The sequence below is a fragment of the Scyliorhinus torazame genome, chromosome 1 (genome assembly GCF_047496885.1).
Source record: "Scyliorhinus torazame isolate Kashiwa2021f chromosome 1, sScyTor2.1, whole genome shotgun sequence".
NCBI classification, from domain to species: Eukaryota; Metazoa; Chordata; class Chondrichthyes; order Carcharhiniformes; family Scyliorhinidae; genus Scyliorhinus; species Scyliorhinus torazame.
In genome coordinates, this window is record NC_092707.1 from 355,759,661 (window position 1) to 355,831,749 (window position 72,089).

A 72,089-nucleotide genomic window follows, 5' to 3' on the forward strand; every position below is an offset into this window, starting at 1 on the left:
ATGTTGCCTCCGTAAAATCCTGCAGATCCACTGGCAGGATAGGCATGAACATCCCCTCCCAGGTTATTATCCCCAGTATCAAGGCATTGGTCACACTCGACCAGCTGTGATGGGTGGCCCACATTGCCCGGAAGCCCGACACAAGACTCCCAAAACAAGTGCTCTACTCCGAGTTCCACAAAGGGCATGTATCGCTGGTGTATGACCATCAGATGCGCATCATGAGTAGGCTGAAGGGGTTGCCGTTCAGACTAGTGGGGGAGAGTTTCCGATATTTGGGGATTCAGGTGGCACGGGACTGGGGCAAGTTGCATAAGCTCAATCTGTCCCGACTGGTGGAATGAGTGAGGGAGGAGGTCCGGAGGAAGAATGCGCTCCCGCTGTCATTGGAAGGGAGGGTGCAGACTGTTAAGGTGACGATTCTCCCATGTTTCTTGTTTGTTTTTCAGTGTCTCCCCATCTTTATCTCACGGTCCTTCTTTAAGAGGCTGAATAAAATTATTCTGGGATTTGTATGGGCAGGGAAGTCCCATACTATGAAGAGGGTGAAGAGGGTGATGCTTGAAAGGAACAGAGGAGAAGGGGGGCTGGCGTTGCCGAACTTCAGCAACTATTACTGGGCGGCCAACATAGCGATGATAAGGAAATGGATGGTGGGTGCGGGTTCGGTTTGGGAGCGGATGGAGGCTGCTTCGTGCAGGGGCACTAGCTTAGCAGCCCTGGTCACGGCACCTCTGCCGCTTCTGCCGGCACGGTACTCCACTAGCCCGATAGTGGTGATGGCTCTTCGGATCTGGGGACAGTGGAGGAGGCATGTAGGGGAGGTAAGAGCATCAGTGTGGACCCCAATCTGCGGCAACCACCGATTTGCCCCGGGGAACATGGACGGGGGGTATCGACTGTGGAGGAGGGCGGGGATTGTGAGGATGGGGATCTGTTCCTGGAAGGGAGCTTTCCGAGCATGAGGGCGCTGGAGGAGAAGTTTGGGCTGGCGCGAGGGAACGACTTTAGACACAGGTGCGGGATTTTGTACACAGACTGGTACCATCCTTCCCACGTCTCCTGCCGAAGGGGAGGCAGGACAGTGTAGTTTCTCGGGGAGAGGGTAGAGTCTCAGACGTCTACAAGGAGCTAATGGGAGCTGAGGATACGCAGACCGAGGACCTGAAGCTTAAGTGGGAAGAGGTGCTCGGAGGGGAGATGGAGGACGATGTCTGGGCAGAAGCCCTGAGCAGAATAAACACGACCGCAACATGCGCCAGCCTCAGCCTGATCCAGTTTAAGGTTGTGTACCGGGCCCACATGGCGGTGACCCGGATGAGCAAATTCTTCGGGCTGGTGGACAAGTGTGCTAGATGCGCCGGCGGGCCGGCTAACCATGTACACATGTTCTGGTCGTGCCCTAAACTCTCGGGGGGGGGGGGGTATTGGCGGGGATTCGCAGATGTCATGTCCCGGGTATTGAAAACTGGGGTGGTAATGAGCCCTGAGGTGGCAATCTTTGGGGTTTCAGAGGACCCGGGAGTCCAGGAAGAGAGAGAGGCCGACGTTCTGGCCTTTGCTTCACTGGTAGCCCGGCGATGAATACTGTTAGCGTGGAGGGACTCAAAGCCACCGAGGGCTGAGGTATGGCTATCGGACATGGCGAGCTTTCTTGGCCTAGAGAAAGTCAAGTTCGCCTTGAGAGGTTCGCTACTAGGGTTCGCCCGAAGGTGGCAGCCATTCATTGTCTTCTTCGCAGAGGAGTAAGCGTCAGCAGGGGCGGGGGTGGGGGGGTGCGTGGCTAGGGTAGAGTAGAGTAGGGGGATATTGAGGCAGGTCCTTGCGTGAACAGAGCCGTGGTTTGCACTATGTTTAATTTGTGTCTTTACTTCTTTTTTTTTGTACTGTACAATGTCACTTTTTCTATATGCCTAAAATACCTCAATAAAGTTGTTTGTTAAAAAAAAAAGATGCGCATCAAGTCTGCAGCCGATAACCAGGCAGTATGCACAACACCTTCATCCTGATGTTTTAGGCAGGTAGGTTCGATGTGGACTGCACTCAATGCAGGGAAGCTAGAAACAGACGTCTAACACTGGAGAAGATCCAACACTGTTTTATTCAACGATAGAGCTGATACACATATTCAGCTGTGGGTTGACACTATACTGAACTGACTGGAGACCTTGTAGTAGCCTGACCAGACTTACTAGCTACCGCATGGTGTTTGCGCTTGCTAGCTCGTGGACTCTGACTGTCTCAGTGGCTGGGTCCCGAGAGAGCGGGAAACCTAGTGCCCTCTGGCTTTATAGTGGTAGTGTCCTGTCTGGTGATTGGCTGCACTGTGTTGTGTGCTTACTGGTCATCTTGTGTGTCAATCACTGCCTGTCTGCATCTCATTATATACATGAGTGGATATTATGACATCTCCCCTTTTGTTTAGATAAATAAATACTAAGGTGTGCGTGCATATATATATTTATATATATATGCCTGACTATATACAAAATGTGTCTAAATAAACGTATATACATAGGAAGGTGTCGATAATGCAGATAGATACATGACAAACGAAACAATATTTACAGAGGTAAAATCGGTGAAGTCACAAAATGTACAAAGGTTCAGTCTACAGATTCAGTCTTTGTGGTGGGCGACGAATTCTTGTCGACCGCCGCAGAGGTGGATCAGGAGCCGCCTGCACGTGGATAGGCGGGATCGCTGCCATCGTGGTGGTCGCATGGGCTGGCAGGATTGCTGGTAGATCGGTGGCCTCATGGCAGGGTACGTCTGGAGGAAGCATTGTAGGCGGCGGGGCACTTCGGTCAGGTAGCGGTTATGGAACTCTTCACAGTGCCCGTCTGTTGCGCCGTAGCAGGGAGCCATCAGCCATGCGGACAAGGAACAATCTTGGGGCCACTTGTTTGATCACAACAGCTGTGGCTGACCAGCCGCCCTCAGGCAACTGGACAGGAACATGATCAGTTGGGGCCAGCTCGGGCAGATCCGTGGCATGAGCATTGTATGTGGCCTTCTGTTGGGCCCGTGACTGCTGCATTTACTGTAAGACCGTGAGGTGGTCAAGGTCTGGAACATGGATGGCTGCAACTGTGGTCCTCAGTGCGATTCATGAGCATCTGCGCTGGAGACAACCCAGTGGACAGTGGGGTTGCCCTGTATGCCAGCATCGCCAGGTTGAAGTTGGAACCTGACTCTGCAGCTTTGCACAGCAACGGCTTTACAATGTGGACCCCTTTCTCAGCCTTCCTGTTTGACTGCGGGTAGTGGGGACTGGAGGTTATGTGATGGAAGTTGTAGGACTGTGCAAAATCAGACCATTCCTGGCTGTAAAAGCAAAGACCGTTGTCGCTCATTACCGTGAGCAGAATCCCATGCCTGCCGAATGTTTCTTTGCATGCTTTGATTACCGCCTTCGACGTGAGGTCGTTGCCACTTCTGGGTAACTGGAGAAGTAGTCGACCAGGAGTACGTAGTCACGCCCCTTGGCGTGGAAAAGGTCGACACCTACTTTGGACCACGGCGAGGTCACGATCTCGTGCTGTTGCAACGTTTCCTTGGGTTGGGCTGGTTGAAACTTCTGAAAGGTAGGGCAGTTGAGGACTGTGTCGGCAATGTCCTGGCTGATGCCCGGCCAATAGACTACCTCCCGCGCTCTGCGTCGGCATTTCTTGAGCCCAAGGTGACCCTCATGGAGTTGGCCCAGCACCATAGCCCACATGCTCTGAGGAATTACGATTCTGTCGAGTTTCAGAAGGATTCCCTCCACCACCGTCAGGTCGTCTTTTACGTTATAGAACTGGGGACATTGTCCCTTCTGCCAGCCATTGGTAAGGTGCTGCATCACACGCTGCAGCAGGGGATCCTTGGCCATCTCCTCACGAATTTGGACCACCCGTTCGTCAGAGGCCGGAAGGTTGGTGGCACACAACTGCTCTTGCGCTTCTATGTGGCAGATGAAGTCACTTTGTTACCACACGGTGTGGTAATGGACCTGGATAGGGCATCTGCAATGATCAGCTCTTTGCCTGGCGTGTAGACCAATTCGAAGTCGTAGCGGCGTAGCTTAAGAAGAATTTGCTGTAACCGAGGTGTCATGTCATTTAAATCCTTCTGGGTTATATGGACTAGAGGCCTGTGGTCCGTTTCTACCGTGAATTTTGGCAGGCCGTAAACATCGTCGTGAAACTTGACTTTCCCTGTCAGGAAGCCCAGACACTCCTTCTCAATCTGAGCGTACCGTTGCTCAGTGGGCGTCATGGCCCTGGAGGCATACACCACTGGAACCCAGGACAAGGAGTCACCTCGCTGAAGGAGCACCGCCGGAATGCAGTCCTGACTTGCATCAGTCGATATCTTGGTTTCCTTGGTTGGGTCGAAGAACGCTAGAACCGGGGCTGTGCTGAGCTTTGCTTTCAGCTCACGCCATTCCTCTTCATATGTGGGCAGCCACGGGAATTCCGTCGACTTCTTGACGAGATGGCGGAGGGCCGTGGTGTGGGATGCCATGCTGGGAATGAATTTCCCGAGGAAGTTGACCATCCCAAGGAAGTGGAGGACCGCCTTCTTGTCCTCCGGGGTATTCATGGCGTTGATCGCCGAGACCTTGTCAGCATCTGGCCGCACGCCCTGCTGCGAGATGTAGTCACCCAGGAACTTAATATCCGATTGACCAAATGAGCACTTGGCCCTGTTGAGCTGGAGACCATGTTCATGAATTCTCTGGAATACCTTCTTGAGGCGAGCGATGTGTTCCTGGGGCATTGTGGACCAGATAATTACGTCGTCAACGTATAGTCGCACTCCCTCAATACCCTCCATCATCTGCTCCATGATGCGGTGAAATACTTCGGAGGCAGATATGATCCCAAAAGGCATCCGGTTGTAGCAGTAGCGACCGAACGGGGTGTTGAACATGCACAGCTTGTGACTGGACGCGTCCAGCTGTATTTGCCAAAAACCCTTGGAGCGTCCAGCTTAGTAAAGATTTTGGCATGAGCCATCTCACTGGTCAACTCTTCACGTTTTGGTATCGGGTAATGCTCCCGCATGATGTTGCGGTTTACATCTTTAGGGTCAATGCAAATGTGAAGCTCCCCTGACGGCTTCTTTACGCAGACCATGAGCTAACCCAGTCTGTTGGCTCTGTGACCTTCGATATGATGCCCTGGTTTTGGAGGTCCTGTAATTGCTTCTTCAGACGATCCTTGAGGGGTGCCGGCACCCGGCGTGGTGCATGAATTACAGGGGTGGCGTTCGGCTTGAGCAGGATTTGATATCGGTATGGGAGCATGCCCATTCCATCGAATACGCTGTGGTACTGCGTGATAATGTCATCTATGTCCGCTTGCAAGTTTCCATCAGGTGAGGCCGTCGCCGGTGATGATGACATGGTGTGGACTCGCTGAACCAGGTTCAGGAGCTTGCCGGCTCGAGCACCGAGCAGGGACGCTCTGTCAGGCCCGACGATTTCAAACCGCAGTGTTGCCTTGATCGCCTTGTTGGATATCCCTAGTTGATAGGAGCCACTGGCAGCTATGGCATTGCCATTGTAGTCAAGGAGCTGGCAGGCCGGTGGAAGAATGCTTGGTCTGGCATGGATGGTGTCGAGGTCGGATTTTGAGATGAGGTTCGCTGATGCACCCGTGTCCAGTTTAAATCGGATGCGAGCCTTGTTAACTGTGAGGGCAGCATACCACTCATCATCGGGATCCACACTGAGGATCGAGAGGCGTTGTGTAGGTGTGGTGGAAGGCAGCGCATGTGTAGTTATGATGCCCACCCAGTATGGGGACTTGAGGCACTCAGCATCAGGGTCTGTTGTGCTGTCGGGATCAGAATCTCGCATGCCTTGTTGTATTGAGCGGACACTTCTGTGCCACAGCTGGGATCACTGGCTGCTGAGCGGTGGAGCAGATCTTCAAAGGGCTGCGTAGTGGCCAAGCTTGCCACACTGTAGACACCGGTGTCCTTTTGCCAGACAATGCCGCTTTAAATGGGCGGAGCCTCAATTCGGACATGTCATGACGCCGACGTCAGCGCGTTCAGTGCACCATCGCGCATGCGCAGTGCGGTCAGTCGACGTACGCACCTGCGCAGTCGGGTTGTCGGCCTCGTCGTCCACTCGGTCGTGGCGCGCATACGCAGGGACCCGGGAATAGCGCGCAAAACAGCCACTCTCCTTGATGCTCAGGCCCTGCATTTGTGCAATGGCCTGCACCCGTTCCGCCTCGTGGGAGGCCAGCTTTGCAGTTTCTGCCGCCCTGATGTGGGAGTAACGATTCTTAGCATGCTCATGGACAGCGCATGTCTCGATAGCGACAGAGAGGGCCAACTTTCAGGAGCTGCTGCCGAAGGGAGTCGGAGTGGATCCCGAAATCGATCTGATCCCGGATCATGGAATCAGCCGTCGAGTTATAGTTACATGATTGCGCAAGGATGCGGAGATGGGTCACGAAGGACTGAAAAGGTTCATCCTTACCCTGAAGCCTCTGCTGGAAAATGTACCGTCCAAAGCTCTCATTCACCTCAATGTCACAGTGGCTGTCAAACTTCAGCAGGGCTGTTTTGAATTTTGTTTTGTCTTCGCCGTGTTGCTCTTTTTAACCTTAGTCTATTTGCTCTGTTTACGTCACCTTTGCTCATGAGTCGCCAGGTATCTTTATGATACCGCCACGTGGTTCAAGTTCAGGTTATGATTAATAATACAGCACACCGCTTAGTAAGGATTAGAACAACGGTCATTTATTATATACAACAAGCAATATTAATACCCTAATACTACTTTCTATATAATAAACCTATCACTACTGGCCAATACTTAACTTTAGGAAGAGCCCACCAGGTCAGGGAAACGAATGGCTTGTCCAATCAAATCTGGCCCGCGGGATTCAAAAGGCTGCTACAGGTCAGTGGCTAGGTGTCTCTACCGGGTAGCGATCGCTGGATTCAAACTTACTGCTGCCGGTGGCTGGTCTTGCGAAGGTCTCGAGCAGGCGAAGATGAGAGAGAGAGAGATCTGAACTTGGACCTTCACTTTTATAGGGCCCAGGGGCTTCCCGCCTCCCGGGGCGGCCCTTGACCCTGAGTCCCAAGTGATTGGATTCTGTCCCCAATCTCTGGGGTCGATGTGTCCAATGGTGAGGCGATTCCTCGATCGGGGGGTGGTCGCTCACCTGTCTTTGTTTCGGCAACTGCAGGCGCCGACAGGTCTGGCCCGGTATTCAATTGCTAATATGTTGCAATTGTTCCCGGGGATAGCCGATTTAACTGTGGATGTCTGAATAGATTGGCTGCAAACAGTCCTGAATGAAACTGCAAATACCTGGGTTGATGGGCTGTTGATAGCCCTGAGTATCGATCTGGGCTGCCTTCCCAGAGCCGAATATGCAAAACTGTCTGCAGCTGCCTGCTTGTGTCTTCTTGGCTGCTTTTCCCAGCAGTCTTTCGGGTTAGCTGTTTTAAACTGGGTTTTGGCCAGATTAATCGGAACGCAGCCATTTTACATGGCTACAGCCGTCAGGGAGTTGTAGAGTGGATGGCGTGGTCCCCCACGATGGAGAGAAATAGCGCGATCTTCCTGGCATCCGATGCTGCTTCGAGGTCGGAGGCCTCGATGTACAAGAGGAACTTTTGCTTGAAGATTTTCCAATTGGCGCCGAGGTTGCCGGAGATGCGGAGCTGCGGAGGAGGCTGGATGTTTTCCATTTCACCAGATAGCTGCTTGCTGGTCAATGCTGATTCACTCGAGGTAGGTCCGTCAAGATCAGTACCACTCTGGTACCATGATGTGTTAGGCAGGTAGGTTCGATGTGGACTGCACTCGATGCAGGGAAGCTAGAAACAGATGTCTAACACTGGAGAAGATCCAACACTGTTTTATTCAACGATAGAGCTGATACACATATTCAGCTGTGGGTCGACACTATACTGAACTGACTGGAGACCTTGTACTAGCCTGACCAGACTTACTAGCTACCGCATGGTGTTTGCGCTTGCTAGCTCGTGGACTCTGACTGTCTCAGTGGCTGGGTCCCGAGAGAACGGGAAACCTAATGCCCTCTGGCTTTATAGTGGTAGTGTCCTGTCTGGTGATTGGCTGCACTGTGTTGTGTGCTTACTGGTCATCCTGTGTGTCAATCACTGCCTGTCTGCATCTCATTATATACATGAGTGGATATTATGACTCATCCTGGAACACCCGACAGTTCCTGGCCTCTTCGAGGCCCCCCCCTTCTGGGAATCCTGGGCGCCAGGGGCTATCCACTGCAGTTGTGACTGATGACGCCTATCCGGAGGTCACAGACTGAGGCAGAGACCCGCTACAATGCTGCAACCAGGGTCGTGACCAAGCGGTGCTTCGGCAGCCTGAAGGTGTGGTTCAGGTGCGTGGACCGGTCTGGAGGGGCGTATTGCGTATTCCAGTATTGCGCCAGGAGTGATGCCCACATCATGGTGGCCTGCTGCATCCTCCTTAAATCGCGCAGCAGAGGGGCGATGCTGGAGGAGGGGGATGAATGTTAGTCCTCGTCCGACGAGGAGGATGCGGGTTAGGGTGAGGACGGGCAGGTCTGGAGCCCACGCAGGCACAGGAGCCCGCACATCATGTGCGCCAGGGTCAATGTGCACAGGATGCTTTGAAAGCCTCCAGGTTCATCGAGTGGGGCAGGGGCATGTACCCCGCATCCTATCCCATCCCCACCCCCCCAACCTGACCCCCCCACCCCCGCTTGCATACATACCTGCCACACTATGGAGTGTGGTCCCTGGATTGGCAGGGTCCATGGGACGGAGGATGATGACAACCCTCTCTGTGATGAGCTCTGGTGCTCCGCATTGTATGACGATGTCTGATTCCTATCTATCACAGCACTTACCATCATCCATCTGGGTGATCCCTGCATGACACCAGGCCATTCCATCACATGCTCCCATCAAATCCCTGGGGTGGCGTAGGTGGGGGACGGACGGACAGCGGAGCGGTGAGCGCTGGCTGAATTGCAGTCCCCCTCTGCAACTGGATCACTTCCTTCTGTGTCTGTGCCACATTGGCCAGTGCCTGGGCAATGCCGCCGACACTCTCAACCGTGGCCCGCTGTGACTGGCCCACGCTCAGGAGCGCCGCTGCAATGTCCAGGAGGCCCTGGCACATGCTGCCTGTGAGAGGGCAGCCCTGTCCTGGGGCTCGGCCATCACCTGCACAGAGTGCCACAGGCCTTCGACATGCTGATCCATAGCCAAAGCCCTCGCCACCCGTGTGGTGTTCGCCTGGGTGGCATGCATGGTCATCACGTCCTCCTGCCCCATCACCAGCAGCTCCTGTAAGACACAAGGTAAGACGCATGCTCGCACCGTGGGCCGGGTTAGGTGGGGCATGGGGGGAAGTGGAGTTGTGCGGGGAGGGAGGGGGTTGTTTGGGAGGGGGATGGGTGTGTTGGGGTAGTGGTGGTGGTGGACCGGGGTTGTGGGTGTGGAACGGGGGTGTGGGGGTGGTGGTGGTTGTGGTGATATGCATCACTGTAAATACACAAGGGGTTAATGTAAATACACTACGACTAAGTAAACACTAGAGGGAGCACCAGAGACATCATGACATGCAGGCATACAGCTAATGAACACACAGAATAGGACATGATTAATGGGCAGTCAAGACACCCAGAGGTGACACTACCACAAGGGGGCATTACACAACCCATATGTATAAACAGGGCACACATGCTCTGTCTCTTTCCAGAGGCGACACTAGAGAGTAGGACAGGGACAGATCAGAAGCTTCACACCCACCACGTGGCTTAGAGAACACTGGTTAGTTAGACTAAGTTACTATAGCAAGATTACCAGGAGAGTCAAAGTCATAGAGAACTGTGCTAATGGTTCAATAAATCACATTGAACTTACTTCAATGTCTGGAGTATTTTGGTCAAAGCTGCATCGAGTTGCAGCCTGTGTTATCCTAGAGTACATAACACAACATGGTACCTGTAGTGCCTGTTGAATCTATATAGTTCAACTCAGCGTGATCCGTGACTACCAGCAACTACACCCAGGCAAGATGATTGAGATTCTGGTTCCTCAGCAGCTCTGGTACCACGGCAATCTCAGTGCCAACTGGCGAGCATTCAAGCAGAGATTTGAGATTTACATGGTAGCATCCGACCTAGATGACGTGGCCAATGCTGAGAAGATAGATCTTCTACTCACCATTGCGGGTGAAAGTGCAACAGAAATCTTCAACTCCTTCAAGTACTCCAAAGGGCAGGACAAGAGAGAACTTCCAGACAGTCCTGGACAAGTTTAAAAACTACTGCGAGGTTAATACAACAGAAATCGGTAAAACTGGCGCCTATACTCACCACGAGGCAAAGGTAGGCTTGCAACAGAAGCAAACGGCAGTTTTGATTGGCAGCCATCTTGCACAAAGAGCCGCACATACGCAGTTCCTGAGAAGACGCGAACCGGCGAAACAGTGTTTTGCGCATGCACGAGAAGCCGCGCATGCGCAGTTGCGAAAAGAGCGCAGTGAAGGAAAAGCGATCTGCGCATGCGCAATCCATTCCTATGCTCTACGTTACAAGCGTCATGACGTCAGAGCCCCCGGACTACACCCACTTAAAGGGGAAATGTCCAAAAATAGTGAAAAACAAATTTCAGCCAGAAAACACAATTCTTTCACCTTGAACGACAGCACAATGCCTGAACCTCAACCAGTAGCTGAAAGTAACCTCCGCAGAACCCTGCAACAAGCAGTTAGCACCGCCCTAAAAGATTATTTAGTCCTTGAAGACTACGACTCAGACGATGATTTCATCATTGGACGTGGCGACCTCAGTACCAAATCCGAACCGCAACGAGGTGTGTTGTATACTGAAGCATCCGACACAGTCATGGACGAGTTCTTTGGATTTGAGGATCCTCAGCCCAGCGTAGACGACATCCCGACCCCTGAGTACAGGATTCTGCTGCGGCCTGACGCCAAGAGACAGAGAGTGGTCCATGCACCACGAAGAGTCCCCGACTCTGCACAGAAAGCGATGACAGATTCCACAGCGAGACCATTGCATGTCCCCACACAGAGAACACAGAAACAGCCCGTAACAGCCTCCCCGAACAGGTGCCGGAAACGTGGCGACTAGAACCTTTTCACAGTAACTTCATTTGAAGCCTACTTGTGACAATAAGCGATTTTCATTTTCATTTAATTCCAGCGAGACCACTAGACGACTTCGTTGAGAGCGCACAGATCGACTCCACAGCGAGACCACTGCATGACTCCGCAGAGGGAACGATGCCAGACTCCACAGAGAGAGCGATACAAGCCTCCACAGCGAGCTCGTTGACAGACTCCACGATGGAAGCAACGCAAGACTCCAGAGCGCAGTCCATGCATGAACAAGACCATGAAGGTCCAGCAACCTTATCTGAGCAACCAGCAGCAGACGATGCAAGTCTGCCACGCTCAAGTGCACAGCAAGATGACTATGACAGTCTACCCAGATTATTTGAGGCTTAGAGCAGACTGGTTAGTTAGACTGAGTTACTATAGCAAGATTAGCAGGAGAGTCAAACTCATAGAGAACTGTGCTAATGGTTCAATAAATCACATTGACCTTACTTCAACGTCTAGAGTATCTTTTGGTCAAAGCTGCATCGAGTTGCAGCCTGTGTTATCCCAGAGTACTAACAAAATGGTGGTGTGGGTGTGGGGTGGTGTGAGGGTGAGGATGATGTGGGAGTGGTGTGGGTGTGAGAGTGGTGTGGGGGCGATGGTGGGTGTAGGGATGGTGTGGGGGTGAGGGTGGTGTGGGGGTGAGGGTAGTGGGGTGAGGATAGTGTGGGTGTGAGGATGGTGTGGGGGTGAGTGTGGGTGTAGGGGTGGTATGGGGATGAGGGTGGTGTGGGAGTGAGGATGGTGTGGGGGTGGAGGTGGAGTGGGGTGGTGTGGGTGTGAGGGTGAGGGTGGTGTGGGTGTGAGGGTGAGGGTGGTGTGGGTGTGAGAGTGGTGTGGGTGTGAGGGTGGCGTGGGGGTGAGGGTGGTGTGGGGTTGGAGGTGGGGTGGGGTGGGGTGGGTTTGAGGGTGAGGGTGGTGTGGGTGTGAGAGTGGTGTGGGGGTGAGGGTGGTGTGGGGGTGATGGTGGGTGTGGGGGTGATGGTGGTGTGGGGGTGAGGGTGGTGTGGGAGTGGTGTGGGTGTGAGGGTGGTGTGGGGGTGAGGGTGGGTGTCGGTGTGGGTGTGGGGTGGTGTGGGTGTGAGGGTGGTGTGGGGGTGAGGTTGGGTGTCGGTGTGGGTGTGGGGTGGTGTGGGTGTGAGGGTGGTGTGGGTGTGAGGATGGTGTGGGAGTGGTGTGGGTGTGAGGGTGGTGTGGGTGTGAGGATGGTGTGGGAGTGGTGTGGGTGTGAGGGTGGTGTGGGTGTGAGGATGGTGTGGGAGTGGTGTGGGTGTGAGGGTGGTGTGGGGGTGAGGGTGGTGTGGGTGTGAGGGTGGTGTGGGTGTGAGGTTGGTGTGGGTGTGAGGGTGATGTGGGGGTGGGGGTGGGGTAGGGTGGTGTGGGTGTGAGGGTGGTGTGGGGGTGATGGTGGGTGTTGGGTTGATGGTGGTGTGGGGAAGAGGGTGGGTGTCGGTGTGGGTGTGAGGTGGTGTGGGGGTGGTGTTGGTGTGGGCGTGAGGGTGATGTGGGTGTGAGGGTGTGAGGGTGGTGTGGGTGTGAGGGTGGTGTGGGTGTGAGGGTGGTGTGGGGGTGGTGTTGGTGTGAGGATGGTGTGGGCGTGAGGGTGGTGTGGGTGTGAGGTTGGTGTGGGCGTGAGGGTGATGTGGGTGTGAGGGTGTGAGGGTGGTGTGGGTGTGAGGGTGGTGTGGGGTTGGGGGTGGGGTAGGGTGGTGTGGGTGTGATGGTGGTGTGGGTGTGAGGGTGGTGTGGGTGTGAGGGTGGTGTGGGTGTGAGGGTGGTGTGGGGGTGGGGGTGGGGTAGGGTGGTGTGGGTGTGAGGGTGTTGTGGGTGTGAGGGTGGTTTGGGGGTGGGGGTGGGGTAGGGTGGTGTGGGTGTGAGGGTGGTGTGGGTGTGAGGGAGGTGTGTGTGTGAGGGTGGTGTGGGGGTGGGGGTGGGGTAGGGTGGTGTGGGTGTGAGGGTGGTGTGGGTGTGAGGGAGGTGTGTGTGTGAGGGTGGTGTGGGGTGGGGGTGGGGTGGGGTGGTGTGGGTGTGAGGGTGGTGCGGGGTGGTGGTGGAGTGGGAGGTTGGCACACGTGCCATGGGGAACCGCAACTCATCGGGGTCTCACTTCCTCACCCCATGCAGATATCCACACCAGCGCCTGCCCTTTCCTCAAGCCCGCCGACCACGTCCAGGGCCCTCTACACTGCTGCGGTGAGGGGCCGTGGATCCGGCAGTCCCCCTCCAGTCTTATCCTGCTCCCGCTGATTATGACCGGTTTTCTCCTGGGGAGGGGCGGGGGTTGGGGGGGTGGTGGGGGGGGGGGGTTAGTATTAGAGAATGCACAGTGTTAGACAATCTGACGCATGCAGCCCCGGATGTGGGTTATCAGTAGCTTCAGTGGCCAGGACACCCGGCCATGGAGGTTGATACGGGCGCTGGCATGTGGTGCAGGGTGGGTGTTTGGCCACCCTCATGGTGGGAAGGGAGGAGACGGTAACAGGTGTGTGGGATGGGGTTAGTTCGAGGGGCACAGTGCTGCCTACTCACCTCGGCCGCCCTGAGGAGGTTGTGCAATTTCTTCCGGCACTGTAGGCTGGTGCGGACGGTGTTGCCCACTTTGCCACCAGGCCCAGTGAACGGCGGTGGCTGGCAGCCTCCTTCCCACCCTGGGTACAGGGTCGCCCACATCTCCTCCACAATGTCTCGCAGGGTCTCAAGTACCGCGTTGGGGAACCTCTGGGTCACGCGTCTTCCTGCCATCTTGTTGGCTGGGATGGTGTGTGTGGGGAGTGAAGTGTGTATAAGCGGCTGCAGCTCGTCAGCTTCCCGAGAGTCAATCCTGAACCCGGCACTGTTTCTCATTGGAATCAGTTCCACATGGTGCCAGTGCTAGGCCCTCAATGTCTGCTGAATGGGTCCAGTTGCGGCGCCAGCTTTGCTGTTCTAGATGTCCACAAATCCTGCCCCGGCTCAAAGACGTAGCTTCTGAAATGGAGAATCCAACCAATGGTTTTCCTGTGATGACACTCTGATATTTTTTCAAACACATCTCTGAAGTTAAGGTTTACACCCAGCTCCGTTTCTTCTCAGTTGCTCCCCACTTTGAATAATTCCCATGTATCCCAAACATTGAGGTGGCTCTCTGGTGCATGCTTTCCTCCTCAGGAGGCCATTGATATTATGTTGATCTCTGTAGGTGCGTGCACAAGGGGTTAATGGGTAGATAGCAACACCACATGATCACCAGAGGGCTGGACCAACAGGGGTATAAAGGGCAGCCACACGGGGTCTCTCTCTCTCTCTCGGGTGTGCTGTGAACAGGGAAACATCAGAATCACATAGATAGTTAGTGGAGTCACATTTAGTTACAATTGTTAAATCTTGTTATCCAATTCCTAGTTCCCATGTTAAGGTAAAGAACTCACGCATTAATAGTTATAGTTACTCAATAAACCTTTGTTGTTACTGGACGAGTTTGAGTCTTCTTCAACAAGATTCAGAGGACCTCATCATCAGCCAAGGATTGAGTAACACGTGTTATCGACCACGCAGGTAACACTACAGATATCTCCTTTAAGGTCTCAGGTCATCCTTTAGAGGGATCCCCCACCACGACCATGACCAGGCAGTTGTGGCCACATATATGTTGAACAATTTTAGAAGTCTGCGGAGGGCACCTCCTGATGCACAATCAATTACTCTCAAGACAAGGTGAGTCATAACTAATAGGCTTTATTCTGCTAGAACTATTCCCCCGCAGCTTCGATACAGAAAGTGAAGGCTGCTGGGATGGCATCGGTTCTTATACTCCGCCTCTTAGGGCGGAGCTATGTACATCAGCCAATGGTAGACTCCTGGGTCTAGCCAATGGTCATCCACCTCTCAGGTACCGCAATACCTGGTATCACCACATTCACCCCCTGTTAAAAAAGAGCCCGGCGGGGTGATGGCCAGCGATAATGTCGCCTTACACATGGTAGGACCAGGTATTGAGGTGCCGTGATATTGAGGGTAATAGCAAAGTGTTCATGGTGCAGCAATCAGTCGATCGGGTGGCCTGGTCGTCCTTCTGGAGCGTCTGGGCTTCGGTGGTGATCCTGATGGGGGTCCTGGCGGTTGCGATTCCGGGAACGTGGTGTCGTCCTCCCAGGTAGCTTTGTCACCCCTAGGCGGCGCTGTTGGGGCGAAAAGTGGGCGGGACAGGGGGGGCCTATAGGGGGCGTCGGCGCTTGTTCGGGCCGGCGGCGGGAGTACTGACCCTCCGGTCAGATGTTGCGGGGAGGGTGGGGGCACTGGTGCGGGGGCGCGTGGGGCTCCTGCGGGCGCCAGGTCCTGAAGGGAGACCGTGTCTTGGCGGCCGTCCGGGAACGCTACATAGGCGTACTGGGGGTTGAGTGCAGCAGGTGGACCCTCTCGACCAACGGGTCCGACTTGTGCGCCCTCACATGTTTCCGCAGCAGGACGGGTCCGGGTGTCGCTAGCCAGGTTGGGAGCGAGGTCCCGGAGGAGAACTTCCTGGGGAAAACAAGGAGACGTTCATGAGGTGTCTGATTTGTGGTAGTACAGAGCAGCGACCGGATGGAATGGAGGTCGACCGGGAGGACTTCCTGCCAGCGGGAGACTGTGAGATTCCTGGATCGCAGGGCCAGCAGGACGGTCTTCCAGACCGTTCCATTCTCCCTTTCTACCTGCCTGTTTCCCCGGGGGTTGTAACTGGTCGTCCTGCTCGAGGCGATGCCTTTGCTGAGCAGGAATTGACGCAGTTCGTCACTCTTAAAGGAGGACCCCCTATCACTGTGAATGTACGCGGGGAAACCGAACAGTGTAAAGATACCCTGCAGGGCCTTGATGACGGTGGTTGTGGTCATGTCTGGGCAGGGGATGGCGAATGGGAACCGGGAGTACTCGTCAATCACGTTCAGGAAGTACGTGTTGCGGTCGGTGGAGGGGAGGGGGCCTTTGATGTCCATGCTGAGGCGTTCAAAGGGACGGGAAGCCTTTATCAGATGCGCTTTCTCTGATCGGTAGAAGTGCGGTTTGCACTCCGCGCAGATTTGACAGTCCCTGGTGACAAACCTGACCTCCTCGATGGAGTAGGGCAGGTTGCGGGTCTTGATAAAATGACAGAGACGAGTGACCCCCGGGTGGCAGAGGTCCTCGTGGAAGGATCGGAGACGGTCCATTTGTGCGGTGACACAAGTGCCGCGGGACAGGGCATCAGGAGGCTCATTCAGCTTCCCGGGAAGGTATAAGATCTTGTAATTGTAGGTGGAGAGTTCGATTCTCCACCGCTAGATCTTCTCGTTCTTAATCTTGCCCCGCTGCGCATTATCGAACATGAAAGCAACCGACCGTTGGTCCGTGAGGAGAGTGAATCTCCTGCTGGCCAGGTAATGTCTCCAGTGTCGCACAGCTTCTACTATGGCCTGGTCCTCCTTTTCGACCGAGGCATGGCGAATTTCGGAAGCATGGAGCGTGCGGGAGAAGAAAGCCACGGGCCTGCCCGCCTGGTTGAGGGTGGCCGCCAGAGCTACGTCGGACGTGTCGCTCTCGACCTGGAAGGGGAGGGACTCGTCGATGGCGTGCATCGTGGCTTTAGCAATGTCTGCCTTGATACGGCAGAAGGCCTGGTGGGCCTCCGCGACAGGGGGAAGGTTGTGGACTGGATCAGGGGTCGAGCCTTGTTGGCGTAATTGTGGACCCACTGTGCATAATAGCTGAAGCAGCAGAGGCAGCACTTTAGGGCCTTGGGGCAGTGAGGGAGGGGGAACTCCATGAGGGGGCGCATGCGCAGGCTTGCGGGGTCAGGGGGAAGGTCTGAGGGGCTGCCGCAGAGGTGTGCCACGCAGCCCAGGGGGCCGCCGCGCGTCCAGGAGCAAAAGCCAGCGCGTTTTTGTACGCAATGTCCATGGACCCCACCAGGGCCCGTGCCTCAGTCAGTCCAAGAGTGTCCATTTCTAGGAGCCTGCGGCGGATGTCGGGGGAAGTCATACCTGCCACAAAAGCATCCCTGATCAAAAGTTCCGTGTGCTCGTTCCCCGAAACTTGCGGGCAGCCACAGTTTCGGCCCAGCACCAGCAGCGCCCGGTAGAAGTCTTCCAACGTTTCCTCGGGGCTTTGCCTCCTAGTCGCCAGCAGGTGACAAGCGTAGACCTGGTGCACAGGGCGGATATAATGTCCTTCTAGCAGCTCGATCGCCGCAGCATAATTCTTCACTTCCTCAATCAGAGGGTAGATCTCAGGGCTGACCCGCGAGCGGAGAAGGTGCATTTTTTGTCTTTCCGTGGGGTGTCGGCGGCCGTGTCGAGGTAGCCCTTAAAGCACGCCAGCCAATATTTGAAGATAGCAGCTGAGTTGTCCGCGTGGGGGCTGAGCTGAAGGCACTCCGGTTTGATACGGAGATCCATCCCTTCACTGAAGTTGTAGCAGATTAAATTGATGCGCAATCAATTACTCTCGAGACAAGGTGAGTCATAACTAATAGGCTTTAATCTGCTAGAACTATTCCCCTGCAGCTTCGATACAGAAAGTGAAAGCTGCTGGGACAACATCGGTTCTTATACTCCGCCTCTCAGGGCGGAGCTACGTACATCAGCCAATGGTAGACTCCTGGGTCTAGCCAATGGTCATCCACCTCTCAGGTACCACAATACCTGGTATCACCACACCTCGATCTTGAGGCACCCTTCAACTCTTCCACCAACCTTATCAGTGCCCACTCTGCTCATGTGCTCCGACTGGCCCTCTCACCTGCCCAGTCCACTCACTGACCTTCCCACCCCCCAGTCCACTCACTGACCCGAATCATACAGGGCCCCTGAAGATAGCCTGTTAATTGGTTGCCTTGTCGAAGATCCTGAGGGCAGGCAGGACTTGGACACCCATATGGATGCAATATGGGATCCCAACAGCACCTGCAATTTAGCCCTTTTGTTCCTTGGCATGAATGGTAGTTTATGGGTGGCATTTTTGTTTTGATTTTTGATATATATGACACTTGTACAAAGTTTAACTGACCATTAGATAGCTTTGTAATGGATGTAGATGTATTTCAGCAATTAATGTCTTTAATGTGATTCTTCTGTTATTATTTGACTGAACAGTGTCGAGCTTCTGAAAAGAAAATAGTTAATAGCATGGTGACGTGAATATTTATTCAGGTATTACAATTATGAATTGTTGTTCTGTTGTTGTCAGGGTGCTATTTTTAAAAATATTTTTAAAGTATTAAAAAAATCTAACCTAAGGGCAATTTAGCATGGCCAATCCACCTAACCTACACATCTTTGGACTGTGGGAGAAAACCAGAGCACCCGGAGGGAACCCACGCACACATGGGGAGAACGTACAGACGCCGCACAGACAGTGACCCAAACCGGGAATCGAACCTGGGACCCTGGAGCTGTGAAGCAATTGTGCTATCCACTATGCTACCGTGCTGCCTTCAGGGTTGGAGGACAACAGAGGTGGAAGGGAAAGCATTGTAAGTGAATCTGTGGGAATGATTAGATAGATAAGACAGGAACCACACGAGAGCAGTCCCACTCAGCTGGACAGCAGTGGGGAGGTGTTGGACACAAGCCTAATTTATGAGGGGAAATCTGAGGCGGGATTCTCCGAAACGGCACGATGGCCCGACGCCGGCGTCAAAATCGGCGCGAACCACTTCAGCGTCGGGCCACCCGGAAGTTGCGGAATCCTCCGCCCCGGAAGGGGCTAGCACCGGTGTGATGCCAACCGGGAACGGGGTCACAGACACGGGTGCCATCATTGATGCTGCGCAGTGTCGCTCCACAAAACACGCCACCGCCGGAGAGACGGCAAAATGGCCACCCGCCGCGCAGCGCCGAGGTTCCAGGAGCGGGACATTGAGGTGCTCCTGGATGCAGTGGAGCAGAGGAGGGAGGCCCTGTACCCCAGACACGGCCGCAGGGTCGCACCAAATGTCAGCCGGCGCCTGTGGAGGGAGGTGGCAGAGGCCGTCAGCACCGTGGCCGTAACAGCCAGGAGAGGCAGCCAATGCCACAAGAAGGTCAATGGCCTAGTCAGAGCAGCCAGGGTGAGTACCCCCACATTACCTCCCCAGCCCCCCCAGGATGGGCGGCACAGCCCTCGCTGAAACTGACATGGCTGTGCCCACACGGGCAGGCTGCATTGGCAGGATGGGCTGTGAACCTATGCAACATGCACACAACCGCTGGTCTGCAAGTATATGTCCGCCTAACACTGTTGCCCTTTATCTCTGTCGTCGTTCTCCCCCCCCCCCCCAGTCTGCATGTCAAACCATGCAAGCTGTATTGTGTATTGCAGGACCAAACGTCGACCCACCCATCCCTGCGGATGCCGACCGCCCCCAGTGCCAGGGCGTCCACAGGACATGGAACGACCTGGGCGGTCAGGCATAGGACGCCCCCACCCGGTGCCAGGTCGCCCACAAGACAGGGACCGACCTGGGCTGTCAAGCGTACGACACCCCCACCCAGTGCCAGGGCGCCCACGAGCCAGGGATAGACCCAGGCCATCAGGCGCCCTCCGCCCCCAAATAGTGCCAGTGCGGCGGCGTGGTAGGGCCACATCCAGCGACAAAGAGGGCAGCCACACCAACAGGCAGCCATCCCAGTCGACACAGGACACTGACACACAGGACACAACGACTCAGGACACACCCACCCAGAACACCCACACACAGGACACACCCACCCAGGACACTGACACACAGGACACACCCACCCAGGACACCCACACACAGGACACACCCACCCAGGACACCCACACACAGGACACACCCACCCAGGACACCCACACACAGGACACACCCACCCAGGACACCCACACACAGGCCACACCCACCCAGGACACCCACACACAGGACACACCCACCCAGGACACCCACACACAGGACACACCCAACCAGGACACCCACACACAGGACACACCCAACCAGGGCAGCCAACGACAGGAGACGGACGGACAGGAAACACCACCCGAAGGGACCCCGGAGTTCGGGTCCAATGAGGACCTCGACATTACGCCACTGCTATCACCTACACCCTCCACCATCGCAGAGACACTCACCTCGGTTGGTCACTTTAGCGATGAGGCTTCTGGTACACTCATTGTAGCGCACCACATAGCCGTCCCGATACATCAGGTGGAGGTAGGAGCAGCCGAACGGTCGGAGGTCAGCCCGGCCCCAGCAACCAGCTGCCGCCCAGACGGGTCCTGGGTTCCTGGAGGTGCCACACCCACCCATAGAACGGATGCAGTCACGGACCCAGGGACGTTCGAAGGGGGGTGACGGCCGGCTTGCAGCAACTATCGACGCAGGTGGAGGAGTCCACCTGGGTGCAGGAGCAGGGAGTGGTGCCAGTCATGCATGCCACCCAGGCCGAAACCGCATGGGTGGCGTCCGCAGTGGAGGCAATGGGTGCAACGGTGTCAGACATGGGTCGCAGTATGCAAGGCCTGGGGCTTTCCGTGCAGGCGGCGTCCATGGCCCAGGACATGGCTGCCCTCTCACAGGAAGCCATGAGCCAGAGCCAGCTGCAAATCACAGCAGCACTCAACGCTGTGGCCCAGTCTCAGCAGGCCATCGCTGAGGGCATCGGCGCCATTGCACAGGTGCTGGCCGGCGTCGCCCAGACATAGACAGGGATGGCCAACTCCCTGAACTCCATGGCTGCAAACTTGCAGACCCTTGTTGATACCAGGGAAGGCCTCCAGGACTGGCAGCGCCAGGTGCCGGGGGGGTGTCGGGTGCTGGATCCGTTCGCCTCTCCGACACATGGAGAGGCCCGGAGGTCATCGGGCACCCCGAGGGAGGAGGAGGTGCTCGGGCCCATCCCGGGGCCCCCTGTGAGGGAGGTCCCGGAACACCGTGATACCTCGGACACCCCCCCCCCTCCCCCTTCCATCCCAGGTGCATCTGGTGCGCAACGGGCAACACAGGCTGGCAGCTCGCCATCCCGCTCGCCCGAGGCGCAGGCTGGCCCATCCAGGCCTGGCCACCCCAGGAAACCCCCGCCAAACGGACCCCAGTCACGGCAGGAATCACAGGAGTCCACCTCCAGTTCTGCTGTACCGTCTGGGAGACCACCTAGATGTAGTCACGGGGCCAATCAGGCCAAAAAATTAGACACTGAGTAAGTTGGCACGAGTGCAGGGCACAGGGGCTAGGGCACATGTATGAACTGTTTGTCATTAAAATCACTTTCACACCTACAGAAGCTGCCTCTGTGCTCTGTCTGATGTGTGCGGGGGTGAGGTGAGCGCCAGTGTGTGTGTGATAGGACGTCGAGCTCAGGTCAGTGTGCACCCCCTCTCCCTCCCCGGGTCTCCCTCGCCATCCCGCCCCCGGGCAGACGACGGGACCGTGTGCTGCAGTGTCCAGGCCGCATGCAGGGGCCTCCCAGGTGGAGGGTGTTACTGTGGCCCTGAGTCAGACATTGTCTAACGATGTAGAGCCCAGAGCTCATTGCAGAGCGGGTTGTCATCATCCTCCATGGCCTGCAATAGACCCGCTTCCACTGGCGACCGTGTGAGCCCGGCCTGTTGAGCCACAGGTGGATGTGCAGTGGAGGGGTGGTGTGCATGCGGGTGATGCGGTGGTGGGCGGGGTGAGGGTGGTTGGTGGTGGGCGGGGTGAGGGTGGTGGGTGGTGGGCGGGGTGAGGGTGGTGGGTGGTGAGCGGGGGTGAGGGTGGTGGGTGGTGGGCGGGGTGAGGGTGGTGGGTGGTGGGTGGTGGGCGGGGTGAGGGTGGTTGGTGGTGGGCGGGGTGAGGGTGGTGGGTGGTGGGCAGGGTGAGGGTGGTGGGCGGGGTAAGGGTGGTGGGTGGTGGGTGGTGGGCGGGGTGAGGGTGGTTGGTGGTGGGCGGGGTGAGGGTGGTGGGTGGTGGGCAGGGTGAGGGTGGTGGGCGGGGTAAGGGTGGTGGGTGGTGGGTGGTGGGCGGGGTGAGGGTGGTGGGCGGGGTGAGGGTGGTGGGTGGTGGGCGGGTTGAGGGTGGTGGGTGGTGGGCGGGGTGAGGGGTGGTGGGTGGTGGGCAGTGTGAAGGTGGTGGGCTGGTGCCGTACTGTGCTGTCCGTGCCCATATTTGGCGATTCCCACCCCTCTGTCTGTGAACCGTGCAGTTATCAACCTGTCCGGTACCCGCTGGCCGAGCCGGTGACGGTGGGCAGCCTCCCGTCCCTGTCCAGCCTGTCTGCCCCGTACATTGCCCCCATCCTCCTCATCTGGGGAGACCTGCCCTTCCTCATGTTGCTCCTCCCCCTTCCCCCTCCTCCTCCTCCAGCACATCGCCCCTCTGCTGGGCTATGTTGTACAGGACGCAGCAGACCACAACGATGCGGCTGACCCTATCCGACGGGTACTGGAGGGCCCCTTCAGAGTGGTCCAGGCACCTAAAGTGCATCTTTTGCAGCCCAAAGCACCTCTCAACCACACCCCTGGTCACTGCATGGCATCATTATAGCGGGTCTCCACGTCAGTGGCCTCCGTATAGGCGTCATCAGCCACGACCGCAACAGGTAACCTCTGTCGCCCAACCAGCCCCTCAGCCGGCAAGGGGGGGGGGGGGGGGGGGGGGGCGGGGGGGGGGGGGGGGGGGGCAATGTGAACGAATCATGCACACTGCCCGGGTAACGGGCGGAGATGTGCAGGATCTTCATGCTGTGGTCACGGACCACCTGACTGTTCATGGAGTAGTACCCCTTCCTGTTCATGAATATCGGCCTGTTATCCGCTGGTGGCCGCATGGCGACGTGCACCCCATCGAACTCCCCCTGTACCAAGGGTATCCTGGCCACAGCAGCAAAGTCCGCTGCCCGGGCATCCTAGTTGGTGCGGTCTGGATGTAGCAGTCCGCGATGTCATAGAGGACGTCAGTCACTGCACCGATGCACCGGTGCACCGATGCCTGGGAGATACCAGACAGGTCCCCCACTCGGCAACTGGAACAACCCCGTGGCATAGACGTTCAGGGCCACCGTCACCTTGACGGCCACCGGGAGAGGGTGTCCACCCCCAGTCCCACGCGGTGCCAGGTGTGCCATCAGGTGGCAGATATGGGCGACAGTTTCCCTGCTCATCCTGAGTCTCCTGCATGCCCGGTCCGGCGGCAGTACACACGGGGCCTCATCGGTTGCCTCTGTCGCCGTGGCACCACCTCCTCCTCCTCCTCCTCTTCCTCGTCCTGTCAGGCGGGCGACTCTCCAGCCTGGGCGGCTGGCACCTGCCCCTCTGCGGAACGCTCCTCTGCGACAGCCTCTGCCACCTCCCTGGCACGCTCCTGCTCCAGCTTCCATAGGGCAACATGTAGAGGGGGTGGGGTAGACTACATGTCACCATTGCCCATACCCCCCCTCCGCATCCAGGTGCCATGGGCTCCATGGTCGACACTGTTGCCAGCTGGCACCTGGCCAGACAAACCCCCCCCACCCCCCTCCCAATCCCCGGTACATCTATCCCCAGCACTCCCATCCCCAGCACTCCCATCCCTGGCGCCCCCCGATCCCCTCCCCGGCACTCCCATCCCCGGCACCCCGGATCCCCTCCCCGGTATTCCCATCCCCAGCACCCCCGGCACCGACCCCGATCACCGGCTCATCCTCCACCAGCACCCGCAACCCCCCCACCCCCCAGCCACGGCCGTGCCGTCGCCTCTTCGGCGGCCGCCCCACGCCGACCCCTACCTCCTCGCTCGCCGCCGTCAGCCAGCACGACTGGTTGATGCTGTTTAAGACCTACTTTGATTTACGCCGGAGTGACCCGAGCCGGAGATTTGCAGCAGCCCCGGGGACCATCGTGTCCTGCCGATTCTCGCCATTCTGCGAGGCGCGCAGCGCGGTTCCCGTCGGCGGGCTTTTTCGCGGGCCGGAGAATACAGCAGCCCGCATCGGAGAGGCGGGGCGGGATTCGCGCAGTCCCCCAGGGATTCTCCGACCCAGCTGGGGCTCGGAGAATCCCTCCTCTGATTCCTGTCAGTTTGGTCAGAGGCATCTGCTGAAAAGTGAAGGGAGCAGGGAAAGTGTGTCAGCTTCCCTGTTGATTCATGGAGATGGTATGAAGTTCATCTCTTTGTGGTGTGCCTCTGTAATTCCTCCTGGTACTGGTGATTTTGAGGCAAGTAATATCGTCTGTCTTATCCCTGTCACAACTTAACTGCTGCTGAAACCCTCATCCGTGTCTTAGTTACCTACAGACATGATGATTCCAATACTCTCCTCGCCTGACTACAGTTGTGATATGCATAAGCAATTGTACATGTAAATATGTTTGACCTCCAACCACAAGGTGGCAGGCATGTTATACCATGTGACACTGCAACCGAGGGGGAATCTGTAGAAGAAGACCATGGGCGTCATTCTCTGACCCCCCGCTGGGTCGGAGAATGGCCGTTGGCCGCCGTGAATCCCGCCCCCCGCCGAAGTCGCCGGTACCGGAGATTGGGCGGGGGCGGGAATCGGGCCGCGCCGGTTGGCGGGACCCCCCGCTCAATTCTCCGGCCCGGATGGGCCGAAGTCCCGCCCAGAAATTGCCTGTCCCGCCGGCATAAATCAAAGCTGGTATTTACCGGCGGGACCAGGCGGCGTGGGCAGGCTCCGAGGTCCTGGGGGAGGCGCGGGGCGATCTGACCCCGGGGGGTGCCCCCACGATGGCCTGGCCCGCGATCGGGGCCCACCGATCCGCGGGCGGGCCTGTTCCGTGGGGGCACTCTTTCCCTTCCGCTTCCGCCACGGCCTCCACCATGGCGGAGGCGGAAGAGACTTTCCCCACTGCGCATGCGCGGGAAACTGTCGGCGGCCGCTGACGCTCCCGCGCATGCGCGGCATTTCCGCACCAGCTGGCGGGGCAACAAACGCCATTTCCGCCAGCTGGCGGGGCAACAAACGCCATTTCCGCCAGCTGGCGGGGCGGAAATCCCTCCGGCGCTGGCCTAGCCCCTCAATGTTGGGGCTCGGCCCCCAAAGATGCGGAGCATTCCGCACCTTTGGGCCGGCGCGATGCCCGTCTGATTGGCGCCGTTTTTGGCGCCAGTCGGCGGACATCGCGCCGTTGGGGGAGAATTTCGCCCGTGGTGTTTGTGATTGTTCCAGTTTGTTAGTATTAGTTTCCAACCCACAGTTTGTTATACAACAATAAATTTGACTAGTCTAGAACTAGATGTTCTTTGGTGCGCTGACTCAACCATTGACCATGCACTAGAACATAACAGCTACCACCTTGCACGCTCCATAAAAATTTGCTTACCTAAACCTCCATTTTGGATTACTCACCTTCAGAAAACAGAAGCTAAATTAACTGTAATTGCCCTTCCAAGCTTGAGACAACTTTAAAGCAAAATTGCAAAGAAGATAATGGAGAAGGTTTTCATGTACTTTGTCAGGACTTCCTCCTGCACGATTGCGCTACGTTTCTTGCCTCCTTTTTCTCATCCTTAATTATAAATTGTCAATTGAGCACCAGATGGCAGTAGAGAATTCCTAAAATAAATCATCAGCTGTTAAAGGGATAGCACCTTTCCTCAACGTGTTGAAAAAAGTCTTTCCTTGTCGGGCGAGAGATGAGCCACAAAAGATAGGTGCCATTTTCTTAATATTGAAAACAAATTGCATGAAGGTGCCTTTCAACCTGATCCATATCGCCACGAGACGGATTTGTAAATAAAATGAATAAAGGTTTGCCAATACTTTTTTCAAGAAACTGGTGACTTTCCGATTGAAAATCCGACCTGATCCGAACTACAAAGAAGTGAGGTTCCAGTAGGTTTACTGCCAGCAGCAAAGTTTGATTGATTTGTAGACTGAAATGATCCTCCAGTGCTCAGAGTGGCTGTTGAAAACATCTTATTTTATTATTATCTAGAATTAGGTGAAAAGTACCTTAAAGTTTCCTTAAAGCTGAGTCCACAAAGATCAGCCATGATCTCATTAAATGGCGGAGCAGACTCGAGGGGCCAGATGGCCTACTCCTGTTCCTAGTTCTTATGTTCTAAGTTTCCAGTTAACATTTAGTATCATCGGTCGGTCAAGGCAACAATTATTGGCGGTTTTATGGCACTTCTGACTTCCGGACTAATTTGCATGTTGTACCTTTGTGTTTTGCAAATGCGTCAATCGGTGAATGTTTCCTTTCTAGATCAGCATAAGAATAAGAGTGGCCCTGATAAAATTATACTGTTATTTTTGCATCCCTTCATTTTACCTGGCATGAGGATGATGATTTAGTAGGTTTGCCCCAAAAGCTTTTGAAGGCAGGTAATTTAATAGTATGGATGTATGTAGAATATTCAGCATAGGAACAGGTCATTCGGCATAAGTAGTCCATAACGATTTCACACTGCTGCCGCCATCATCCCAACCTCTCCCTCTCCGCCCCACCAACTGATTGTGACCTCTGTGCATTACAAGTGGAGATTACTATTTATGTTGTTCAACGTAGAATTATACATTGTGTTGTTTCCTGAGAAGACAAAAGAATTAAAAACATAACTGGATGTTGATTTTTATTTGTGGCTATTTGATAAGAAATCACATCAAAGATTAGCACTGATGCTTCACAGCGCCAGGGTCCCAGGTTCGATTCCCGGCTTGGGTCACTGTCTGTGTGGAGTCTGCATGTTCTCCCCGTGTCTGCGTGGGTTTCCTCCGGGTGCTCCGGTTTCCTCTCAAATCCCGAAAGACATGCTGTTAGGTAATTTAGACATTCTGAATTCTTCCACTGTGAACCCGAACAGGCGCCGGAATGCGGCGACTAGGGGCTTTTCACAATAACTTCATTTCAGTGTTAATGTAAACCTATTTGTGACAATAAAGATGATTATTATACTGGGTTGAAATTTCATCCTAGAGACAGATAGTCACACACCTCGAGTGAAAGTGCCAATAAGGACAGGAGTTTCTTTTGTAAGGGCCATGAAGAGTCCACAAGTTTGTTGAAATGAAAAAACTTACTTTATGTTACAACTACTATTATATATAACTCCAATAGTTTCCTCCTGGGTCTTCTAGTCGGTGCCTCACTGCTCATCTCTACTTATATATAGCTAGCGTTGTTGAAGGTCCCCGCCCCATTATCGGGGGAGCTCGTATTCTGCGAGATCCACGGAGTAGTTTATCATCCCTACCCCGTAAGACCAGTGCGGGTTGCAACACTTTCATTCTGAGGCAGCAGGTGCTAACTGAATTTGGGCTTGCCACTCCTGGAACGAGTATAGAGGCAGCCATAGGGACTGCCAGTGCTTAGGCAGGCTGTTTAAAGGTCCTGCCTCGGTGCCCTGGGAATTTGCCCCAGTTGCAATACTGACAGCAAAACAAAGAACAGCCATCCAGCCAACCTCCCACACAAAAATTCATTCCACTCCCAAGCACTCCCCATTCCTTATCCATGCCAACTCATGCCCCCCCCCCCCCCACCCCCCCCCCCCCCCCCACCACCACCACCACCCCACCCCAGCCCCTCATAGCCTCCATGCCAAGTTACGGCACAGCCATTGCCATTCACATACTATACGCATTGCACAGAATCAAATAACTTGATAGTAGTAAGAGGACAATGGGCAGCACGGCAGCACAAGTGGATAGCACTGTGGCTTCACAGCGCCAGGGCCCCAGGTTCGATTCCCCGCTGGGTCACTGTCTGTGCAGAGTCTCTCCGTGTGTGCGTGGGTTTCCTCTGGGTGCTCTGGTTTCCTCCCACAGTCCAACGACGTGCAGGTTAGGTGGATTGGCCATGATAAATTGCCCTTCGTGACCAAAACGGTTAGGAGGGGTTATTGGTTTACGGGTACAGGGTGGAAATGAGGGTTTAAGTGGGTCGGTGCAGATGCGATAGGCCTCCTTCTGCACTCACTTCTATGTGAAAAAGCTTTCAAAAATGTCCTTCAAATGCATTGGTCTGATATAGGCTTGCAAGGCCAGAGGTGATGTATCTCTCGATGCAGAGAAAGCATTTGACAGGGTAGAATGGGACTATTTGTTTGAGATTCTTGAAAGATTTGGATTCGGCCATAAATTTGACTCTTGGATCCGTTTGTTAAACAATGTTCCTACGGCCAGGGTTCCCACGAGCACTTTATACTCAGGCTGCTTCCCCTTGGACAGGGGCACTAGGCAGGGCTCCCACTCTCTCCATTCAATAATCCCAGATCTGAAGGGGTTGGATTACGAGGAGAGGTTGAGTAGACTGGGATTGTACTCGTTGGAATTTAGAAGGATGAGGGGGGATCTTATAGAAACATATAAGATTATGAAGGGAATAGATAGGATAGATGCGGGCAGGTTGTTTCCACTGGCGGGTGAAAGCAGAACCTGGGGGGCATAGCCTCAAAATAAGGGGAAGTAGATTTAGGACTGAGTTTAGGAGGAACTTCTTCACCCAAAGGGTTGTGAATCTATGGAATTCCTTGCCCAATGAAGCAGTTGAGGCTCCTTCATTAAATGTTTTTAAGATAAAGATAGATAATTTTTTGAAGAATAAAGGGATTAAGGGTTATGGTGTTCGGGCCGGAAAGTGGAGCTAAGTCCACAAAAGATCAGCCATGATCTCATTGAATGGTGGAGCAGGCTCGAGGGGCCATATGGCCTACTCCTGCTCCTAGTTCTTATGTTCTTATGTATACAGCCTCTCTCAATAGCCTTGAGTGCTTTCAGTGGAGGAGCATTAATCGGGATGGGGTGAACATCGGGTATCTCTTTATGCAGATGATCTAATTTTATATATTACAGACCCAACTCCCTCCATGAATGGCATAATGAAGACACTCGGCTCCTTCTCTGGCTATAAATTAAATTTAGGCAAGAGTGAATGTTTTCCGGTCAACCCCCTTGGAAGACGGTCCACAACTGGGCGTCACTTCCCAAATTTAATTATTCAAGCTTGGTCAACAATGCCAAAGTGGACCTACAGGGGTGGAACAATCTTCTTCTATCTTTGGCAGGAAGGATTCAACCAATAAAAATGAACATACCCCCTAGATTCTTCTTTCTCTTTCCATGCCTCCACATTTTCCTGCCCAAATCCCTTTTTATTAAGATCAATAAATTGATATCTGCCTCTATTTGGGCAGCTAAGAATCCCAGAATCCACAGCATTCTGCTCCAGAGGGATAGACAGACAGGGTGGTTGGCCCTCCCAAACTTATTGTTTTATTACTGGACCATTAATATCCAAAAAATCTTATTGTGGATTAGCGATCCTGGTTCAACTGGGGCTTGTTCTTGCACTTCATCCCTCTCCTAGCTATAGTTACTGCACCACTGCCGTTTTCGCCCGCCAGCTTCTCCTCAAACCCGGTGCTGTTCTGCTTTCTTTGAATCTAGAAGCAGTTCCGGCAACATTTTAAACTCCTTTCCTTGTCGTCACTGGCCCCTGTCTGTAACAATCACCTTTTTGTATCTTCTGGACTGGACTCAGCATTTAACACATGGAAATTAAAGAGACCTATTTCTGGAGGGGAGTTTGCCAGCTTTTTAAAAAAATATTATTTATTAAAGTTTTTAACACAATTTTTCTCCCTTACAAACAATAACCCCCCGCCCCTCGTAACAAAAAAAAACGAGAAATCGCGCAGAGCAAGATATATACATGGCAAAATTATATATTTTCACAGCTTTGTACACTGGCCCTCACCCGTACGTGCCAGTTTCCCCAACCCTTAATGTTATCTCTTGCTCATCCATCCTCCCAGGCAGTCCCCCCTTTCCCCCCCCTTCCCCCCCCTCCCAGGACGTCCCCTCCACCCCCCGCCCCCCCCCCCCCAAGGTTGCTGCTGCTGCTGACCGACCTTCCTCTAACGCTCCGCGAGATAGTCTAGGAACGGTTGCCACCGCCTGTAGAACCCCTGCGCCGACCCTCTCAAGGCAAACTTAATCCTCTCCAACTTTATGAACCCAGCCATATCATTTATCCAGGCCTCCAGGCTGGGGGGCTTCGCCTCCTTCCACATTAGCAAGATCCTTCGCCGGGCTACTAGGGACGCAAAGGCCAGAATGCCGGCCTCTTTCGCCTCCCGCACTCCCGGTTCGTCCACTACTCCAAATATTGCTAGCCCCCAGCTTGGCTTGACCCGGACTTTCACCACCTGAGATATTTCTCCCGCCACTCCTCTCCAGAACCCCTCCAGTGCCGGGCATGACCAAAACATATAGACATGGTACGCCGGGCTCCCTGAGCACCTTCCACATCTGTCCTCTAACGCAAAGAACCTACTCAACCTCGCCCCCGTCAAGTGCGCTCTGTGGACCACCTTAAATTGTATCAGGCTGAGCCTGGCACACGAGGAGGAGGAATTAACCCTACCTAGGGCATCAGCCCACAGACCTTCCTCGATCTCCTCCCCCAGCTCCTCCTCCCATTTACCCTTCAACTCTTCTACCAGCGCTTCCCCCTCTTCTTTCAATTCCTGGTGTATTTCCGAAACCTTGCCCTCCCCGACCCATACACCCGAGACCACCCTATCTTGAACTTCTTGTGCCGGGAGCAACGGGAATTCCCTCACCTGTCGCCTCACAAAAGCCCTCACCTGCATATATCTAAAGGCATTTCCCGGGGGTAACTCGAACTTCTCCTCCGGTGACCCTAGGCTCGCAAACGTCCCGTCGATGAACAGGTCCCCCATTCTTCCAATCCCCGCCCGATGCCAGCTCTGGAACCCCCCGTCCATCTTCCCCGGGACAAACCGGTGGTTACCCCTGATTGGGGACCACACCGATGCTCCCATTGCACCCCGGTGCCGTCTCCACTGGCCCCAGATCCTTAGCGTTGCCGCCACCACCGGGCTCGTGGTATACTTTGTCGACGAGAGCGGCAGCGGTGCCATCACCAACGCCCCCAGGCTCGTTCCTTTACAGGACGCCATCTCCATCCTCTTCCATGCCGCCCCCCTCTCCCTCCATAACCCACTTGCGGATCATCGCCACATTTGCTGCCCAGTAGTAGCACCCCAGGTTTGGCAGCGCCAACCCTCCTCGGTCCCTACTGCGTTCCAGGAACCCTCTCCTTACTCTCGGGGTCCTATTCGCCCACACAAACCCCATAATACTCCTGCCTACTCTCGTAAAAAAGGCCTTAGTGATCACGATGGGAAGGCACTGAAACACAAACAGAAACCTCGGAAGGACCACCATTTTGACCGACTGCACTCTACCCGCCAGCGAGAGCGGTAACATGTCCCATCTTTTGAAATCCTCCTCCATTTGCTCCACCAACCTCGTCAGATTCAGTTTATGTAGGGTCCCCCAACTCCTGGCTATCTGGATCCCCAGATACCGAAAGCTCCCCTCCGCCCTCCTCAGCGGTAGGTCCCCTATCCCTCTTTCTTTGTCCCCCGCCTGTAATACAAAGAGCTCACTCTTCCCTACATTGAGCTTATAGCCCGAAAACTCCCCAAACTCCCTTAGAGTCTGCATGACTTTCACCATCCCCTCCATTGGATCCGCCACATACAGCAACAGGTCATCCGCATATAGCGACACCCGATGGGAGTTTGCCAGCTTTAGAGAGTTAGCAGACAAATTTCAGCTACCCAACTCTAGTCTTTTTCGTTTCTTTCAATTTTGTGATTTCTCTCGTACGTCTTCCCCATCCTCTCCCCAGGCTTCACCTACCTCCTTGCTCAAGAGGGTTCTATTCTCAGCGCAACCACGCAAGGGGTCCATCTCAGACTTTTTTACCCATATTCTCTCGTTTGATCCCTCCCCATTAAACAGGGTGAGGGTGCAATGGGAGAGTGAACTGGGCCCTATGCTTGCAAGCGAGGCTTGGAGAGAGGCCCTTTACAGAGTCAACTTCATGTCCTCTATATGCTCGATTGAGCCTAATTCAGTTTAATGTGCTACATGGGACACACTTGACCAAGACAAAGATCAATGGGTTTTTTTCTGAGTGTTGAGAACAGATGTGTTTGCTGTTCACATGCCCCCGCTGATCATACCCATATGTTTTGATCCTGCCCCAGTTTTGCCAGCTTCTGGGCTTCCTTTTTTAGCACCATGTCTAAGATTTTTCATTTGGAATCACTCCCATGTCCGCTGGGGGCCACATTTGGGGTTTCGGCCTCTCTGTCATTCACTCTGGAGTAGAGGTGGACATTATCACCTTTGCCTCACTGGTCGCCTGTAGACGGATACTACTCGGCAGGTGGTCTCCCGTTCTGCCTTGTGCCTCTGGTTTGTTAGGGGACTTAATGCCCTTTTTGCACTTAGAGAAAATTAAATTCACAATCACAAGTTCAGTGGAGAGATTCTACCTGAGATGGCAACCATTTATTTCCTTTTTCAAAGACCTAGAGACCGTCAGCTGTTAACCGTTTTAGGTATAGTGTTTGAGTCAGTTACTTTTTCTTTGTTTTGTTTATATTATTTGCATTCCTGTGTTTTTGTTGGTTGTATGTTAATATATAAAACCTCAATAAACATACTTTTTTAAAAAGTCCTTCATTCATAAGTTTCTACTTTCTTTAAAAAACTCCTTTCACTACAGCCCAAGACGTCAATTGTCCAGATGCTATTAAGTATCTATTTAAGGAACTGCAAGCACTCAAAACCTCTTGACCTTGTGTAAATAAATGTTGTGCAATTGATAGAACTGATCATAGTTCAAGGGCTGGCAATCAAGCAATGTTTTCCTTGGGGGCATTTATCCCAACGGACTAATGGACATCTGGGTCTCAGTCAAGCATAATTATGTATTCTTGGCTGAGAGCCTATTGACATTGTATATAGTCTGAATGATTGACACTTTTATAAGACTTCAGTGAAAGGAGATTTTTTTAATGAAAATAAAAAGTTATGAATGAATGACTGTTTTGTTCAAAGCTTTTCTTAGCACATCCTATTGTTCCTATAATTTCATTGGTTCTATACAGAATGTATAGTGTGTGAATGGCCATGGAAGTGTCATCGCTTGGCAGGGGGTGATGGGGATGTGTGGAGGGCCATAGCTTAGCATGGAGGGCATGAGGGGCCATGGGTGGTGGGTACAGGGAATAGCTTTCATGGGAGGGTCATGGCTACCTTTAACCTACCTTTCAAAATGTTCGTTCATTCAGATAATGATTCCTCTGAGGTGCCGTGAACCACAAGTCCTTTAAAAGGTGGCCAAACTCTATGAAAATTTTGGAGGGCGAGGAGGGCTTAGCTCCAGCATGGAGCTGGTCAGGTCAAGAGTACAGGGTGTGGGCTGTGCCCCTCTCTGTGTTGCACCCTTATCCTGTACTAGTGAAATTTGGGGGCACTGAGAATTTAGTTGGGAATCAAGGAATCAGGGAGGCTGCTGCCATTCCTTTCACCTCCACTTAGTCTCCCTGACTCCATGCAATACAGCCGACTGTGTTAATTTATATATTTTGCGTGGTCCTTGCAAGCTCAGCTACTATTGCTGACAATTTTGTTTTTGTTCACAGGAAATAAATTTACATTCCACATTCAGGTAGTTAGCTAGGAACAATCTTCTCTTCTGTGAGCATTTGGACAATATCATCATCTTTCTGGGTGACAATGTATTACTTAATGCCTAATATTTCCACTTTGGTGTTGATAGTGGCCAGCAAGTCACTGTCATAGATGATCTTCCTTGATGCTCTTGCAATATAATTGACGTGGTTTTGTCCTGTCTTTACATCTATTTTTCTGGAAAACTATTATTTATGCTCAGTGTGATTTATGTTTAAACATTTAAACATTAACCATGTTCGGTTAGAGTGAGACCATGTCTTCTGGCCACAGCAATGAATGAACTATGCCATGCCATACACTTCTTGATTAGGTTATTATATTTTGCCTTCTCCAAATCTCTCACGTGTTGAGGGAGTATTATCCTATTGTTTTCATTGTTCAATATTAAAATTGGGTGTTAATGAACAACTTGTCTATTGCCTTTGAATAAACCGATCTATTTTCAGAATCAACAATATTTCTTCCTCAGCATCAACCTCTGAAGAGGGGCCTTCAATGTACCTTCCCATGCAATCGGCTCGATGGATGGAATTTAATTCCATCCTGGAGGCGGGTTCAGAGCCAGGGGAGTGTGGGGGTGGTAGGACATCTGATTGGAGGTGAGGGTGCAATGTGGAGATCCTGCTGGTTTCCCGCCTTGGAGTATGAAGGCTTGTCAATGGCATTCCCAGTCAGTCCCACTTAAGGGTCTCATCCTACCACTGCTGGAATTCCTGCAATATCTCATCATAATCTATCAGCATCAGGTTTGAAATTTTCAATTGGCCTTGTCCTAACAACTTTTTGGGACACAGAGAGTTCTAAATTTCCACAACCCTTTGTGTGACAATGTGCTTTCTTTTTTTAAAAAATATATTTTATTGACATTTTTCAAACAGAGATTTTCCGTTTTTACAACTTAATAAAGGAATATGCATTAAACGTTGTTTAAATAATATATTAAACTAACAAATGAAAAAAAAAAGGAGAAATAAACAAAAAGCAAATATCAACAACTGGCAAAAAACAAAAACACGGGATAATACCCCCCATCCCCCTGGGTTGCTGCTGCTGTCTTTTCTGTTTTCCCATTATTGTTCCGCGAGATAGTCAAGGAATGGTTGCCACTGCCTGGTGAACCCCTGAGCCGATCCTCTTAACGCATATTTTATTCGCTCCAGTCTTATGAACCCTGCCATGTCGTTTATCCAGGCCTCTAAGCCCGGAGGCTTCGCTTCTTTCCACATGAGTAGAATCCTTCGCCGGGCTACTAGGGACGCAAAGGCCAGAACGTCGGCCTCTTTCGTCTCCTGCACTCCCGGTTCTTCTGCAACCCCAAATATAGCTAACCCCCAGCTTGGTTTGACCTGGACCCCCACCACCTTTGAGACCACTCTTGCCACACCCTCCCAGAACTCATGCAGTGCCGGACACGACCAGAACATGTGAGTGTGGTTCGCCGAGCTTCCCGAGCACCCCCACACCTGTCCTCCACCCCAAAAAACCTGCTCAGTCTTGCTCCCGTCATATGCGCCCTGTGTAGAACCTTAAATTGAATCAGGCTAAGCCTGGCACATGAGGACGAGGAATTTACCCTGCTTAGGGCATCTGCCCACAGCCCCTCCTCAATCTCTTCCCCCAGCTCCTCTTCCCATTTTCCCTTCAGCTCCTCTACCATCGTCTCCCCCTCGTCTCTCATCTCCCTGTATATTTCCGACACTTTACCTTCTCCAACCCATGCCCCCGAAATCACTCTATCCTGGATCCCTTGCGTCGGGAGCTGCGGAAATTCCCTTACCTGTTGCCTCGTAAATGCCCTCACTTGCATGTATCGGAAAGCATTCCCTGGTGGCAACTTATATTTTTCTTCCAATGCTCCCAAACTCGCAAACGTCCCGTCCACAAACAGGTCCTTCAGCTTACTAATTCCTGCTCGCTGCCAACATTGAAATCCCCCATCTATCCTCCCCGGGACGAACCTGTGGTTATTCCTTATCGGGGACCACAACGAGGCACCCGTCACTCCCCTGTGCCGTCTCCACTGCCCCCAGATCTTCAAGGTCACCACCACCACTGGGTTTGTGGTGTACCTTTTCGGGGAGGACGGCAGCGGCGCCGTCACCAGCGCTTTCAGGCTTGTTCCCTTACAGGACGCCATCTCCAGCCTTTTCCACGCCGCACCTTCCTCTTCCCTCATCCATTTACAAACCAGCGACACATTAGCGGCCCAATAGTAGTCACTCAGACTCGGCAGTGCCAATCCCCCTCTGTCCCTACTGCGCTTCAGGAACCCCCTCTTTACCCTCGGGGTCTTTCCCGCCCATACAAAGCTCGTAATGCTCCTATCTATTTTTTTTAAAAGGGCCTTAGTAATCAGGATGGGGAGGCACTGAAACACGAAAAGAAACCTCGGGAGGACCACCATCTTGACCGCCTGTACTCTGCCCGCCAATGACAGGGGCACCATATCCCACCTCCTATAGTCCTCCTCCATCTGCTCTACCAGTCGCGTCAGGTTAAGTTTGTGTAGGGTTCCCCAGTTCCTGGCCACCTGAATCCCCAGGTATCGAAAATTTAGAAATGTGGAGAGAGAAGGGAGCATCTTTGTCAATCTTCATCTATCGCTGGCCCTCGATCCAGCCCCCTGCTCCACTCCCCCCACAACAGTATAAATTTGACCCTATTTCCAGTTTTCTCCAGCTTTTACAAAGAGTCATCCGGACTCAGAATGTTAGCTCCCTTCTCACTCCACATGCTGCGATTGTCCAGTATTTTCTGATTTTGGTTCAGATCCAGCATCCGCAGTAATTTGCTTTTGTTTTTTTCTTAGTCTCGCTCCCAGATCCAGCCTTTGTGGTGTACTTTTTTCAACTATACCACCATCTTCTTCTCCCTTCAGGCAGCACGGTGGCGCAGTGGGTTAGCCCTGCAGCCTCACGGCGCCGAGGTCCCAGGTTCGATCCCGGCTCTGGGTCACTGTCCGTGTGGAGTTTGCACATTCTCCCCGTGTTTACGTGGGTTTCGCCCCCACAACCCAAAGATGTGCAGAGTAGGTGGATTGGCCACGTTAAAATTGCCCCTTAATTGGAAAAAATGAATTGAGTACTCTAAATTTATATTTTAAAAATGTTTTAAAAATCTTCTTCTCCCTGGTCATGTGGACCTGTATTTGTGTGACCCCCCACCTCTGGACACTAGATCACACATTTTTTACACACTTTTTCTTCAACTTCATCTGTCAACTTCTCTTTCAGCAACATCAATATCACCTCAATAGACAGAGGGTCAGCTGGTGGTGGACTGTGCGGTGAGGAGGGAGCTGACAAAGCCAAGAGGGACATGGTGGCAGGCAGAGGGACAAGGTAATGGATGTGGATAGCGATCAATGGAAGGTGGAAGGAAGATCGAGGGGAAAGAAGTTGGACCATGACAAGGCTGTATGAACTGTGACAAACAAGGTGGTCAAAGGGATACTACAATGTTTACTGGAAAAGAATGCACATAGACTCCAGAATATGGAGTGGGGGCTTGTTCGTGTGGCATATTAAGAAGAGTGTGGTAGTCACAACTGATGTATATATTGTATATATAGGATGTTGATATAGGTGCTTTATGGTAAGGCCCCTGTACTACAGGTACGGGGGTAGATCCCTGCCTGCTGGTTCCGCCCAATAGGCGGAGTATAAATATGTGTGCTCCCAGTACAGCAGCCATTTCGTCAGCTGCTGTAGGAGGCCACACATCTCAGTGTGATAAAGCCTCGTTTACATCCTACTCTTGTCTTTGTGTAATTGATTGTGCATCAATTTATTACACTGAGTTTTTCAGAAGATGGACCTCCGCATCAAGCCGGATCGCCTGCAGCTGCATCCGCAAGCAGACAACGCCAAAAAGGACTTTGAACATTGGCTAGCCTGTTTCGAAGTGTACACCGGGTCTGTGCCAGACAAAATTCCAGAAGAACAGAAGCTCCAGATCCTGTACACGCGGCTGAGCTCCAACGTCTTTCCACTTGTCCAGGACGCGCCGACCTACGCAGAGGCCATGGCGTTACTGAAGGACAACTACATTCTGCGGACTAACACACTCTATGCCAGGCACCTCTTCTCCACGCGGCGTCAGCTTCCCGGTGAGTAGGTGGGAGATTTCTGGCGTGCCCTGCTCCCGCTAGTTTGAGACTGTGACTGTCAAGCCGTTTCGGCCACGGAACACTCGAATTTGCTAATGAGAGACGCATTTCTTACGGGCATAGAGTCTGACTACATCCGCCAGCGCCTCTTAGAGGGGGCCACGCTCGACCTCGCGGCGACCAAAAAACTAGCACCTTCACTTACGGTCACATCACGCAACATTCAGGCCTATGCCCCCGACCGCGCGGCCCACACCCCCTGTACATCGTGGACTCAGCAGATGGCCGCCCCATCGTGGACCCCCATCAGCGACCACCCTCAGCCAATCACACACCTGTGCCGCGCGGCAGCCAACCAACCCTGGGGGCCCAAATGCTACTTCTGTGGGCAGCCAAAACACCCCCGAAAGCGCTGCCAGGCGCGGAGCGTCCTCTGCAAGGCCTGTGGCAAGAAGGGATATTTCGCTGCAGTGTGCCAGGCCCGCTCAATCGCCGCTATTGTCCCGGCACCCCGACGTGCAGCCAGTGGGCGCTGCCACCTTCCCCTCCTCGGACCACGTACGGCCAGTGGACGCCGCCATCTTGCCCGACTTGCAACACGTGCAGCCCGTGGGTGCTGCCATCTTGTTCCTCCCAGGACCAATGGGCGCCGCCATCTTGCTTTCCCCACAACATGTGCGGACCGTGGGCGCCGCCATCTTACCCGACTCAGGACCCATGCCCGTTGGGCACCTCATCCGGCCGCTCATCACCTGCAACCGCCAACGACCAGCCGCGTCTCGCCTCAGTCACGATTGACCAGTCTCGACCACACAACCTCGCGACTGCTTCAACTAAAATGAAGGTCAACGGGCACAAGATCTCCTGCCTGCTGGACTCTGGGAGCATTGAGAGCTTCATTCATCCCAATACGGTAAGGTGCTGCTCCCTCGCGGTACACCCCGCTAACCAGAGAATCTCCCGGGCCTCCGGACCGCCCATACACTGCGGCCGCCTTTACCACTTTCTTAGGGTTCCCTTCGGCGTCACCAACGGGGCCTCGGTCTTCCAACGGGAGATGGACCGAATGGCACGCGGTCGATGAGACGCTCCCCTCCCAAGTCGAGAGCGATGCATCAGATGTCGCTCTGGCCGCCACCCTCAACCAGACAGGCAGGCCCGTGGCATTCTTTTCCCGCACCCTCCATGCCTCTGAAATTCGGCACTCCTCCGTCGTAAAAGAGGCCCAAGCCATCGTTGAAGCTGTGCAGCATTGGAGGCATTACCTGGCTGGCAGGAGATTCACTCTCTTCACTGACCAACGGTCGGTTGCCTTCATGTTTAATAACACACAGCGGGGCAAGATCAAAAACAATAAAATCTTGAGGTGGAGGATCAAGCCCTCCACCTACAATTACGAGATTTTATATCGCCCCGGTAAGCTCAACGAGCCCCCCAATGCCCTATCCCGAGGTACATGTGCCAGCGCACAAGTGGACCGACTCCGGACCCTGCACGACAACCTCTGTCACCCAAGGGTCACACGTTTTTACCATTTCATCAAGGCCCGCATCCTGCCCTACTCCATCAGGTCTGCGCGGAGTGTAAACCGCATTTCTACCGGCCAGACCGTGCACACCTGGTGAAGGCCTCCTGCCCCTTTGAACGCCTCAGCGTGTGGTAGTCACCACTGATGTATATATTGTATATATAGGATGTTGATATCGGTGCTTTACGGTAAGGCCCCTGTACTACAGGTACGGGGTAGATCCCTGCCTGCTGGTTCCGCCCAGTAAGTGGAGTATAATTATGTGTGCTCCCAGTATAGCAGCCATTTCTTCAGCTGCTGTAGGAGGCCACACATCTCAGTGTAATAAAACCACGATTACATCCTACTCTCGTCTTTGTGTAATTGATCGTGCATCAAAGAGTTCTCACCAGCGCTCAAAAGCTGGAACTGTAGTGATCCTGGAACATCACTGTTGTTCTTAGTCCTCTTTGGAAACAGGAACTATGTCAAGGTTCCCATTTAAGTTCAGGGGCTGGCAGGCAGGAGTCAGAGAGTGCAGACATTTATCCTGCAAAATGAAAAGTAGTCACAGATGATAGGCAGACCAGCGACTATGTGAACCTCACAGTCGGAAGTCAGAGCTAGGAGACAGTGCAGAAGAGCAGCGGGCATCAGCAGGAGCAATCATTGGGAGAATAGTGTACCCTAGGTGCAAGGGGGGGCAAGGGCTGTGTGCTCCAAAGGAAAAAAGCACAGCTTGGTGTGCAGAGCGGCGTTACAGTCAATGTCCCTGGGCTTGGTGGGCTCCATACTGGGCCGTGATGGTGACTCGGGGCATGTGCAGCCTGTAGGTTCGGTTCACATAATACAGGGGGGGGCGGGGGGGGGGGGCGTGAGAGGGTGTCACCTTTGTATGTAAAGTGCTCACAGCCTCTAGATGGAGTGGGTGGAGGCCCACATGTGGCATGGGCACCTCTCAGACAATGGGCTCCGGGGGGGGGGGGGGGGGGGGTGGTCACAATGTCCAGTTAACAATTGGGTGCAATAGGGTATTAATAGGGGAGACTGGAGAACAACAGATGGCATTTCCATCTGCACATCATGAGATTCTAAGTAAATTGGAGGCACACCGACAGTGAGGGAGGGAGGGATGAACTCTGCCCTGTAGTAGGCATGAAACACCACCATCTTAAGTCCCAGAACTATGGCAGCATGAAAAACCTAAAGTTACATTGGTTCTGTCTGAGAGGGGTATTAGGGAGTTTGTGAGGTACAATAAGAGGTGTTTTGGGGTTCCTTCTAGGGATGCACACTCACTTGTTGGTGCCGCTACAGGATCCAGGACAATTACGCAGGACAGAGACCTTGTTGCCCAGGAAGAAATAGGAAGCCAGTAATTGCAGTCTGCGCTGTTAAAGGGATAGGCAGAATTCAATCGCCTCACAACATTTTCGCCTCAACTACTTTCTGTGGTAGCGAATTCCACAGATTCACCACTCTCTGGGTGAAGAAATTTCTCCTCACCTCACTCCTAAAAGACTTTATCCTCAAACTATGACCCCTAATTCTGGACTCCCCCACCATCGAGAACATCCTTTCTGAATCTACCGTGTTTAATCCTGTTGAATTTTATAAGTTTCTTTGAGATCCCCCCTCACTCTTCTAAACTCCAATGAATATAATTCTAACTGACTTAGTTTCTCCTCATATAACAGTCCCATCATCCCAAGAATCAGCCTGGTAAACCTTCGCTGTGCTCCCTCCATAGCAAGAACATCCTTCCTCAGATAAGGACACCAAAACTGCACACAATACTCCAGGTGTGGCCTCACCAATGCCCTATACAATTGCAGTAAAAATACAATTGCAGTCATAGATATATCAAACAAAAGAATGGAGTGCAGAGCTACTTTGGTTTAATCATTTCATTCACATCTTATCACTCTCCAGAGGGCACCAGATTCCCGTACCAGCCTCCCCGAACAGGCGCCCGAATGTGGCGACTAGGGGCTTTTCACAGTAACTTCATTTGAAGCCTACTTGTGACAATAAGCGATTTTCATTTTTCATGTCACATCACTGGGATGGAATGTTGCTCACCTCTATGTGTGTGCTAGAGTCTCAGGGTTAGGTTGCATCAGGCACAATGCAATCAAGGCATGCAAAGATGAGCAGCCCCAAAATCCCATTGGTCTCTCAATCACAGCTTCCCTTTCTGCATCCTTTAACCATTGCTGTCTTTGATGTTTACTTTCAGCGTAGAGACACAGAGCCCAGTGGAACCCAGCTCATGATTAGAACAAAGAAAAGTACAGCACAGGAACAGGCCCTTCGGCCCTTCAAGCCTGCGCCGACCATGCTGCCCGTCTAAACTAAAATCTTCTTCACTTCCGGGGTCCGTTTCCCTCTATTCTCATCCTATTCATGTATTTGTCAAGATGCCTCTTAAACGTCACTATCATCCCTGCTTCCACCACCTCCTCTGGCAGCGAGTTCCAGGCACCCACTACCCTCTGTGTAAAAGACTTGCCTTGTACATCTCCTCTAAACCTTGCCCCTCGCACCTTAAACGTTTGCCCCCTAGTAATTGACCCCTCTACCCTGGAAAAAAGTCTTTGACTATCCACTCTGTCTATGCCCCTCATAATCATAATCATGATTAGACTCGTGCTCACTTTCTGGAGAACTCCTGACAGACACTTTCACAGCAGTCACAGCAGGGACAGCCCAGATCTCCGGCCTCTTGGAGGGCTGCCGAAAACCAGGCACCCGCTTAGTCTGTCAGATGATGAGCTTCGGAAATGACTGTCAGCTCACTGGCGGAGACGTAAAGGCAGGCGGCAGGATATCAGACAAATATTCGGCAGTCACTCAGCAGACTAGGGTGAATAATGGAGGAGTCCATCCACGTGCTGACTGATTTTGTGGATCCGACATATTAGCACTTTGAGGCCACCATAGGAAGGTTAGCGACCACGAGGGAGATCTTGATCATGCTGGATTTGCACTCGGCCCTGCGCTCCATGGCCACACACTCTGGTGGGCACCATCATGATGCAGGCTACATGGGTCAGGGGACTTTAACCTCCCTCCAGGTGCCCCATCTCCAGCAGGAGTCAGGCTGGGGCCCTCTGGTGCCTATAGGGAGGATAAGCGCCAGCTGGACACCATGGGGGCCTCATCTCAGGACACTCCAAGAATGTGCAGCCACTCAGCACCCTCTCTGCCTTTGCCTGCACCAACTTCAGCCACACAGGCCACCAAAGGTGCTTCTCCTCCAGAGCAGGAGAGCCTTATCAGTTTGGGGTTCTCCAAGCCGCAGCCCACCAGAGAACGCCCTCCATGGTCTTTGCAGACATCAGAACATAACAGGCAGCAGACTACCTCCACCCCCCTGCTGTGGATATTGGGGCTGCTCCTGGGTGTAGTGGTAGGGTTAGGAAAGTTAGAAAATGTTGATGTCATTTCAGGTTCATTGGTTTGCTATCACTGTAAATAAATTGCACTTATTGAAACTCACTGGATGGTTTGTTAATGCTCTGGTCAACTGAAGTTGTTTTGATTTTGTACTTTGGAATCCTATTATCTCAAGATTAAACCATCCTTTCACTCAATCAGAGTGATCCATTTTTAGATCAACATTCATGTGGTATCAACCTCAGTATAACTAGTCTCTGGAACCTCCTTTGTCAGGGATATGTGTTTAAATCTTTATTAGAAGTGTATGGTCGAAAAATGTTGAACCCTTATTTCTTAAGGGACAGCATTGGTTGAAGACAGCTCGTCAGGAATTATACTGTAGCAGCATTTGGTTCTTCTCACTGTTAGTGTTCAAACCCACGACATTCACTTTAGGATGACAGCTCTAAGCTGGCCGACATTTCATTTGTATTATTAAATGGCATCGAAAGCGTCAAGCCTTGTCTCGCATCGCTGGCTTTCCTTAGTGGACTTTAGGTTGACAGCGTGAGCACATAAGCAGGTCACTGTTGACCACAGCGAAGATCAAATCCTAGCAAGTCATGAAGGCAGAGCAACAAATTGTGAATGCAGGACCCGCCCTCTCAACCATGGTTTGGCTATCCTTTGCGGTGATAGGGAATGACTTCGAGCGCGAGGAGAGAAATTTCCAGATGACCTCACTGTCATTCACTTCCTGCACTGCGTGACCCTTTGTTATGGCTACCAACTGCACTGGCCTCCTGGACGACAGCCTCCCAGGCCAGAGAGGTGAGGTTGGTGCGCTTCCTCAAGCCATCCCTTGGGTAGAGGACATGCCTCTGTTGTTGAATCGAGATGCAGACTTCTTCTTGAGGCTGCGAGCCTTTTGCTACTGCATTCCGGACATCATGCAGTCTGCTGAAGACAGGTGAACTAGAGAAAGTGATGTGCGTGCGTTGGACAGGTGTTCAAACATGGCAGCCCGAATTTCTAACCTGCTGGCTGACGGACAAATCAGTTCCCAAATCGCCAGATGATTCAGAGAGATACTCACTCATGCATAATTAATGTGTCTTCAGGCAAGGAATTGGCCATGAGTTCACCCTATTCTGGCCAGCGGGAAGCACCCACCACCACCTTTAGACAAAAAAATGGTGAATTCCACCCTCTTTCATTGTTGCAAGTCTACAATTTTGTTCCCTCAGCTTTCTGAACATATACTGCATTGTTTTCTGGAGACAAGTGTGATTATGTTGTCCAGAACTGAACTGCAATTTCCTTTAAAAGTATTGGCAAGGCACAAAAGATATTATTGTCTTTGAGGAAAACATTCCAGCTGTCTTCTAAAAGAGTTAGCATTATTGATTGCATCGAACAAGACTCTCAGAGGTCACTTGTAATATTTCAGGAGTCTAAAAGTGGATAATCATTATTGGAAAGTACAGCACGGCAATTGTTATGTTATTAAAGCAATGCAAAGCGTGATTAATCTGATGTCAGGGCAGCAAAAATGGACTGGTTGCTCTAATGGCTTGGTTAATCACCACACACCATTGTTTGGTGCAAAACCAGGAGAGAAATAAATTCAATCCCTGGCCTATACAAAGCTATCTGAGGCAATGGTGAAGGTAACAATTGATTCCAATGTCCACCAGGCAGAAAGGATGGGAGAAGCAAATGAAGATTTTACTCCTCGTCACATCGATATTAGGTAAGGAAAGAAATGAAATTGGCTTTCACTGATTAAAGGGCCAGAATACTATTATTGCCCACGCAAATACATAATACGTTCTGTCAAGAATCACAGATTTATTATGTAGGCCAAGCTACAGCTCTCCTTTCTAAAGGGGAGGAATTTGAATTTTTAAAAATCCTGATAGATTGGAGTTGAAAATAATAATTCCTCTGACAACAAATACCTACAAACCTCTTAGAGCTCCCCCTTCACGTTGTGTCGATGATAAATTATACATATTAAGATTTATGGTCATTTAGCAATCAATTGATTAATCAAAGGAACGCATTCTCCAATTTCAAGCCAGGAAAGGGGAGCATCAGGCTTAAAATTGTCCTGCATCTCCTGAAGGCGCGACGCACTTTGGCGGCTATCACCAATATCGGCATTTTAGCATTTGAAATGGCGGACCAAAGAGGTACAGGAAGTATCTGCTCATCCTTGGACGCTGCTCTGGAGCTGTTGGTGAAGGAGGTGAATATGAGGAACGAGCTGCTCTTTCCACTTGATGGGAGAAGGGTTAGGAAAGAACGTAAAGATGGGAGAAGGCCATTCAGCCCTGTAAGCCTGTCCCAGCCTTCAATTAAATCATGGCTTCACTCCACTTACCCTACTTGGTTCCATAACCCGTAATATTCTCACTCAAACAAAAATCTGTCAATCTCAGTTTTAAAATTGACAATTGATCTAGCCTCAATAGTCTGTTGGTAGAGAGATTTCCAGAGTTCCACGATTCTTTGTGTGAAGAGGTGTACTCCGACATGACACCAGCTTAGCTCATGATGAATCCGATCAATTGAAAAGCAGCCCTAAATTCTGATATTTGCAGAACACCGTCGAGCAGAAGAGATTGAGGGATTTCTCATTGAAGTTAATAGTGAAATTTTATTCCAAACATCTGCATTGTGTAAAACCTCCTGCACCATCTGCTCCTTTGTCCTCTCCCCAACTGTTGGCTGCAGATTCCTGTTGTCTTCCTCGTTCCACCTCATCATGCAGCCACAATAATAGCTGGAGCAAAACACTCACGCCTCACCAATAATGAGCTGAAGCCCTTGTGCAGAGATGGTGCTGGAGTTTCTGAAAGTTATTCTCCATGTTTGGCTAACACTTTTCTAGAACCTGTGATCAATGATCACTGGAGGCCTCTCAAAAAGCAGTCCACAGATCTTTTTTCTTGGTGACCCCAGTTAAGGAACTCATTAGACCCCGTCTGCTCCCCCCCCCAACCCCCTCACATTCCCCCGACTGACTCAGCTTTGGCTTAAACCTTGGCCATGGCATTGTAGGGCATGCTGTAGTGCTGATTTGTGTCGCGTGGAACTGCAAATTCACAGAGGTGAACAACTTTTGGCAGCAAAATCAGGCAGTCGCACCTCAACCTCAGCAGTTAGCAAAAAAGAGGTTGACGATTGGACTTCTTTACCAATTGCTTGCTGATTTGAGCCTGTGTTTTGGAGTTTCTTGCTCTTCATTTTTGCCTTAATCCTGCTTGAACAATGTTCCCTCAGGCTTGGCACAGTATGCTCATGGGCTGAGGCTCTCCGAGTGCTTTCAGAAATGTCATCCTCCCATTGTAACGCTCCCCTTTAATTGTCTCCGTCCCTTTAAATTTGACTTGCTCACAATTTTCCACTCGTGTGCTCACTATACCTGATGAAAATATGCTCACAAGCTGAGCTGTACATTTTAAGGCAGTTTTCAGTGTGGCAGGGTATTCTCAGCCAAATGAAGCCAGGGCCGTATCTATCAGTTTTCCATCCCAAAATCAACCCGGTGAATTCAGGGACAGACGCAATTGTGGCATTCCAATTTACACTCTGCTGCCAACTCAGCCCACACCACACATCACCTTCAGGACCTTGTTAGTCAATACAGTTCAGTGTCACACTCGGCCGTGAGATGAATTTTTAACACACATCTAGCATAGGGTGAATCAAAATACTTGTCTGAAAATATTTGCAGAGTTTCCCTCACTAAACTCCTGTCATGCTACCAGTAGACAAAAACAGTCACTCAAAGTACACACTGCAAGTGAAGAAAGGCTCATTTGCAAACTTACTTTCAACTTTAAAATTCTGTTATGGTGCCAGAATTTGAAAGCATCTATTAATGCTGCTGTAATCTGGTTAAAGTCTTTGCTAAGGGACGTCAGGTAAAGGTGCAGACAGTTCTCCCCGGCTTGGCCTACATTCAAATGTATGTTAGACTGCACTGTGCATGCCATCTCCTTTAATGTCTAGTATCCATGACTTTCTCAGAGTAGTGGATAAATATTGGCTTCCCCTGTTTTTTGGGGATTGGGTGGTGGGGGGGTGGGGGGTGGGGTGGGGGGTCAACTGCCCTTGCCAGTCCTGTTTGAGGTAAGACGCATGCAGATTTGGCGTTCCTACCTCATTAACATCAATGTAGCATCGGCGTGACATCTCCCTCACTGCAGGCTGCGTCTACGCTCCAAAGGTGGCTGAGCAATGTTGTGCTAATCGCAGGTGATGCAGCCAGATTCATGTTCTTGAAGACCATGAGAGAGTGAGGGCTGCAGAATGAGGCGTGTGGAACTGTAGATATTACTGTTCGATGCGAGCGCATGGAGAGATATCATGGTTCTGCAGCGGGGCCTGGAGGACCTCAAAGGTCAATCCTCAGAAGGCAGTGGGGTCAGAGCTGTCAATTCCTGGTGCCTGGCCCCAAAACACCCGAAAGCAGTGGTACAATAAGTCAAATGGACTCCACGAATGCTGCCAGGCTCACACCCACCTTTCACTGGCTCCACATGTGGCCAGCTCGTCAGCTATGGCAGACAGACAACACAACCATTGACATTTAGCTCTCTCCCTTGCCGGAAAAATGACAGGTGGTAGAAGATAGCAGAGCAGAACTGATGGGGGTTAAGGATTCCTGCACCTCCTAAGCCCGGTGGAGGAGATCATTCTCAGTATAGAGGGACTGAGCTTGCGTTATCCTGCATCATTGAAAATATTCAGGGTGATGGTCATAATAATAATCTTTATTGGTGTCACAAGTAGGCTTACATTAACACTGCAATGAAGTTACTGTCAAAATCCCCCAGTAGTCACACTCCGGCACCTGTTCGGGCACATAGAGGGGGAATTCAGAATGTCCAATTCACCTAACAGCACGTCTTTCAGGACTTGTGGGATGAAACCGGAGCGCCCGGAGGAACCCACGCAGACATGGGGAGAACGTGCAGACTCCGCACAGTGACCCAAGCCAGGAATCGAACCCTGGTCCCTGGTGCTGTGAAGCAACAGTGCTTGCCACTGTGCTACCATGCCGCCCTGTATGTCCCAGCCTCATGCCCCTTCCCAACTCCCAGCTCGCTTTCATTATGAGATTTGGTCCAGTGAACAAGCTGCAGATGGTGTGACCATGAGCATTTTGCTCTCCACTCCACTCTCACTCCAACCTGCCCCTTCTGATTTTCCACTTTCAGACTTCCAAGATCTGCCACCTGCCAAAATGCAGCAGCCTAAGGAAGGCGAGAACAATGCCGCACCACTGACCAAGAGGCCTGTCGCTTGATCTGAAACGTACCACAACCACCAGCTCAGATGTGCATACTTTAGAGGCGTCATGGCGTTAGGATCACTGCATGTTGAGTCACCAGCCATGAGTGGGATGCACCAAGGCCAGGGATAAAGGATGGTTCATTTGTCAGCTCAACAAAGATGAATCCTACTGCAGAGGACTCAGATGAGGACTTTTGATGAGGAAGCATGTAGTAAAGTTCTGAAGTAGATGCACATCCAAAAGCTGAGAGTACTGGCCAGCCTGTCAGTCTCCTGCCACTGTCAAGTAACATGGAGAGGCCCAGCTCCAACCTGGCAGAGTGCATTACACCTCTGCTCCATCATCCTACAGATCTTGACGCACTGCAACTAAAGCCACCATACATGTTGCAGCCTTTGTGTGGAGAGTTCACCTCTGCCATCCCTGAGAAAATTCTGCCAACCAAATCCAGGAACGCGTAACACTTCTAAAGACAGTCCTGAGTGCTTCCAGGAACTTTGTAGCAGCAGAAGGTTTTCAATTAGGATTGACCTGCATGTTGAGGGCTTGGCCATTTAAATGGCACACTGGGGCAGAATTCACCTTGCCTCTCAGGGCGGGACCTTTGTCGAGACCAACTCAAATGTATTCAGTGCTTTATCTTCCTGCTCCACGTAGTCGGTCCAGTATCATGTCAGTTGGTCAGGGTGAGTGGTGTCAGGATAACACCAAAACAGTTGCTTGTGGAGCGCGCTGGAGAAGGCCCATGCGAGCACCCTTCTCAATGGGGCACGCTGTGTGGACCAAACCATGAGCGACTTGCAGCATCACATACCCTAACAATAGAGCTTCCCTCTCTGGTCTTGGTAAGGAAATCAAATTCTCAGCAGTGGGCAGAATTTTCCCATATATTTTCAAAGTGGCGGTAGAGGAGAGAGCACCACATTTCACAGAGGGAGCCCTCACCAAACTCTTGGATGGTGTGGAGCAGAGGTGTGACATCCTGTACCCGTGATCTGCCAGACGTTCATGCAAGGTCACCAACCCTGCCTGGGAGGCTGTGGCGCCGGCGGTGAGTGTCAGCTCGCTCCAGAAGAGGATAGGGAAACAATGCCAAAAGAAGACGAATGACCTTCTTCGTGCAGCCAGGGAAAGTCTGCCTCCTAATGTCTTTCACTGCATCACCTCACACAACCATCACACCTCCATGGTGATCTCTCGCCCAGCCATCTCACAGGGTCACAACACTTGACATGTGTCCGCCCCCTCCCCCCCTCCGCCTCACACTCCCCATGGTCACCCAGTAGATATCTGATCCGCACATCTCTACTCCCACTCATGTCCAACACATGCAGAATTCACCACCATCTGACCTGGCAGGACTCCCGTCTACACTCTCCCCATTTGTCCCATTGCGGGACAAACTCGAGCACAGCCTGTGTGGATGGGCACAGCCTGCCAGAGTTAAGCCCGAGTTGAGAAGACGGGCTATGAAGAGAGAGCCCTTGAGCTAGCTGGCGAGGAGCAGGACTGCACCAGTGCAGAGGGCGAGGTTGGAGCAGCAGACAAAACTGAGAACCCTCAAGAGACGTAATCATGGTTTAAGCCTCACGTGAGTTAACTTTCTCCCATCATGCATCCTCCATGATCCACTGATGCCATCTTGCATTCCTTGCAGGATAATATGTCGACCAACCCGGACCATCCTCACACCTTCAGGAGACCACAGACCAGAGCAGCTCAGAGGGAGACATCTCGGAGACAAGCATCGAGGAGGCATCACAGCTGTCCCTCGCACCCTCCACCAGCGTGGATACTCATATCCCCGCGCGATTAACTAGTAGGCAGTCTTCTAGGTCACTCAATAGTGAGCACCTCGCAGCTGAAGCTCCACAATGGGTGGAGGAACAGCGCCCGAGGGATCCGGCACTCAGAGTATTGTAGAAAGCCAACCCTCTGCTGGGCCTCTGCTCGATGCCATGCCTTTGGGTTCAGTTCCTGTACCAACCTCCCCGAACAGGTGCCGTAAGGTGGCGACTAGAGGCTTTTCACAGTCACCTCATTAAAGCCTACTTGTGGCAATGAGCGATTATTATTATTATAATGTACAGTGCAGAAGGAGGCCATTCGGCCCATCGAGTCTGCAGCGACCATTGGAAAGAGCACCCTCCATAAGCCCACGCCTCCACCCTATCCCCGTAACCCAGTAACTCCACCTAAACTGTTTGGACACTAAGGACAATTTAGCATGGCCAATCCACCTAACCTGCACATCTCTGGATTGTGATAGGAAACTGGAGCACCCGGAGGAAACCCATGCAGACACTGGGAGAGCCTGCAGACTCTGCACAGACAGTGACCCAAGCTGGGAATCAAACCTGGAACCTTGGAGCTCTGAAGCAACTGTGCCAACCAATGTGCTACCGTGCTGCCCAGCACATATAGAACCTGTGCATAGCTATTGTGTAAAATGTAATAAGGAATTTAAGCGGGGAGAGATGTGGTAGCGCAGCCCCTTTAAGGGGGCAGGCCTGGGAGGGCCACGTGACCGGCTTGGGACAAATTGTATGGGAGCACATGAACCCCGGTCAACAGCAAATTGACGCTGGGCCCTGGGAGCAGGGCCCTGGCAGTTTGGACCCCGGAGCCAAAGGCACAAGACCCGTCCCACTGTTCTGTACCTGTATAATTACCAGCCTTTGCCTTTCATTAATAATCCCCATTGTTACTACCAAGCCTTCAGAGTGTTTCTCGCGCCACCACAGAGGCTAACATTGCAAGACTGGCATCCGCAGTGGAGACCTTGGCGTAGGATGGGCACTGCATGGTGGAGAATGTCTGCTCCATGGTTCTGCTCATGCCTGCCAAGGTCACTGCAGGCAACAGGGCATCAAATCCATAGAATCCCTACAATGCAGAAGGAGGCCATTTGGCCCATCGAGTCTGAACTGATCTTCTGAAAGAGCACTCTACCGAGGCCCATTCAACCGCACTAACCTTTGGACACTAAGCGGCAATTTAGCATGGCCAATCTACCTAACCTGCACATCTTTGGAATGTGGGAGGAAACCGGAGCACCCGGAGGAAACCCACACAGACGCAAGGACAACATGTAAACACAGACAGTGACCCAAGGTCGGAATCGAACCCAAGTCTCTGGCACTGTGCCACCATGTCCTCCCTGGCATGGAAGTCAACAGCCCGCATCAGTCTCAGCTATCAATCTTGGGGATACATCTAGAAATAGTGTTATGGGCCAGGGTTTAGGGCACCCCAAAGTGTATCATGGAGTTCACCTGACCCACAACTTTTAATAGATTGTGGTATGGGGAGCACACGGCCCACTCTACAGGTGTGGTACAGCAGAAATGGAAAAGTATTTTTAAAAACAAAACAATGTTTATTCTATGAACTCAAGTTAACCTTTTTAAAACATACAGTGAACGTCTTAGCAACCATTAATTCAAATACAACCCCCAAAGACTACAACACTAAGTAATGCTTACGTTGTCCTTTTAACAGCCAGAAGACTTACAAAAAACATAACCTTTAACAGAAGCACATCAGGTTAAAGTCACTACTGAAAACATTTATAATTCTGAATTCACCAAATGATCAAGAGATAGTCTTTTCATGGCAGAAAGATCAACAGTACACCTGCTCTGTCTGGCTTCAGCTCCCACGCTAAAAACGAAACTAAAACACATCCTGCAGCAAACTGCCTAAAATGAAAGTAAAAAGCTGCCAGACAGCCCAGCTCCACCCACACTCTGACATCACTGATAAACACCCATTTCTTAAAGGTACATTTCTTAAACACCCATTTCTTAAAGGTACTCCCACATGACAATAGCTGGAGGGTGAGGAAGATTAAAGAACAGTAGGCACCTAGTGGGCACAGGTGAACCTAGGCACCAGTAGATGATCTTGCCAGGCAACCCCTGGGGGCCTGGACCATGAGGGTCCTGTCTTGTTATGCTCTAGGTGTAGCATAAGCGGCTTCCTTGTGGTGCACTTGAAAAAGGGAGGTTCAGACGTGGAGATAACTTCAACACGTTTATTAAACTTTTTACACTTCCAGTGCTCGGGTTCGACACTACTGCTAATCCTACTATAGTTACCCAGACTGACTAACCAGTCTGCTGCAATCCACGTGGTGGGAGTGATATTGAATCAACCCTGTGTCTGTACTCACTGACTGTCTCCACTGGAAAGAGGCAGATCATGTGTGTGGTGTCCTTTATATATGGGTTGGTGTAATGGTCTCCTGTGGTTGTGTCACCTCCGTGTGTATCATGAATGTCCATTGCTCGTGTCCTACCTAACTGATCTATTGGTTGAGTGTGTGTGTGTGATGTCTCTGGTGTTCCCTCTAGTGTCTAGCTAGCCTACATGTATTTACATTAACCCCTTGTGTATTTACAGTGATGCACATCACCACAGGTCCGGGCCTGCTTTCAGAGTACACAGATGTTTCAGTGCTGCCCTCCTCGGTTTGTGGAGCTGCAGTGTGTCACTCACAGGGAGGGGAGTGTCAGATGGCTGGACAAACCCAGGGATTCCTGGCTGGAAAGCCCTGGGCTGCGCTCCTGCTTACCCTCTTCCATTTTTGTGCCCACGGACCCCTGTGTTCCTCCATGGGATAGTGGGGCAGCTGGAATGATATCCAAAAGCCGTGCCATCCCTTGGCGCTGAAAATCGTGGATTCCCTCCAGTGACTGCATAATATCGTTTAAGTCCTGCACCATGGAGCTCCTGTCCTCAGCAATGGAGGTCATGAGCTGAGCCATGGAGCGGACATTCACCGCCATGGAGAGCACGTTCTGGGACAAGATCTCCACTGTGGACGCCAACCTCACAGTGTTGGCCTCGTTGGGTTGGAGTGACGGCACCATCTCCTCAGACAGAAGGCAATGGTACTTCTCCAGTCAGCCTTGCAGCCCGAGGAGGGATGATGACATATTCCTGATACTCGTGACTCTAGCTTTGCAGCTCCAGCAGCTCTGGAATGATTGGACCGAGGGACAAGTAATTGGCTGGAGCTCAGCAGAGTCCTGTGGTCCGGCATCCTTCCTCTGTTTGCTGTGGATCTTCAGCTATGAGGTGCTCATCAGTGAGTGACCCAGAAGACTGCCTTCTAGTTAATGGTCTGGTCTGGTCAACTGATTGACCTACAAGAGAAGCAAGATGACATTAGTGCATCACAGGAGCAGGCTGATTGGAGTTAGCTATCTCATGTGAGGCTTGCACCATGGTTGCATGTGTTGAGGGTTCTCCCTTTTGTCTGCTGCCCCCACCTCACCCTCTCAACAGCTGTGGCCCTGCTCCTTGCCAACCATTTCAAAGGTTATTAGGGTTCTCAGCTCAGGCATGACTCGGGCAGACTGTGCCCACTCACACTATTTGTGCTCCAGTTTGTCCTGCAATGGGACAAATGTAGGTCCTCCGAAAAGGTGACAAGGCTACAACCTTTTCGGAGGACCCAGGGTGCAGAGAAATTTCCCATTGGAGGTTCAAGCTTTCCCACAGCATCCTTGCCTTGGGACCTCTGAGGGTTCCCGTAGCACACCTTCCAGGGTGTGTCCAGTCTCTGACCATGGAAGATCCGGCCCCAAAACTTTTAAAACAAGGTATAAATTAGCCCATTTCTCTTTAAGAAAAATGCAATGAAAAAAATCCGACACTGTGAAAGGTGTTTTTGTTTGATTTTCACCTCCTGGTCAACAAGTTACCTCCAGCCCCTTCTCATTGCCATTTTTACACAGCTGCTCCGCTTTACAACTGTTGCTATAACAACAGTGATGCAGTTGGATTACATCAGCAAACAGAATAGGACAAGGAAAACGAAAATAACTTAGCCTGGGCTGTAACTGCGGTTTAAAAAGTGATAATGTGAGCAGATGTGAATACCAAGAAAAGAAGCTGAGCGGGTTTGAAATTGCACAATTACTGAGGGCTCGTCATGCTGTCAAGCTAACAACTAATAATATAGTTTACGATATGTGATACTCTTTCATTTTAGCTACAGGCAACATTAGTGTCACAAATGTATTAAGAGCACGTACAACCTCCTCCAGACCGTGGTGTGATGTAAGAAATGAATGTTACAATTCAGGAAGGGTGCATTACAAATCAGATGCATTAGGAAGCTAAAGTGAGCATTCTTTCTGACCCTAAGGCTAGATAGCTGGCACATCAGATTAGATCTCTGACCTTTTTAACTGGGCCACTTTAAGTGGAACCGAATAACCCATTTACTGATTTCTGGAAAGTGCCCAAAGCCAGCTGAGCAACCAATGCAGAAAAGTACATTTCCGAACTTACAGAAGAAACGTGCATTTCCTTGTGTTCATTTGATACAAGATTAATTCAAATCCAAATCTAAAGGTGGAAAGTGACATGCCACAGTTTCCGCACACGTATCATTTGTGTAGCTGACACACCAGCAGCAACGTACAGAGAAACAAACAAAATTGAGCTGTAGCTAATAATGCGTGGACAGAGAAAACCTAACTCTAAAACTAACAGCCCCAGGAACTGGTCAATAAAATATAGTTTAAATACTTCCCTTTTTTTTGCTGAGTTATCAATTTTAAAATGATATTGATTAGATTAATATCCGACACAAAAATGAAATACTACTGGAAATCTGAATAAAAAACAGGAAATGCTGGATGTACTTAGCAGTCCCGGCAGCATCTGTCGGGAGAGGGACAGAGTTAGTGGACGGGATTCCCAGCCTCTCAGCCGCACGTTTCCTGGCAGCTGGGGCGGCGCGCTGTTCGCTGACAGCCGCATTGTCTGCTCCCGCCGCTGTCAATGGGAATTCCCATCCAAGCTACCCCACGCCACCGGGAAACCAGCGGGCAGGTGCGTGCTGTTGGCGAACCCAGAGAATCCCGCCGCCAATGAATGGCCAGAGAATTCGGGCCAGTGTTTCACACCAATGGTCTTTAGTTGGAGATGGAACAGGTTTAAGCAAGGATTAATATAAGATATTGTTTGGATCACTGGAAAATGAGGTTGGAGAAGTAATAATAGGAAACAAAGAAATGGCAGAGGAACTGAATAGTTACTTTGCATCAGTCTTCACGGTGGAAGACACCAGTGGGATGCCAGAGCTCCAGGAGAATCAGGGGGCAGAGGTGAGTGCAGTGGCCATCACTAAGGAGAAGGTTCTGGGGAAACTGAAAGGTCTGAAGGTGGATAAATCACCTGGACCGGATGGACTACACCCCAGCATTCTAAAAGAGATAGCTGAAGAGATTGTACAGGCATTGGTGGTGATCTTTCAGGAATCAGTGGAGGCAGAAAGGGTCCCAGAGGACTGGAAAGTGGCTAATGTAACACCGCTGTTTAAGAAGGGAGGGAGGCAGAAGGTGGGAAATTATAGGCCAGTTAGCCTGTCTTTGGTCATTGGTAAGATTTTAGAGTCCATTATTAAAGATGAGATCGCGGAATACTTGGAAATGCATGGTAAAATAGGACTGAGTCAGCACGGTTTTGTCAAAGGGAGGTCGTGTCTGACAAATTTGTTAGAGTTCTTTGAGGAGGTAACAAGGAAGTTTGACAAAGGAAAATGAGTGGACACAATTTATTTAGATTTCCAGAAGGCCTTTGACAAGGTGCTGCATATGAGATTGTTAAATAAGTTAAGAGCCCATGGTGTTAAGGGTACGATCCTTGCATGGATAGAGGATTGGCTGACTGAAAGAAAGCAGAGAGTGGGAATAAAGGGGTCTTTTTCAGATGGCAGCCGGTGACTAGTGGTGTGCCTCAGGGGTCTGTGCTGGGACCACAACTTTTCACAATATACATTAATGACCTGGAAGAAGGAACTGAAGGCACTGTTGCTAAGTTTGCAGATGATACAAAGATCTGTAGAGGGACAGGTAGTATTGAGGAAGCAGGGAAGCTGCAGAAGGATTTGGACAAGCTAGGAGAGTGGGCAATGAAATGGCAGATGAAATATAACGTGGAAAAGTGAGAGGTTATGCACTTTGGAAGGAGGAATGGAAGCATAGATTATTTTCTAAATGGGGAAATGCTTAGGAAATCAGAAGCACAAAGGTTCTTGGGAGTCCTTGTTCATGATTCTCTTAAGGTTAACGTGCAGATTCAGTCGGCAGTTAGGAAGGAAAATGCAATGTTAGCATTCATGTTGAGAGGGCTAAAATACAAGACCAGGGATGTACTTCTGAGGCTGTATAAGACTCTGGTCAGACCCCATTTGGAGTATTGTGAGCAGTTTTGGTGACCGTATCTAAGGAAGGAAGTGCTGGCTTTGGAAAGGGTCCGGGGAGGTTCCCAAGAATGATCCCTGGAATGAAGAGCTTGCCATTTGAGGAACGGTTAAAGTCTCTGCGTCTGTACTCATTGGAGTTTATAAGGATGAGGGAGGATCTTATTGAAACTTACAGGATACTGTGAGACCTGGATAGAGTGGATGTGGAGAGGATGTTTCCACTTGTAGAAAAAACTAGAAGCAGAGGACACAGACTCAGACTAAAGGGACGATCTTTTAAAACAGAGATGAGGAGGAATTTCTTCAACCAGAGGGCGGTGAATCTGTGGAACTCTGCCGCAGAAGGCTGTGGAGGCCAAATCACTGAGTGTCTTTAAGACAGAGATGGATAGGTTCTTGATTAATAAGGGGATTGCGGGTTATGGGGAGAAGGCAGGAGAATGGGGATGAGAAAATATCAGCCATGATTGAATGGCGGAGCAGACCCGATGGGCCGAGTGGCCTAATTCTGCCCCTATGTCTTATGGTCTTAAATGTGGTCTGCTCGTGGTCGACTCCACATTGTTAGAGTATGTCCAAGGCAAAAATGATTTCATTGCCTTCCATGAATTCTCTCCGGACTAAAGATTCCCCTTTAATAGGCATGGAGACAGACTCCAAGGTAACTGAAAGGCTCTCAAGGCTTGAGTGCCAACCAAAAGCCTCCCAGCTATAAAGGAGTGTGCAGCTGAGAGGATGCCTGGAGGCACCCTGTTAGCCACTTTTTAAAACAAATGATCAAAAAAAAAATTTAGTAACAGAGAAAAACTGTGAAGCAGGCAGAAAACCCTCTACAGGGCTGCAGGCAGTAATAGCCTGAGGGCCTGCCTGGGATACTGGCATCCCAGCCTGCCACTGGGTGCCCCCCTCCAGGCAGTTAAACCCCTGCCGCATTGAAAAACTGGAGGCCGACAAGGACATTCCACTCAGTCTCCATTACTTACTCTCAAAAGGGTTTTTGCTGAGCCCAATTGGCTGCCCATCTCATGGGGTTGGGTGGCCTTGCCAGATCTCAGGCCCTTGGCTGGAAACCGGGAACACCAAAATGCCAACAGGGAATTTTTGGGGCCCGTCTGCCTCCGTGGGCAGCACTGTAGCACAGTGATTAGCATAATCGCTTCACAGCTCCAGGGTCCCAGGTTCGATTCCCGGCTTGGGTCACTGTCTGTGCGGAGTCTGCACGTTCTCCCCGTGACTGCGTGGGTTTCCTCCGAGTGCTCCGGTTTCCTCCCACAGTCAAAAGATGTGCAGGTTAGGTGGATTGGCCGTGCAAAATTGCCCTTAGTGTCCAAAAGTGCCCTTCGTGTTGGGTGGGGATACTGGGTGATGGGGTGGAGGTGTGGGCTTGGGTCGGGTGCTCTTTCAAAGAGCCGGTGCAGACTCGATGGGCTGAATGGCCTCCTTCTGCACTGTAAATTCTATGATGATTCTATGATTCCTGACCTCAGCGGGGCCTGGAAATTTGTTGCAGTTGTTACATATTTTTAAAAGAAAGTATGTGTTTAATCAAGCTTTTCTCTCCCCCCACCCCCCTCCCCCCCTGCACCACTAAAGTATGTTTTCCCCTTTATTTTGTTCTCCCCGGCAGTCACATATTCCAGGTACCAGTTATTTCCTTGTAACGGTAGCATAGTGGTTAGCACAGTTGCTTCACAGTTCCAGAGTCCTAGGTTCGATTCCTGGCTTGGGTCACTGTCTGTGCGGAGTCTGCACGTTCTCCCCGTGTCTGCGTGGGTTTCCTCCGGGTGCTCCGGTTTCCTCCCACAGTCCAAAGATGTGCGGGTTAGGTGAATTGGACTTGGCAAAATTACCCTTAGTGTCCAAAAAGGTTGGGTAGGGTATTGGGTTATGGGGATAGGGTGACTGTGTGGGCTGGGGTAGGGTGCCCTTTCCAAGGGCCGGTGCCGACTCGAAGGGCCGAATGGCCTCCTTCTGCACTGTAAATTCTAAATTTCTATGAACTCAGTCATGCCATCATCTATGAAGCTGAATTATGGGCATGCATAAGCTGTTTAACCGTGGGCCTTTATAAGCCACATCTGGTCTTGTCCTTCTCAGATATCCAGACATCCAAACAGGCACTCTGCTGAGTGACCGAAGCTCATAGAAGAACCTTTATTGTCACCCTTGGCATCATCAACAAAAATGAGATGGCAAAGCTGAGAGTTTACTGATTCATGCAGCTATTTACCCCACTCTGTGGTGCATTAGGCAATGAGCCATTGGAGAGAGCAAAAGTGTGTCATTCATCACTGATGCACCAAACTGTGACCTCAAAAAGCTATGCATCTTATGGTGTCATAATGTTTAACATAACTGCAAAATGAAGATTTGTTGCATTCTGTTATTACAATTTATCACCCTTCTGTGTTAACTGTTCCCAGTATAAATTCCTATTTAAATTATAAATGATTATGATGAAAACAGCTGCAAGGTAGCACAGTGGTTAGCATTGTTGCTTCACAGCAGCAAGGCCCCAGATTCGATTCACGGCTTGGGTTACTGTCTGTGCTGAGTCCGCACGTTCTGCCCGTTTCTGCGGGGGTTTCCTCCGGGCACTCTGGTTTCCTCCCACAAGCCCCAAAAGACGTGCCTGTTAGGTGAATTGGACATTCTGAATTCTCCCTCAGCATACTCGAACAGGCGTTGGAGTGTGGCGACTTGGGGATTTTCAAAGTAACTTCATTGTAGTGTTAATGTAAGCCTACTTGTCACACTAATAAAGATTATTATAAAGCTTATTTAAGTCTAATTTGTCATACTGCAATTGCGCCTTCCCACCAGTGATGGTGCTGTCATGCTATTTTCCTCAGCCAGTCAAGTCAGCATGATTTACGGCTCACTAATAATCTGCTCATCAATGCTCAGTTTGGGTTCCACAAGCACAACACAGCTCCAGACGTCATTACAGCCTTGGGCACAAGAGTTGAATCCCAAAGGTGAGGAGAAAGTGACTGCTCTTGACACCAAGGAAGTGTTTGATAATTTGTAGCACTAAGGAGCCCTAGTCAAACTGAAGTCATCGGCGTTCCTCTAGGCAGCATGGGAGGATCAACCATTTCAGTTGTAAGTAGGGCTGCTCACTGATGATGCAGAACATAGGAAAATAGGAACAGGAGTAGTCCATTCAGTCCCTTGAGCTTGTCCCATCATTCAATGAGATCATGTCTGATCTGTGACCTAACTCCAGAAACCTGCCATCGGCCTATATCCCTTCATATTTTTGTTTAACAAAAATCTATTTATCTCTGATTTAAAATTAACACCTGATCTAGCTTCAACTACTGTTGTGGGAGAGAGTTCCAAACCTCTACCACCCTTTGAGCGAAGAAGTTCTTCCTAACATCTCTCCTGAATGTCTAGCCCTAATCTTTAGGCAATGGCCCCTAGTTTTAGAATCTCCAACATAGGGACATAAGACTGAAGTTGGCCATTCAACCCTTCAAACTTATTCCACCTTTCAATGAGTTCACAACTGATTTATATCCTAAATCCATTTATCTGCCATTGATCTGACTATAATAATTGCTTATTGTCACAAGTAAGTTTCAATGAAGTTACTGTGAAAAGCCTCTAGTCGCTACATTCCGGTGCCTGTTCGGGGAGGCTGACACAGGAATTGAACCCACGCTGCTGGCCTTGTTCTGCATTACAAGCCAGCTGTTTAGCCCACTGTGCTAAGGTTCTTTGTTACACAATCCCCAACCAGCAGAAAAGTTCGGTTTATCTACCTTCCTTATTAATTCCTTTCAACATCCTTAAAACCTGGCCACATTGTTCAGTTCAATTTGCAATTCCTCAGATAGCAAAGAGTCCGTGCCATATGCAGTCATGCCCATAACCTTAAAATGAGTAAAATATAACTAAATAACTCATGATACACAATATCCAATTCTGGGCACTACACTTCAGGAAGAACCTGAAGGCGTTGGAGTTGGAGTACAAGCTAGAGTTACAAGAAATGGTTCTGGGGATGAGGGACTTCAGATAGATTGGAAAGGTTGGGGCTGTTCTCGTGAAAGAAGAGAAGGTTGAGAGGAGTTCAAAATCATAAAGAATGTGGACAGAGTAGATGGAAAAAATTGTTCCCATTGATGGATGGATCGAGAACTATTTAAAGTTATTGGCAAAAGAACCAGAGATGCCTTAAGAAAAAACCTTTATACGGAAGGAATGATGAGCATTTGGAAAGCGCGGTCTGAGAATCCGGTGGAGGCAAATTCAGTCGTGGCTTTCAGAGGGGAATTGGATAATTATCTGAAGAGAACAGCTTTGTTCGGCTCTGGGGAAAGGCATTGCAGTGGGCTAAACAGCTGACTTGTAATGCAGAACAAGGCCAGCAGCACGGTTCAATTCCCGTACTGGCCTCCCTGAACAGGTGCCAGAATGTGGCAACTAGGGGCTTTTCACAGTGTCTTCATTGAAGCCTACTTGTGACAATAAGCGATTATTATTATTGCAGAAAACCAGAATGGAAATGATGGGCTGAATTGCTTTTTTTGTAGTCATTCTATGAGACTTGATGGTAAGAATAAATGCTGAAAAACAGGAAAACAATATTAAGAATCAGATGTGATAGAAAATCTGAATGCTTATACCTTCCTGGTTCCAAGTCTTGATAATTACAGGGTATTATAACAGATCTTCGCTCCTTGCAAATAAAACTGTTCATGGTGTGTGGTGAACGTATTGCTACTGCAATTCACCACTGTATTGTATTGTATTATGTTGATGCCCTGTGGGCTCCGTCTGTGGCTCCGCCCCCTCGGGGGTGGTATATAAACCTCCAGCCTGTAGGCGGCACTCAGTACAGAGCAGTCGCAGGCAGGCACAGATCTAGCTTATTAAAACCACTGTTCACTGCTTCTAATTGTCTCGTGTGAATTGAGGGTTGCATCAATTTAATAAGCTAAGATATCGCAATGGAAGCCGCCCTCAGCCCTGATCGACTGGAACTCGACCCACAGGCAGCTGAAGCCAAAGGAATCTTCTCACATTGGCTCCGCTGATTTGAGGCCTACCTCGCCTCTTCCTCTTCGCCCGCCGTCACCGAGGCACACAAGCTGAGTCTCCTCCACACCCGGGTGAGCCACAGAATCCTTTTACTAATCGAGGACGTGACCACGTACACAGACGCGGTCGCGATCCTGAAAAGACATTACGTGAGGCCTGTGAATGAAGTGTTCACGCGGCATCTCCTCACCACATGTCGTCAACGCCCCAGGAAATCGCTGGAGGAATATCTACGCGACCTGAGGGTACTCGCTCGAAACTGTAACTACAAGGACGTTCATGGCCTCGCAGCACATGGAACTCGCCATCCGGGACACCTATGTGGCTGGAGTCTGGTCCAACTATGTCAGACAGCGCTTGCTCGAAAAGGGCGCCCTCGACCTAGAAGAGACGGTAAAACTATCCACCTTATTTGAGGTAGCCTTCCAGAGCCTAAATGCTTTCCCCTCCAACCACGCAACTTCCTTGTGGGCGCCGGAGGCGCAGCCATCACCCGACCCAACATGGGGGGGCCGTCTTGCTATTTCTGTGGTCAGAACCAGCACCTCTGGCAGAGTTGCCCAGCTTGGAACGTGACCTGCAGCGACTGTGGCAAGAAAGGACATTTTCCCACAGTCTGCTTGGCCCGACCCAAAGTTCCAAAATCGCAGGCCCGACTCACAGACTCACAGGCCCACAGACCCCGCAGCCTGGCTGCGTGCCTGCCGGTACCGCCCCCTTCTGACGCGTCATCCGTCTCATGCTATCCGTGGGGGCCGCCATCTTTAACTCCGCCCGACACGTGCGGCTCATGGGGGCCCCAATCTTGGCCGCCACCTTCAACGCCACCCGACATGTGCGACCTATGGGGCCGCATCATGGTGAAAGCCACAGTGTTAGGACTCACAGCTAATGGTTTCCTGAAGGCACTTGAGGCCATTTGAATCCTCAATCGAAAAAATATATTTCTGCACTGATAAAAACTTTAAATTATTTGGTGGAAGATTATTTTTAAAATATGATCTTGATTAAAACAGATGTTTTGTATTCAGCCACAATTCTACATGAGTCATATTATGTTAAACAACTGGGAATGATAACAGCACAGCCATTTAAAGATAAACAAACCTTTACTGAAGTATGGTCAAAAGAATCATAAATGAGATATAATCCTCAGGCACAAAGGTATTCTTTCTCCAAAATCATTTTATACATACCGAAGTTGTTAATATTTCTATTTAAGTATTTCAAGATCAATGTTTTGTGGGTGTGGATAGGGGACATTTTTACTGATTCGGGGACTTGCCAGCTTAATATTCGCCATTGTTAAAAAAATACTTAATAGCTCTTAAGATCTGAGTGACACGGACAAAATTCCATTTATTGCCCACCTTGGTGGTAGACGTTCTTCACAGAAATTGTTTCGATTACTTTCTTTCATTCTTCATGGGATGCATGTGTCATTGGCAAGGTCAGCATTTGTTACCCATCCCTAATGGCCTTTGAAAAGGTGGCGGTGGGCTGCCTTCATGAACTGCATCTAGCGTAGGTACACCCATGGTGCAGTTAGGAAGGGAGTTCCAGGATTTTGGGCCAGTGGTGGTAAAAGAATGATGAGAGAGTTGCAAATCAGGATGGGGTGTCGGTTGGGGGAGAGGTTGCAGCTGATGGTGTTCCCATGTGTTTGCTGCCCTTGTCTATTTAGGTGGTAGAAGTTGAGGGTTTGGAAGAGGTTGTCAAAGGAGACTTGGTGAGTTGCTGCTATACATCTTGTAGATGGTGCACACTGATGCCACTGCACATCAGTGGTGAAGAGGGTGAATATTTAGGTGATATATGGGGTGCCAATCAAGAAGGCTGCTTTGTTCTGGTCAGTGTTGAGTTTCTTGAGTGTTAAAGAGCTACACTCATCCAGGCAAGTGTCTTGGAGATGAAAGACAGGCGATGGGGGAGTCACAATATGAGTTACTCAGCACTGAATTCCCAACACCTGCCCTTCTGTTGCAGCCAATGTATTTTACATATGCCTGGTCCAGTGATAACACCCAGGATGCTGATGGTCAGAGGCTCAGCAATGGTAATATCATTGAATATCAAAGGAAGATTATTAGATTCTCTCTTGTTGAAGATGGTTATATTCTGGCACGTGTGTGATGCAAATGCTTCTTGCCACACCAGCCCAAGCCTGGATGTTGTCCAGGTCTTGCTGCATATAAACACAGATTGCTTCAGTATCTATGGAGTTGTGCATGGTTCTGAACACTGTGAATCACCAGTGAGTATTACCAACTGTACTTATGATGGAGGGAAGTTCATTGCTGAAGCAGTTGAAGATGGCTGTGCCCAGGACACTGCCCTGAGGAATATGTACTGATGCTGACACGATTGGTCACCAACAATCACCAGTCACCTTCCTTTGTGCCAGGATGACTTCAACCAGTGGAGGGATCCCCTCCTGATGCCCATTAACTTCAATTTTACTGGAGCTCCTTGAAGCCACATATGGTTAAACGTTGTCTTGGTGTCATGGGTATTCATCTCTTGAATTCAGCTCATTGTCCATGTCTGGACCAAGGCTGAAATGAGGTCTGGAGCTGAGTAGCCCTGGTAGAACCCAAATTAAGCATCGTTGACAGATGAATGCTTTAAGTGCTGTTTGATGTCAGTACTGTCAATGACAACTTCCAGCACATTGCTAAGGATCAAGAATAATCAGATTTGATTGGAGGTGTCCTGCTTTTTGTGGAGATGATTGTATCTCTAAGTTTGCCACAAAGAGAAAAGGTATGGAGGTGCCACACTCTTGTGTTCTTAAAAACATGAAGAGACATTTTAGTAGGAGATGTTTCTAATACAATCTAAGATGGAGAAGTGAAGCCTGCGCAAACACTCTCTGCTGACATCACTACAGATCACATGATGCCTCACCAGCAGGGACGTACTCTCTGATACGTAATACCCCTCCCCCTTTATTCCTTTAGTACAACAATAACAACTTAATATTTATAGAACAGACCCACATTTGCATTATACGTATACAATTTAATGGGCTGGATTCTCCCAAAATGGGGTTATGTGCCCACGCCGGCGTAAAAACACTGGCCTTTCACTCCGAAGATTCCTGATGAAGGTTTGAGCTGATTTGGTGCCCTGCAGGGGGCTAACAGGGACCCAGAGTACTTCACGCAGCTCTTGCTGCGGATACGGGCCCCCGCACTTCCGGTTTCGAGTCCTTGCATGTGCACGGCGCCGGCCACCAGCGGCCGCGCCGATCCCCATGGCGGACTCGGACCACGGAGGCAGCTGAAAAATGTAGGCCCCCCCCCGATCGGCTGCGCGCCCAAAGATCCGACCGCCCCAATCTCTCCCCAGCTGATCAAATGCCCCCCCCCCCCCCCCCCCCCGGGGTGTCCGATCCCCCCGCTCACCACCAGGGCGGCCACGGACACGGAAACATCCCGAACGGCTATACCAGGTTAGTTCCACGCTGTCGGGAACTTGGCCGATCGGGAACGGAGGATTGCCACGTGAGCCGCTGGCAATGGGCCTCCAGCCACGCAGAATACGCCACGAACACACCAATTCACGGGTCTTGGAGAATCGACGAACAGCGGTGGGCCAGATTTCAGCGTGAAAGTTGATTCTCCGCCCCCGCGGCAAACGCTTTTTGGCGCAGGGCTGCAGAGAATCCAGCCCAATATGTCTCTCAAGTGACCGTCCATTCTTTTTGGGTTATATTTGATGCTCTGGAACTTGGCTACTTGTGACATCTGTTCCTTCAGTAGGTGATAGTTCCTGGGGAGTAACTCCAGTGCCCACCTCTATATGTATCGGGAAGTCATCAGAAACGGAATCTGAACTTGTCTCTGTTGCAAAGTATCGATGTCTAAGTTTTCCATGGGAAATACTTCTTCAGAAGTTTCAGCAATTTCCCTGCATGAAGCTAGTATATGTCAGTATGACGTCGCCAAGCTCTTTCCTCATCCGCCAGTACAGTGCATGATAGTGGACCTGACTTTTCTAGGATAACAGCAAGTAAACATTTTTCATTGGTGATGTAGCTTCAGGTTAGGATTCGCTTTCCTTGATTGAATACTCATCAGTTGACAATTTCTGAAGTATCAGGTGGTATCAAAAGATCAAACTGTTTCTTAGTTTCCTTTTGAACAGCAGCATTGCTGGTGAACTCTGTGTCATTGCATGTGCGATGAATTTAAGAATTTGTTCACCCTTCTTGCCAATGTACCTTGGTTATTCAATGCCATGATGGAATGTTTCAGTGATTGAACAAAATATTTGGCCAATCCATTGATGTGGTGTGTACCATTTCCCTTCAGGTAGACTTTGAGCTCCTTCAAAGTGAACTAGGAACATGTGACCCTCCACTGGACCTGTGTATTCTCTGCCATGACTGTGTCGGCCATTCTGATGGATGTAATGGTTGCACTGGTGGTGTTTCTTAGTTTTGCACAGGATTGACATTGCCCCACTCTTCGATTTGAGCATCTAATCCTGTGCACCAAAATTAACTGCCTGCCAATTCCTTCATTCTCACCACATCAGGATGTCCCTCATGTAGTTGGTCAAGGATATTACTACGCAAGCATGGCTGAATAATCACTCGGATTCCCCATAATAGAACTCCATTCTATGCTGTCAACTCAAGTCTTCATGTAGGGCTTGAGGTCTGGATTTTTCTGTTGAGTGTCTGACAGGGTTCCTTTTTGGACCATGTCCATCACTTTCCCCATTACCGGATCAATTTTTGTATACCACTGTACTTGAGATGAAGTTGCAGGTACATTATCCATGAGTGAGAAATACAGGATGTTGACAAAATATTCCTCAGGTTCTTGCTTGACTTGTAATGGCAATCTTGACAAAGCATCAGCATTTGCATGTTGCTCTGGCTTACAATATCAAAGACCATCACTGTAATCTACTAGCTGGTAAAGAAGGAATACCTTAATACAGCCCAAAGATTGTCATCAAGGGTCGATACTTGGATAATTTTCTACCTTGTTAGCTATATGCCAGTGCTGTGGTTGTACTGGAACACCTGGGCTAGGATCATGGCTAATTTGGGAACACAATCACTATTGTTGGGATGTTGTCAAGGCCCACATCCTTGGCTGTATCCAGTGTCTTCAGCCGTTTGATATCATGTGGAGTGAATCAAATTGGGGCCTCAATTATTTACAATCTATATTAGTAATCTATATTATTTGCTGACAACACAAAGTTAGCTTGAAAAGCATGTTGTGAGAAGGACACATAAGGCTGGATTTTCATTACTGAGGCATGAAGCTCGAGTCAGGAAATTTCATGACCCAGCAGAGTCCTTCACACCCAATTTTCTCTCTGTGGAGGTGGAGGCAGAATCTCCTGGAAGCAGATTAGAGATGGCCACAGGAGAAGCATGCTTGATTGAGAGTCCAGACTCCCATAACTTTGTTGGCATGGGTGCAGAAAAGAGAAAACTTTACTTGATTCACAGCTTTTTTTTTCTGTGATCTCTTTTGTCAATGGCTCAATGTTATTTGCACAAGATAAAAAAATCTGAACAGATCATTCTAACTCATATTTTTCTTCATTCACAGACTGTCACTGCATTAATTTGCCACCACAGTTGTCCCATTATGGCAGTTTGATGCAGCTGAGTGGTTTGCTAGGCCTGTACAAAGCCATTAAAATGTCTGATTTCTCACTGCATGCAAACCACAGAAATGGCTGAGACAAAACAGCAAACCTACTGAGGCTGCAAAATGCCACAATGAATTTCTAATCCCACACTTGAGGTAGACCCTCTAGTTGTGTCGTAAATGTGCCCAAATTATGTAAATTCTCTGAACTCTGGGACTACAGTTATGCTGCCGAACCACTGAATTATGCCAGCTATTAACCAGTGTAACATTTCCCGGATAAGTCCCACACATCTGGTCCTAGTCTCTGATGCTTGACCTTCATGTCGGAGACATGGCAATGGAAATCAATCCAGCAGAAGTTTAAACTTCCCAAACAATCTCAGTGTGTGTTAGCACTCAGGAAGTCTGCAGGTTTCTGGTAGACATCTCTAAACTTAAGTTCAGATTTTGGCCATACAGATACTAGGAAATTTGTATAATTTTATCCACCGTGCATGAGGCTATATGAGTGATCAATAGCCCACTTTGCCATTTCAATAATGTTGTCCGAAAATCTATGACTTTGTTTAATTTCCTTCAACCAACTTTGTATTTGTCTATATTTTCTACTTATACCTTTCCCCACAATTCTCTGCCAAGCCTGTACTGAATGCCTTCCAAAACACTCTGTCTACCATAAAGTGTTTAATTTATCTATCCAACTGGTCACTTCTTCAAAAAACTCTATTAAATTTGGCAAATATGGCTGCCTTTGATCAATTCAGGAATCTCTAAATGCTTAATAATTTGATCTCAAATTTTGCAGGAATTAGAAACATATTATTCTAAATGTGTAAGAATGTTTTAAAAATATGTAGAAGATTTGGATTTTGTTTATTGTCATGTGTACCAAGGTACAGTGAAATTTAATTTTCTGCGAGCAGCTCAACAGATCATTAGGTACATGGAAAGAAAAGAAAATACATAATGTTCAAGCCTACAAGAAAAGATAAAAGAGTGAGGTTAGTAATAATGTTAGTCTTAGAATTAAATTTTAAAAGATTAGAACGATTGTAAGATAAGTAAAAAGGGGATCTGTGAGGGAGAGCTCGCAGAGAGTCGCCACGCTCGGGCGCCATCTTATGCAAATCAAAGAGAAAGTACGTTTGAATCCAGGAAAGGCGATATCTGTTTTCGACGAAACACTCTAAATTGATCAAATACTTGACCACGTCCTGTTGTGTGTGACTGTATCAGCCAAAACCCACTCTGGATCAAAATTAACTTATTAAGTAATGGAAACGTAATCACTGTGAAGGTCTGTGAATCTATTATTCAAAATGTGTAATTCCTTGCAAACATACACAGCAGCCATCATATGGAGGAACTTTAAAATAATTTGCAACAGTTACAAGATTGTATCATGTCTCATTAAGCAGGCAAAGGTGTCAGAACCGCTGTAGGAATTTTGAGGAGAAAGGCATTGAAAATACTTGATGGACTGCAGTTTGAGATAGATGAAAAGAACACTGGTTTTGAGGTTAAGAGCTGAATGAAAATATGAACAGCACATATTTAACAACTGACACGACAATCCAGATGAAACAATAAAGTGATGTGTATTGAGTCTCTACACCTTAGCTGAAGTTGTAGCAGAAGGATACTAGTTATTTGCACATAGGAAAATGACAATGGTCCTGGCTTTTACCATGCTGAAAATGGCATTGAAAATGTTCCCGGGTCTATTAAAGCTAGTTAATCAGACTTCCGGTGGCAGCTATGAAGGAGTACGTCACACATTTGGTGGCTCATGCTCTGGTCTGACTTTTGGACCTTTCCCCCATTTTTCTACCAGGTTTGAATTGTAAAACGGATGTTAGTGGCATTTGTTTACTGAATTCCCACTTCGGTGCATGGAGAGAAGGACGAGAAGTGTTCGTAAGGGCAGAAACAAAAAGATAGAGAAGGCTTGGGCTGCAGCTGCAACAGAAGACAGCATGGCGGAGGTTCGGACCTCTGGCTTGTTGACCCAGCAGTCTATGGAGCAGCTGATGCACGTCATTCAGGAAGGCTTTGCAACGCAGAAACGGGACTGCTTGGACCCGATAAAAGAGTCGATTGAGCGGTTGGAGCATAGATTGGATGCCCAGGATTGGGCGATTCATAAGGTGGAGAAGGCGTTGGCTGAGCAGGAGGAACATCAGACTGTGGTGGAACTGGAGGTGGGGATGCTGAGGGACCAGCAGAAGAAGCTCCTGGAAAAGGTGGAGGACCTAGAAAATAGGTCCCGCCGGCAGAACCTAAGAATCGTCGGGCTCCCGGAGGGGTCCGAAGGAACGGACGCTGGGGCATACTTTGCAGACATGTTTGTGAAGCTGCTGGGGGATGAGGCAGTCTCCCAGAACTTGGAGGTGGATAGAGCTCACAGAGCACTCGCGAGGATGCCGCGAATGGGAGATCCCCCGAGGGCAATGGCGGTGAGATTCCACAGGTTCTCGGATAAGGAACGTGTTCTACAGTGGGCCAAGCAGACATGGAGCTGTAAATGGGACAATAGCATCCTGCGGGTTTACCAGGACCTGAGTGTAGGGGTGGCCAGGAGAAGAGCAGGCTTCAACCAGATCCGGTCGATCCTTTTTAAGAAAAAGGTGAAGTTTGACTGTTATACCCAGCCCGTCTCTGAGTCACGCATGAGGATCAGCACATCTACTTCGGGTCGCCTGAGGATGTGTTAGACATTGCGAAAAAGGAAGGGCTGGTGAAGGATTGAGAACTTTTGAACTTGGCTGCAACATTCATGTTTTTGATTTTTCTTTTTGTTTCTCTGTTTTTGTAAAAAGTTACTTGTTTTGCGTTTCACGGAAGATATTTGTGATGCCGTTTGCATTGATTTGGAACCAGCGGTAGAGCTGAGTGAGTTAAGGTTTTCATTTGCACTGTTGGGGAATGGAGGTGTGCTTGTTTTGATCTTGGTGTTTTTCTGTTGGGCAATTGCGTGCGGATTGTTTGACGTTGGAGTTAGTTTGTATGAGCGGGGGGGGCGGGAGGGGGGGAATGGTGGGTAGGGAACAATAGGTGGGAGACTATCTGGTGCTGGAGATGGGGGCCACCAAGCTAGCTGGGCGAGCTAGCTCTCGGAAGCGCAGAGGGGGGCTGCATATAGAACATAACAGTATAGTACAGGCCATTCGGCCCTCGATGATATGTTTGGTTTAGTAAAGGAGTTGGGTTATCATAGACATCATAGAACTTACAGTGCAGAAGGAGGCCATTCGGCCCATTGAGTCTGCACCGGCTCTTGGAAAGAGCACCCTACCCAAGTCAACACCTCCACCCTATCGCCATAACTCAGTAACCCCACCCAACACTAAGGGCAATTTTGGACACTAAGGGCAATTTATCATGGCCAATCCACCTAACCTGCACATCTTTGGACTGTGGTAGGAAACCGGAGGACCCAGAGGAAACGCACGCACACACGGGGAGGATGTGCAGACTCCGCACAGACAGTGACCCAAGCCGGAATCAAACCTGGGACCCTGGAGCTGTGAAGCAATTGTGCTATCCACAATGCTACCGTGCTGCCCAGGGGTTACAGGGCGTTGTTACTAGGGTGGAGGAGGGGGGTTGAACGTTCTGCTGACGAGAGAGGAACTTGGGCTGAGGGACAGAGAGGTGGTTGGGGGTGGGGGCTGCCTGGAGATGGACCGGTGGAGGCGCGGAGCACGGTCTGGAGGCAGGCCTAAAAAAGGGGGTGGCTGATTGGCGGAGGGGGCGGGGGGCAATGAGCCCTCCAACTAGGCTGATCACCTGGAATGTTCGAGGATTAAATGGGCCGGTCAAAAGGGCACATGTGTTCGCGCATCTTAGAGGATTGAAGGCAGATGTGGTAATGTTGCAGGAGATGCACCTTAGAGTTACGGACCAAGTTAGACTGAGGAAAGGCTGGGTCAGTCAGGTCTTTCACTCGGGACTAGATTCAAAGACTAGAGAGGTCGCGATCCAGATGAATAAACGGGTGGTGTTTGGGTAGAATAGTTTCGGACGTGGGAGGTCGGTACATTATGGTCAGTGGGAAACTGGAGGGGGTGCAGGTGGTATTAGTAAATGTGTATGCGGCAAACTGGGATGATGTGGAGTTTATAAAGAGGCTGCTGGGGAAGATACCGGACCTGGACTCGCACAGGTTGGTCATGGGAGGGGAGTTCAACACAGTTATGGACCCTGGCTTGGACCGGTCAAGCTCGAAAACGGGCAGGGTGCCAGCAGTGACAAAGGAACTAAGAGGGCTCATGGAGCTGATGGGGGGGGGGGGGCCTTGCTGGCTGGGGTGGTGGACACGAGGTACTCGGCGATTACAATCTCAGACCATGCTCCGCACTGGGTTGACCTGCAGGTTAGTAAAGACAGTAACCAGCGCCCCCAGTGGAGGTTGGATGTGGGACTTTTGGCGGGTGAAGGGGTGTGCGAGCGGCTGAGGAAATGTATTCAGAGCTACCTGCAGGTCAATGACACGGGGGACATTTCAGCAGCAGTGCTGTGGGAAGCACTGAAGGCGGTGGTCAGGGGGGAGCTGATCTCGATCCGGGCCCATAGGGAGAAGGTGGACAGGGCAGAGACGTACCGACTGGTAAAGGAGATACTACAGATTGATAGGAGGTATGCAGAGACCCCAGAGGCAGTGCTTTTAAGGGAATGGCAGAGGTTACAGGCGGAGTTTAGCTTGCTGACCACAGGGAGGGCAGTGTAGCAGCTGAGAAAGGCGAGGGGGACAATCTATGAGCATGGAGAGAAGGCCAGCAGAATGCTCGCACAGCAGCTTAGGAAGAGGGAGGCAGCTAGGGAGATAGAGAAAGTAAAGGACGGAGATGGGAACCTGGTTGGTGATTCAGTAAATAAGGCGTTAAGGGATTTCTACAGCAGGCTGTACAGGTCAGAACCCCCTATGGGGCCAGAGGGGACGAGGCACTTAGTGGAGGGACTGTATTTCCCAAAGGTGGACGGGTAGTGGATAGAAGGGCTGGGGCCCCCAATCGGGCTGGAAGAGATAGTGGAGGGCTTGAAGGCCATGCAGGCGAATAAAGCCCCGGGGCCAGACGGATACCCAGTGGAGTTTTATAAAACTTTCTCGGGGATATTGGGGCCGGTGTTGTTGAGGATGTTCAATGAGGCAAGAGAACGAGGGGTGTTGCCCCCGACGATGTCACAGGCAATGATTTCACTGATTCTTAAGCGGGACAAGAACCCGGAGCTGTGCAGGTCCTACAGGCCGATCTCGCTGTTGAATGTAGATGCCAAGTTGCTGGCCAAAA